The sequence below is a fragment of the Malania oleifera genome, chromosome 1 (assembly GCF_029873635.1).
Source record: "Malania oleifera isolate guangnan ecotype guangnan chromosome 1, ASM2987363v1, whole genome shotgun sequence".
In the NCBI taxonomy this organism is placed as follows: Eukaryota; Viridiplantae; Streptophyta; class Magnoliopsida; order Santalales; family Ximeniaceae; genus Malania; species Malania oleifera.
The window spans coordinates 16,184,913-16,252,308 of NC_080417.1; the positions used below are offsets into that span (position 1 = coordinate 16,184,913).

At 36.1% G+C, this 67,396-nt stretch overlaps 2 protein-coding genes across 9 annotated transcripts; one reads left to right on the forward strand and one right to left on the reverse strand.

Annotated features, from left to right (window-relative positions):
- Positions 1–4,651: 4,651 nt before the first annotated feature.
- Positions 4,652–55,062, reverse strand: LOC131166948 (OVARIAN TUMOR DOMAIN-containing deubiquitinating enzyme 7). Of its 8 annotated transcripts, none has more exons than XM_058125631.1 (12): positions 54,836–55,062; positions 52,538–52,644; positions 52,252–52,327; positions 46,577–46,726; positions 45,691–45,752; positions 42,835–42,919; positions 42,566–42,715; positions 42,291–42,411; positions 31,819–31,946; positions 31,612–31,709; positions 4,842–4,978; positions 4,652–4,684 (listed from the first exon to the last, which is right to left on the reverse strand). In XM_058125631.1, exons 1-11 carry the CDS (start codon positions 54,881–54,883, stop codon positions 4,855–4,857), a joined length of 1,149 nt encoding a protein of 382 aa, XP_057981614.1. In that variant the 5' UTR covers positions 54,884–55,062; the 3' UTR covers positions 4,652–4,684; positions 4,842–4,854. The 8 variants fall into 8 exon arrangements, 7 of the variants coding, with proteins under 7 accessions (XP_057981614.1, XP_057981625.1, XP_057981597.1 ...); XM_058125642.1 differs by having other exon boundaries at positions 31,621–31,709; positions 42,285–42,411; XM_058125614.1 differs by having other exon boundaries at positions 42,285–42,411.
- Positions 23,595–24,718, forward strand: LOC131166975 (uncharacterized). The gene is made up of 2 exons (XM_058125679.1): positions 23,595–23,924; positions 24,028–24,718. Exons 1-2 carry the CDS (start codon positions 23,817–23,819, stop codon positions 24,529–24,531), a joined length of 612 nt encoding a protein of 203 aa, XP_057981662.1. The 5' UTR covers positions 23,595–23,816; the 3' UTR covers positions 24,532–24,718.
- Positions 55,063–67,396: the final 12,334 nt, after the last annotated feature.

Sequence of the window (67,396 nt, forward strand, 5' to 3'; positions counted from 1 at the left end):
AGACGACCAACCCAATTGATGAGCTAAGGCTCATGAGACCATAACAAATGCCTAAAAGATGAGCACAACTCACTAGGCAAAGTTCTCTAAGAGAAGCTGCTCGGCATAATTCTCAAGATGAGCTGGTCGGAACAAAGTTCCCCAAGAGGAGCTGCTCGGAAAAATTCTCGAGAAGAGTTGGTTAGAACAAAAGTTCCCCAAGAAACTGCTCGGCAAAATTCTTGAGATGAGCTGGTCGGAATAAAGTTCCCTAAGAGGAGCTGCTCGGAAAAATTCTCGAGAAGACTTGGTCGAAACAAAAGTTCCCCAAGAAGCTGCTCGAAAAAATTCTCGAGAAGACTTGGTCGAAACAAAAGTTCCCCAAGAAGCTGCTCGAAAAAATTCTCGAGAAGAACTGGTCGAAACAAAGTTCCCCAAGAGAAGCTGCTCGGTAAAATTCTCGAGAAAAGCTAGTCGGAACAAGGTTCCCCAAGAGGAGCTGGTCGAAATAAAGTTCCCCAAGAGAAGCTGCTCGGCAAAATTCTTGAGAAGAGCTAGTAGGAACAAAATTCCCCAAGAGAAGCTGCTCGGCAAAATTCTTGAGAAGAGCTGGTCGGAACAAAGTACCCTAAGAGGAGCTACTCAGACAAATTCTCGAGATGAGCTGGTCGGAACAAAGTTCCCCAAGAAGAGCTGTTCGACAAAATTCTCAAGAAAAGCTAGTCGGAACAAACCAAGAAGCTGCTCAGCAAAGTTCTCGAGAAGAGCTGCTCGGCAAAGACGAACGCATCTCAACATCGGCTCGCATCGGCTGAATCTGGCTTGGTATCAGCTCTGCATCAGCTTAGATAAGCCATCTCCCCCCAATCCGGCTCAACGAAGCCAAATGCATCCTAATATCGGCTCGAATCAATCGTTTTCCCCTAATCTGATTCAGCATCGGCTCGGATCAGCCATTTTCCTCCAATCAGACCCAAATCAACCGTATTCCTCTAATCTAGCTTGTCAAAGCTGAATACGTCTTAACATCGACTCGGATCAACCGTCTCCCTCCACTCCGACTCAGTAACCCAAAAAAAAAAAAGGAAAGATAGGACAAGTCTTGAACTTTCAAAAACAAGTCCCGAAAATTTGAAACTAAGGGGGGACAACTAATATACCCTAAATATATATCGGGGTCAAAACAGTCTGTCTGCCATAAAGGAGCATTAAGGGGCGGCAGCAATCAAGGCCACTATCGCTCAAGGACAGCTGCTCTGAAAGGGCTAACCCCATGCAGGTCAGAGCAATCCACACTCGCGCCACCAACAGCTATTATTGGCTCCTTAAAAGCCAGAGCAATGAGCACCCCCACCATAACTCACCAATAAATGACCATACACCCTCGGGTCAACTTCGGCCACTATAAGTAGGGACTCGGGCAAGAGATCAAGGTAAGTCATTCTTAACCCACTTTACTATTACATTCAACTTCTTTGAAGCATTCCTTTACTTAGGCATCAAGATGATCCCCGAAGTACACCTCGGGTCTTCCAAGTCTACCTTGTTTTCATCCTTTTCAAGTTATTGGAGGTCGAAGAGCAACGTCGCGGGTCATCACCATTTTTATCCCGCAACAGAAATATATGTTTTCGATAGTTTCAATTTAGAGGTTGCATTTAAATATGTACGAATTTGAATAAAATACGATATAAAATTATATGAAATTTTATTCAAAACTACAAGAATTCATATCTAAGATCCAAATTCATGCTCTCAAAGACTACCTCATGAATTTTTTTCATATAAAATTATCAGTACGCCTACCAACATTATTGATTTTTATTTTCTTAATGATTCTGAAAAATTTATTAAGCATGAACTATACATTGAGGTAACACATCTCCCGCTTTAAATCGTTTTCATCTTTCTCAATGTTTATATCCAAGACTCTTAACAAAAATGTCCTAAACTCTAACCACTAGATGCCCTACTAATATATTAATCACCCGTTACTTTCTTTTTCCTTTTTGCCTTCTGTTTTTTTAAGGATATTAAAGCTAAAAAGGAACTTTTTCCGAATTCAAGTTTGGGGAAAATAGTTCAGTAATCACACCAAGGTTTTTCGAAGATAACATCTGTTATCGTTGACTTATCTTGTCATACCACAATTGTCAAACATAGCAATTAACATAGGATTGCATGCAAGATACTGAAAGTGACTTGAATCAACTCAAAAATTTGGAATTGCTTCATTGAATGTGAGGAAAGAGAAAATGCCAGACGGATAAGAAAAAGATGAACTAAAGAAATCAGAATAATTCGTCAAAAAACTCTAAGATGGTGTTTACTAATATACTAAATAGAAGTAGAATATAAATTTATAAAATAAAAAAAAAATTGAACAAAAGTTAATATAACTCAAATCTAAAATCCTGGCTCCAGGAACAGAAGACCACCTAGCGAAATTGATGTCTTAAATTTTAAATTATAAAAAAAATTTACTAAAATTTGCTCAAGCTGACGCCATTCCAAACCCCCGAAGCGTGAATTCCATAATCTAAAACACAAGTTAGGGAACACAAATTTAAATTGATGGGGCACTTCAACTACCCCCACACAAAACATGGCTTAATTTCAAAGCAAAAAAAATTAGGTCAGCCGAGTATCAGTACCACGCACATGACTACCAACCATCCAATTAATAGCCGCTACCTATAAGCTATTTTTTTATTAGGAAATCAAGAGAGAGTTTAGTAAAATTAATATAAAAGAAATGAAAGAAAATAAAACACATGCTGCTACTAGAGAAATTAAATAAATAAAAACATGGCAATGTTGTAAATTAGGCAGATATTCATATCAGAAAGATAAAACTAACACAAAACACATCAGAGGGGAGTTGGTTTTGTTCTGCTCCTGTAAAACTATTCTGGGGGAATCAAATGGGGCATAGAAGGATAAATGTAGGCTTTACCACCTTCGTGAAGTTTTAGACACGGCTAAGTGGCAGAAAGATGCCTCTTGTAGAATTTATGTGCTCCAGCACTGGAACTTCTCAAAAGACCAAAGTCCCTGAGGACTAAACCAAATCAAGATGCCCTAAGAAACAACATTCTAGGACACTATATAATCTTATCTGATAACGATGTGTTATCTTACAAAAATGTCATATGATTAGCTCTTGCAGGACTTGTTCAGATGCAAGCCTAGAGATTTCAACAAGACGCTCTATAACACTTTTATTACTCATAATAAAAGAAAGCTCTTCTCCTTCATCCTCTATGGAAAAACTTTCAGTAATTCACATTTTAAGCAATCTGGCTAAACATGTAGCCCTAAATATTTCACAGAACTTGAAAGCTCTAACTTCTATCCTTGTGCTTTTTCACTTGCAATTCCATTTTTGACAAGAAGAGACCTATATATAGAAGTTTGATCTGCTTTGCTCTATTCTAGAAAAAATTTGATCAAGGAGAAGGAAGCATGAATTAGCTTGGGACCAATGACTAAATGCTGCTTGAACAACACAAAGCCTCTTACTCCAGGGTGAACAGCACCAATCCTCCTTGCCCAACAATCATAAAATCACTGCAAGCACCGACCGGTGTAGGGGTAGTGCACAGGTGACCTGCAAAATGAAAGCAGATTCATTAGCTGCAGCTAGCCAACCAGCAGGGGCGTCTCATTTTTCATTTTTTGTTTTTTATTTTTTTTAAAGGGGAGAATGTAGGAGGAAGGAAGAACAGGAGTTCATCTCCACTGCAATTGGCACCCCTCCAAACTGCGGTAACAAAATGACTCACATCATCATGGAAAAACATTGGTGCAATATCATTAAAAAAGAATAGAAATGGAGTTGTGTAAATATCAAATTTTCGTAAAATAAAACCAGGCTCTCCATAATCGTATGTGACGCTGCAATTCAACAAACACGCTGAGGTCTAATATCACTGTTGATCAATTAGGAGGGAAAAAAATGTAAATGGCCAGAAAAACTATAGTCCATGAATCATTCAATTTGCATAATAAAGGACTCATTAAGATGTATCATCTTGAAGCAAGGCGTCATTAAGAAGATGTCCATCACTCATTTGCTCTCTTTTTAAAAAGAAAAAAATTTATTTTCACAAATGTTTTGATAGCTGTAAAACAGGGCCCTCCTTCCATGAAGTGTGACAAAACGTATAACTGGTACAAATCTTTCCATCTTCCAATTCATACCAATCCATTTGTTTGTAGAGTTATTTACTCGATTATAGACATTTCTGAAACACCTCTAACAAAGGGACAAATAGTCAATATTAAAGAACTTATTGTCGACCTCTTTCAGATATAAATCTATCTGATTCTTGCCCAGGGAAAAGCTGCATAGAGTATAAGACCAATGACTGGAGTGATACAGCCAGAGTTTTTTTTTTTTTAGTCACGCGTGGAAACCCCAGGGCTAGCACATATATAACTTGATTCTTTGCTCATAAGATCGGACAAACACAGATATTGAAATTGATACCTTCTATTACTAATTAATGCCTATCTACTCCTGGAATTCCATGCAACTTCAATACCCAAAGACTGTTGGGAGTAATTCATTACCCAGAATGAACAAACTCAACAATTTAACCTTCCAGCATGCATAAATATTTAAAAATTAGCAGAACGGAATGATGAACTCATTTTGGAGCTTGTTACAGACCTGAGACAACCCCAACTGCATATCTGTTTCCTGATACTGCATATCTGTTTCCTGATAACAGCAGAACAAATACCAACTGTCAAAAGAGAGAGAAGAAATATAATTATTAAATCCATATGCATCAATTTCACCACAGAATCATAAAGCACTCCAATATGTAGCAGTATAACTGTATAAAAAATAATACCTTCATAGCATCATCAAATACAAAGTGCACCCATGTCAGGTGGCCCTCCATCAGATCCATAGGAAGGTGCAACTTTAGCAGGTCCACCTTTCTTTCCTTGTTTTCTTTTCTTACCCTTAGCAGAGTCATTTGTATGTCTACAATACAGGAATAAGAACAGATTAGAAAATATATTCTCTCTATTTTTCAATATCCATTTTCTTCCCCCTTTTTTTCTCTGCTTTCTTTCTTTCTGTGAGAAACTTAGATCGCCCCTTCCCCCACCCAAAAAAGAAAGATCAGGCAGAAAAACACTTTCTAGGACTGCCACCTTCAAAGATGAAGATGTGATCTTCATCATTAATAATAAATTCACAACTTCCCTAACAATTAGGCTATAGTCCAAACCAAATTATTCTCCATAATTTTTATGTCAAGAAAATGGACCTCAAATTATCCCAACACTCTCCCTTCCAAGCAACTCTGTCTGACAATGGAAAGGTGAACAATTGACAGTTGACCTTTAATAAATTGATAAATACAAACAAAACAAGATCACTATAACCAACCTAATGAGGAGAGCACAGTAACAAACATAGATCATTAGGCTTGAACCAAGACTGCCCGACTCTGAGCTCTAATACCATATTAGCCCACCAATTTTTGTAACAGCTTCCACGTGTTTTTAATTGACCTTATTTCTGAGTTGACATGATTCCATGCCCTGTTTTTAAATTTTCACATATCCCTCTATTCCACCACAAAGGCTGGCCCCTCTTAGGCCCTGCTAAAAATCCTACCTTCCCCCTTACAGCCAGAGGAGAAATGCCAGTAGGATATTGGCAGCATGCTTTCATGGCTCAATTTGATTGATAAAAAGTTAGCGGGCAGCTCCAACCAAGATCTTGCACTAAAATACTTCTCGTTCTTGGCTCATCAATTAGTGAAAATCCCAAGTAACTTTATTACTATATTTTTTTATTTCCATACTCTTTTTCACGGTGATTTTTGGTCAATAGGCCTCATGTTGCTCCACAATATATTAACAAAGAGTAATGGCCTCTTTTTTTTTTTTTTAAGGGCTGTCATAGCTTTTCTTGATAAGAAGAAATGCTGTAGCAACTTTTAATTTGCTCGATCACACATGACCATCAAAAAATTATGAATTTTACTCAAAACATACATTGCAAAATCAGTTTAGCGTATCACTTGCTAATAATTATCATTCCAGGCTTCTTGCCTGCCTTTCCTATTGAAAATAAAGGTTTCTGATTTGCAATGTCAACCAAGCATCTCCTCACCAAGCAACCCTAACACCAGCTAGGCATTCAAATTTATCTTTGAAAACTAACATTAGACATTTCCTCTCCACCATCTATACTATTCTTGTTCCTCAAAACATTGTACAAATATGTAAACAACTAAGAGAAACTTACAAAAAAAACAAAATAGAATCATTGAGCATTTAATACTAATGCATACATTTAATTTAATTACCCAAAATAAAATAAATTTAACTATGACAAGTTATTTTAATTATTTGAAAATATTAAAAAATGCATAAATGTCTACAATTTAATTGGTCAAAATTAAATAAATTTATGGCTAATTATTTTAGGGTGCTCATCCAACTTTACGGCCTATAAATACTCTATGAAGACTCAGCGCAATTATTTGTACTATTTTGTACAAATTGTTGATTTTGCATTCTATAAAGAATGAATACAATCTCTTTGTACTTTTTACAAGGAAGAATTAAGAGTTCCTCTGATTCGATCTCCTCGAAAGTAGATTTGTCAGCTCGAAGGCTAACAGAGTGTGTTCTCAAACGAGACAGTGTGGATCTTCCAAGTAACGAATTTGAAGATTGATGGAAGTTGGATTTATGTCAATTTGAGGGCTCAAAGAGCGACTCTTGAATAAGGCCTCGTCAATCTACAAGATGAAATATTTAGCAATTTTCCGAAAGATGGACTCATATATGATCTTCATGGCGAAAACTTGATCACAAATGATGGATGTTCCAACAAAACATAGATTGCACATGTATATGATCTTCATGGCGATCCAAAATTTGTTGAAGTTTCTTGATTGTAAAAATTGTTGAGGAACGAAGGCTAGGTTGATGTATACATTCTCTCCAAGTTCTTATTTGTTCTTTTCTTTCAGCCCCCTTGAAAAAGGTCACACAATATTTAAAGTCGGAACTAAAGTTGGATGAACCCATTGAAAATAATTAGCCATAAATATATTTAATTTTGATCAACTAAATTAGTTGTAGAAATTTATGTATTTTTTAATATCTAAAAAAGATTAAAATAACTGGTCATAATTTATTTTATTTTATTTTGGCAAATTAAATTAAATATAGGCATTTATATTTACTTTCAATGCCTACGAATGCCCCCACTCCAAGACTAGGTTGTATACAAGCTTCCCATGAAATAAAATGGGTCTTGAAGTTTTTTTTTTCCTTAATGGGCTGAATATATTTTTCCATTGGAGGTCCATGTAAAGCTTACACTACAAATATAATAGTCAATCTTCCATTCTTTTAGTTTACAAGGAGTATAAATTATCACCCTGAGAGTTTTTAAAATTAAGAACCCTATTAATGTACCTTTTGGCCACCCCCCATCTTGCGCTTTGCAAATTAAAATAAAACCCTGGGCTGCTTTTGCTGAATAAGCTGCAATTGCTCCATCTAGTAAGTTTTCTTCTGTTGGCTGTCATGTCTCATTCAAGCATCACCATAATATTTGTTAGATTTTGGATGCCATGATACATGGATGCATCATTAAGCTATGATAATGACGATGCCATACATAGCTGCACACATATATCATGTTTCAATTCTTCCTTTCATCAAAGTTTTGCTTATTCCACAAATGCTAACACTTGCTTCTTCTTTTTTTAAGAATTTTGTGGAAGCACCTTGAAGAAATTTATCCAACCTATTTCAATTCTAGAAGCATTCTTTCTTTTTTCACGAGTTTGGAAATCTTGTGCAAGACATTCATGTGATTCTGCTGAGGCATAACTTTTTTGTGCACTTTCACTCTAGAGTGTTCAATCTTTTCAAGTATGTCTTTCACACAGTCTCGATATCTTGTACTAGTATACAAAAAAAAAAATTTTATAATCTCCAAAGGCAAATCACCGACAAATCTTCTTAGATTACTTCTTTGACTCTCTTTCTTGGTATGACGTCTTGGTAATACAATTTTATCCTCATCGAGATATTGTAGTTACCAATGACCAATCACAGACCGATGGTCGATGTCTTCCCGCTTGCTTCTTTTGACATGTCATCTTGGTAATACAATTTTACCCTCATCCAAAATTGTAGCTACCAATGATCAATCATTGATGTCTTCCCGACTCGCTTCTCTATGCAATATTATTTTACTCTCATCCAGATATTGTAGTTACCAATGACAGATCGCTAACAAATTGCTAATGTCTTCCTGGCTCAACTCTTAGACTAACTTTCTTGTAATGGCAAAATTTTTAAAAGGAAGATTTTTTTTCCCTTTTTTATATTTATTATTGTTTTGTTCTTTTTTACATATGGATGCGCAAATATCGCAACGAAAAATTGTCAAACATGGTCAAAGTGTGAGAGAAGCAATGTCACCATTCGAAGAATATCCTTTCTTTTCAAAATGCGCGTTTAAAGAAAAGTGTAATTTGCGTACCATGTTATTGATTCATGACAACGCCTATAAAAGTGAGGAGGCTATTATATGTCCTTATCACACCTTTGTGGTTGGAAGTTGTGCTAAGGATTGATCCCTTGTCATTTGAGTTGTTGGACGGTGAAAGAAGATACAATTGTCATTTCATCCAAAGCAAGACCAAACTCAAGAAGAACACCAAAGAATGTGTTGAAACTCTAAACTAGCCAGTAGCCACCATGTAAGGAAAACAAGAGCTCTTCCCTTGACCTTGGGACAACACATTTTTGAGTAGCAAACCTGTTAGGAAGGATTCCAATCTCAAGGTTATTTTATTCCACCTCCTAGATACTAGGAGTGGGCAGAACTTGTTCTTGGAAAAAAAAAAAATGTTTTGAAGGAAGCAAGTGTCTACTTTGCCATCATAGCATCTTTATTTGTATACGACCATTGTCCTCATTTGGTTCTTGCATTTTCTGAGGCTTAGTGACCCCACTACTCTCTCCAAACTACTCATTGTGAGCTCTCAATTTGTTTTGGAGATTTAAAGGGATTCAAACAAGGCTTCCCATCAATAGATTTTTTTATGACGAGGTAATTCCAAGTCTTGAATAGCTTACCAGTTTAAACAATTCCTAAAATCCTATTCTCCCTTTTAGTTGCAGGTTTCTTTTAAATACCTACGATATTGCACAACAAGAAGATAACGACCCCTTCCCTTCTACTACACATAGGGTAACTATCTCATCATGGATCAAGCTTTAGTTTCATGAGCATTGTTGTTACTAAAACCTTTTTGTCTTGCCTAAGACTCATGATGGCTCTCCATAGTTCACACATTGAGTTTTTTGTCCCATTTGGATGTCTCAGTCATCATAATCGTACTCCTAAGGAAGATTCTATTTTGGTTGCCCTAGGAGTTATTTCTAACGACAAAAAAGAAGAGTATCTTGCAGCATTTCTGTAAACTTGATTATGTATCTTTGCACTACCATGAAGCCAAAGTAGTTATAATCGACTGAAAACTTTTAAAGTTGCTAGTTGGATGGCTCGCGGCATATGCTTCAGTTTCACGATACCTATCTTGGCGAGCATTTACAATGGTCTCAATCAATTATCCACATATGAGGAGGGATCTAGAGAATGCCCAATTATACTTCCCTGGATTATGTTCTATGCTTGAATGAGCATTTATTTCAATATCTACACAGCTTCTAAATATGCTTCTGCAAAAACACCTATCTATGCTTATGGAGGTCATTTTCACCATATGAGTATGAATCCTATTTCCAGTTAAAAATAATCCAACACCTCAATTGTTTTTTGACAACCTACTAGACCAAAAGAAGTCAATGATGTTGAATTGGTAGACATAACAGACAAATCTCCAAGGAATGATGATTTTGAATATTTAGTGAACCTTCGCTTGTGTTACTTGACTCCACAAAGAAACAACTAGTGCTTGGTAAACAATATAGTTCTTATAGATTTTCCAAACATTTTTTGTATGGCAGTCAGAAAATGCCATAGCCCAAAACAGAATGCTCCAGCAAATTATGGATAACCAGAGAGAGTAAGCTAACAATGTTGAGAACAAGTTTGACATCACATCAATCCTCATCGACAAATGCCAAAACCATATCCAAAGATTGCACGAGGAGCTTATGCAAATGATCGAGCATATGTTAGCCTTATTGTCAGGACATCCTCGGGGTATTGATTCAAGACCTACAAACTACCACTCTCCATAACTTGTGCACTTTTGGTAGTGTAGCTTTTCCAAACTACATTCTTGTAAAGTGCAAGTGCTGCAAGGGAATTTAAAGGCAAGGAATATTGAACTTTATACTTCAAAGCAGTTCAATACTTGGTGGCGTAGAATTACTACCTATTATTTTCATGATAGCCCTAGCATTCTTAAGAAAATCATACATGCGAATTGTGTACGTGTTGATCCTATATAAGAAGTAAAAGGATAATTCCCTCTCTCCATTTGGAGAATTCTCAGAGCGAAAGGGTTGGTATTGATGATGACATCGTGGAAATGACCGAAAAAAGCTATCCAACACCAACTGTCGATCTTCCACTTGTAGCATCGCCTATAAGAGGGGAAAGGGCACAATCTGAAACACAAAACAATAACAAATAAGCCAAGAATAACTTACCTTCCAATTCCACGGGTAGTAACTATGATAGTGACCATTGCAGTCCATGAAGACAAAGAAAGGAATCATTATTTTATCCACAAAAGGAAAGGAGATTCTTTTGTTGGGTGATGTATCCACAAATGCAAGCCAGGTACTAGAGTTATTCATAAGTCATGTATTACTCGCCCTCGGTCCATTTGCCCATCGTTGAAGCAAAGTGTGACTTCTCATTATGTAAAAGATGCAGGACTTGATCGAGCAAAGTACAGAGGTCTCATATGCTTCATTTCTTCAAATGCAATAAGCTCTAATGATGACCATATCCCTTTTAGCAAAATAATTGCTGAAAAGAAAAATGCTAAAGGCAATGGTACCATAACCGCCATAAAACCTTTAACCAGTGAGAACATTGCCATCGATGTGGGCGAGGCCATTCATTTATCTGGTTCATGCTCATTTGGTGATATATTGACACACCCTATCACAAGTACCTTCTCAAATCTGTACCATTTAATACATAATAATTAAAATATGATTACTAATGTCATTTTTTTTTGTTCAAATGAGAATACCTCCAAAGGCCCTACTTTGAAGAAGGAAGCAATAGCTCAACGAGTCAAGCAAAATAAACTAGTTGAAGATCCAACTTCATCTTAGCATCCTGGCTAGTAAGCCTCCAAAATCTTTTCTAAAGTGATTCGAGACATGGGAGAGGGACTTAAGCCTGTTCAGAAAATATATAAGGGCAATGCACCTTTCGTATATCAAGTCACTAATCAACTCAAGGGTGACACCTCTTTTTTGAGGGCAACAATTAATGTTTCAATGGGCGTTGTAGAGGCTTTGCTTCATATGTAAGCTGAATTCAATGGTACATGCCACCAAAGGAATTAGAGCATAAGAAGGTTGAGGCAGCTAAAAAAAGTGGAAGCAGCCCAATCTGCACTAACTGTAGTGCAGCACCAGCATATTGATCGTGCCAAGCATTTGAGCAACATCTGCGGAGAATGATCATCTTTTGAGTGAAAATTAATTTCACAAGAGAAAGAGAAAGATTAAGCAAAGAAGGACATTGAATCATTAGCTTTTGCCAACAATCATGCTCGATGTGAATTGAAGTATGCATTGAAAGTTAGCAAGGACCTTCATTTAATTCCGTCCATCTCTAAAGAGGGATGTCAAGAGGATTCAAATGCTAAGGAAGGTTGTGGAGGACCATCGAAATTCAATAAACATTTCCAAATGGATGGATACAAATCTTTGATTTTATCATTATTTTTTTAGTGAGGACATTTTGTAGTTTTAGAATTTGGTACTAAACTTTTTTTATGTCATCGATGGTGTTGCAATTTATATACATGTAACATACCAGTGAATATACATGTATATGTTTGATTAGACGAGATTTAGGAAATATTTATGAGTTGTGTAAGTGCCTACAAAGGATAGTTATAACGTAGTTCAAAATTATTTTTATGGAGCCATTCACAATTTTAACTAATAAGGACCAGGAGCATCTACTTATTAACCACCTTAGATTTGATGGGTTGTTTTAGTAGTCTAACCACATACAACACTATTGGCGGATCAATTGTTTGCTACCTTAGATTTGGTAGAAGTGTTGTAGTAGTTTAGCCATATACAACACTACTGTTGGTGCTTTTTTTTTCTTTTTTTTGTTAGCTTAGATTTAGTAGTGTTCTAGTAGTTTAACCATGTGCAACATTATTAGTAGTGCTTTGCTTTTAAAAAAAAAATGTGTTTCAATTTTAGATCACTTAAATTTAAAGTGGAAGACATTAGGCATAACAACGTTTCAAGAACTTGCCATTGGTGGGGCCAATTCTTAGATCATCACTATCAATCATTTTGTATGCGTTGTTCGTGCAGACTTCTTGTATCACATATGGTCTATCTCACTTGGAAGTGAGTTTTTATCTCCAGAACGATGTCTTATATTGATGAGTCTATGCACAGCCAATACCATGTTGCATATTTGAAAGCATCATGGTCAAAATTTTCTATTGAAAGCTTTGGAGAGACGTGCCTAATAGCACTCCAAATGTTGTCAAGCCTGAAGCCTCCTTTCATCCAAGGCTTCTAATTTTTGTAATCACAATTGAGCATTATCTTAATCCTTCCAAGTTCCAAGACAAATGATCCTCAATGACGGAATTTATCACTCAAGTGGAAGCACTGCCTCAACTCCATAGACAAGTGCGAAAAGCGTGAACCGTGTAAGTGTGCAATGTGTTGTACAATACACCCATAAGACTTCTCTAATTCTTTCATGTCAATCTCTTTTTGCTTTTGACACAATTTTTCTTGAAAGATTACAGAGTGTGTTGTTGAATCCTTCTAGAAGCCTATTTGTTGTAGCATTGCACATCAAAGAGTTGTATTGTTTGAACTCAAACTTCTCGCGTAACTTATCCACTAAGCTATCGAAGATTGTATCAGTTATGATTAACCGAGCAACACCATACCGATTATATAAGTGCAAATGAATTCAACAAAATATAATAGCAGATATGCAAACGAGCCAGAGCAAGAACATCCTTATCCAATTCTCGCATATTAGTGTTTGACCGCATCAAATCTACTTCAGCAAAATCATCCATATTTGGAAGACTCGGCGTTACTCTTTAAAATAGAGAAGGCCCCTCTAAGGATCGCAAATCTGTCTTTAAATGCTTGGGAGTTAAAGAAAAATTCTTTTAAGACTTCTAAGAACAAGTTAAAGATAAGAGTATCAAAGACGGAGAAAAAGAATGATCAAGAGGCTTGCAGCCTTATTCAATCCCATATGAGACATTCTTCTTTGTTGGAAGTTAATACAAATGGGTCACTTAGAGCAGAGAAACACACCATTGTGCATACGGGACAACCTCAACAAAATCCAAAGAAGCAAAATGACGTAGAGAATGTTTTTCCAAGCCATCATGTTACGATAAAGGAAGAAGAGAACTCAAATACTTCTAATGAAGAAGTAAAGGATGCTCCTACAACATTAGATGATAGCAATCAATCCACATGAGCTGAAGCAAATCAACCTCAGTACACATAGGAACCCCAAGCAACATTTATCAACACGTCTCTCACTTTCGAAGAAAAGAAACAGCATCTCAAACTTCTGTCTGAATATGGAGATGTCTTTGTTTGGGCATACAAAGAAATGCCTGATTTTGATCCAAAAATTGTGGTACATCACTTAGCATTGAAACAAGGTGCTTGACCTGTTAAGCAAGCATAAAGAAGGTTTCATCCTGAGCTTATCCCTCATATATAAATTGAAGTCAACAAACTCATTGAAACAGGTTTTATTCGAGAGGTTAAATACCCATCATAGATTGCAAATATTGTCCCAATTATAAAACAAAATGGACATCTTCATGGTTGTGTTAACTTTCGTGATCTGAATAATGTCTGTCCAAAAGAAGACTTCCCATTACCAATCACTGAGATTATGGTAAATACAACAATAGGACATAAGGCACTATCATTTATGGATGATTCCTCTAGTTACAAATAAATAAGGATGTCACCAAAGGATGAAGACTTAACTGCCTTTCGAACCACAAAAGGAATTTATTACTGCAAAGTAATGTCTTTTGGTTTGAAGAACAATGGTGCTACTTATTAACGTGCAATGCAGAAAATTTTCAATGATATTTTGCATAAGAATGTCAAATGCTATGTTGATGACATGATAGTAAAGACCAAGTTCAAAAAAGATCATTTACAAGATTTGAGGGGCGATATTTCATCGTCTTAGAAAGTATCAGCTCAAGATAAACCCTCAAAAGTAAAGTGTGTTTTTTTGGCATCACATAAAGAAAGTTCTTGGGGTTAGTAGTTCATCATCAAGGTATTGAAGTAGATCAATCGAAGATTGATGCTATTCAAAATATCCCTCAACCAAAAAACCTACATGAGGAGATTACAGGGTTGTCTCACTAATATCCAATACTTTATTTCAAACCTAGCCAGTCAGTGTCAGCCCTTTAATTGCCTAATGAAGAAGGATATACCATTTGAATGGGCTGAGGTGTGTGACAATGCTTTTGAAGGAATAAAAAAAAAAATGTTTGCTTAATCCACCTATTTTAGGTGCTCCTATACTTGGGAAAACATTGCTGTTGTACATTGCTGCACAAGAAAAGTCCCTTGGGGTATTGCTTGCACAAGAAAATGAAAAGGAAAGAAGAAGCCTTATACCACTTAAACAAAACTTTTATAGGAACTAAGTTAAATTATTTGCCTATAGAAAAGATATGCTTAGCCTTCTTCTTCCCTATTAATAAATAGAATAATTACATGTAGGCACATACAGTTCCTCAGTTGCTAAAGCTGATCCTGTTAAATATGTCCTTTCAAGGCGGGTCTTGTCAAGGCATTTGGCAAAGTGGGGAGTCATCCTTCAATAGTATGACTTTGTGTACATCTCACAAAAAGCTATTAAAGGACAAGCATTGACAAAATTACTATCAGACCAACCAATTTCGTCAAATTGGGCGTTTTTAGATTCTCTATGGGGCATATTCTTTTGCACTTTGTTCAAAATAACATTGTTGAGTACCAAGCCTTGATTATTGGGTTATTGATGGCTACAGAAATGGGAATTTCACACTTAAAGGTCTATAGTGATTCGAAATAAATGATCAATCAGCTTCTATCACACTACAACATAAAGAAGGAAGATTTGATTCCCTATTGTAGATATGCTGAATAACTTCTGAAAATATTTGATCATATAACAATAGAACATATCCTAAGAAGGAAAACGGGCAGTTGGTGAATCTTGTCACTACTATTGCTATATTCAAAAAAGAAACTAATACCATAGATGAGTGTTGCCAATTATTGATGATCAACAGGAAGCATGGTTCAAAATAGCGGTCATGGGTAACATCGGGTAATGATCATTGCTGTCGTGGGACGTGGGAGATGCAGGTGTCATGTAACGGGAAGCGGGCATAACGGTCGTGAATTTGTTACACGCATGCACAACCACGCCAAAATTGAACAATAAGCATGAAATCCATCAATGCATGATTTTTTAATGAATTTTGACTGCTTTTATTCAACCTACAAATGTTTTTCAATAGGTATTATGATTTTTATATTAATTTTAGTGCGCTTTTTACAAAAAGAGTCATTTCTTTAATAGTTTGAACTACTTTAATGGGTAAAAAATGTAGAAATGTAATTAAAATGAAGAATCAATTCATTAGAAACATAAAATTACTAAAAATGAGTCAACACTCAATATACACATACACGAATTTGAAAAATGATTCGTATCAATAGTTCAATACATAAGTACAATATTACAATATAGCACATGTTACCACCAAAAAGAATGATGTCTCTAAAATATATTTAGAGTAAAGAATATCAGGAAATGAAAAATTATATATCTTCTTTTGCTAGCATTTTGAAGGAGAGAGGTGTCACCAATATGTATTTATGTGTGATGGTTAAGGCCCACAAGAAAAACACACAATAAACTTTTTAATTTATTCACTTATTGCAATAGAGGCACTATTTTCCACAAGTCAGTTGATGCCTCTGATGTCCCGAGTAGAATAGTTGAATATTATTTTACATAATTTCCAATTTTGATTGACTTGAGACACTTGATGACTTGTATATTTTTAATTAAGTAGTAGTAATTGTCAAATCTATAATTTCATTTCAGATTTATTGACGATGTGGTTGATGAAATTGGAGAGGAAAATGTTGTCCAAGTAGTAACTGATAATGAAGTTGGAATGAAGGCGGGAGAGAAATTATTAATGCAAAAAAGTCTCAATCTCTACTGGACAGCATGTGCAGCTCATTGCATAGGCCTTATTTTTGAAGATATTGGTAAGAAAAGCAATGTGAATAAGGTTTTAGAAAATGCAAAAAAAAGAGCCTCTTTTATTTACAACCACACGTGGACAGTGAATTTCATGAAAAAATTCACAAATAATAGGGAATTGCTTCATCCTGCCATCACTCGATTTGCCACCAACTTTATTGCCTTTGAGACCATTGTTGGCATAAACAAGCATTGAGGGAAATGTTCACGTCTGATGCTTGAAAAAAGTCAAGGTTTGGGATGAAAAAATCTGACCCAGCATATGATGCAAAGAAGATTATCTTAAGGAAAGAGTTTGAGCAAAAGGCCTCCAATATAATTAAAGTACAGGAACCCTTAGTGAAAGTTCTTAAATTAGTTGATGGTGACGAAAAACCAACCATGGGTTTCATATACGAGGCAATTGATAGGGCAAACTTGGCCATTCAAAAAGAGTGCCGATTCTACAAATATTATTGGAAAATTATTGATAATCAGTGGAGTTTTCAATTGCACCAAGACTTACACGTAATTGGTAAGTGTAAATAAAATACAAATTTCTTATTATTTCAACTTTTAAATCATGCGTAGTTGCATTAAAACATTATTCTTGATTAATATATTTGTAAATTAATTTAAGATATTTTTTGAACCCTCAATTTCTTTATGGTGCCCCACCCTCTTCTAAAGTTGCTAGAGAAGTTATGGATGGGGTTAAAAAAGTGATAACCAAGTCGGTACTTGATATAGACACTCAAATTCGGGCTATTAATCAAGTAAGTATTGGTTCTGTTGAATAATGAATTATTTTAGTCTTCTGTCATACTTTCTATAATATACATATAATTAATTAATTATACTTCACAATCCTCCTTTTTTAGTTGTTGCTATATCGAGATAGACAGGAAACATTTGGAACTCTATTGGCTCAAAGGGCAGTGAAACAAACAAATCCTGATAAATGTAGCTAAATAATGGATGAATGGACCTATTTAATCATTTTTATGTTCAAATTTGACTTTTCAAAAATACACTATATTGACATGTTTTTCTTCAATTATTTATGCAGCCGAATGGTGGATTCATTATGGCATGTGTGTTCATGAGTTACAAAAAATAGCACAATCAGAGTTCTTAGTCAGACCACATCAGCTTCGAATTGTGAACGTAATTGGAGCATCTTTAGCCTCATCCATACAAAAACAAAAAATAGACTAAAGTACATGAGACTACAAAAACTTGTTTTCCTACATTACAACATGAGGTTAAAGTTAAGACATACAATGAGAAGAAGCCAACGAGACATGGAAGATAGTTTTAACCCTATCAATTTGGACTATATTTTCGAAGAAGATGATCATTTGAGTCCATGGTTAGAGGAGAGAGAGGCACCATTACTCGACGATCAGGACAACTCAAATTGGTTAGATGAAGAGGTTGGTGGTTCTACAAAAAGAGGTGATCAACCACCAATAAATGTGCATGATTCAAGTTCAAGTCTTGAACATACACAAAGTGATGATGACGATGGTGGTAGTGGACCTAGTGGTGCTAGGACTGGGGCTGGGGGTGATGGTGGTAGTAGTGGCAGTGCAGAACATGATTATGGGTATGACACAGGGGCATCATTTGTAGGGGATACATATCCTCCTAGTCATTAAGGACTACATGATATACCCGAAAATTATGACTTGGGTATTCCTCCTAAGTACCAAACTTCACAACCCAAGAAGAGTGCTACTAGTGATGACCCTAGTGGGAGTCATGGTGCACAAAGTTAAAGAAGTTGCCGACACCAAGAGCGTGATTCTGCTGAAGATTCAGATGGTGTGGTCCATAGTTTTGGAGACATTGGTTTAGATGATTCATCATCACAATCATATGGATCTCATCAAGCATATCCACCACCTCAGCACTATGATCTATATAATGTGTCTCATCCATATCCTCCTAGTGGGTCAGGATCAAGTGAGTCTTCTTCTACACACTACCTAGAGTCAGCCCTAGCCCTAGCCCTAGCCCTAGCCCTAGCCCCAACTTAAGGATATTATTCAAAAAATGGTCAAGGAGGAGACTATGCACCTCCTATATCAGTTAGATTTTCACCACTAGTAGATTTTTAGGAGCAACTACGAAATAAATGTGAACATGGGTTTATTCAGCTATGTATTTCCACAAGGGTAGGGAGATAATTCTCAATTCCAATCTCAAGATAGAGATGCAGATTATGAAGACCCTCCACGTCATTTTTTTTGGTAGTGACATGCGCTATATTGTAATATTGTACTTATGTATTGGACTATTGATACGAATTATTTTTCAAATTCATGTATGTGTATATTGAGTGTTGACTCATTTTTAGTAATTTTACGTCTCTAATTAATTGATTCTTCGTTTTAATTACATTTCTACATTTGTTTACCCATTAAAGTAGTGCAAACTATTAAAAAAATGACTTTTTTTGTAAATAGCACACTAAAATTAATATAAAAATCATAACACCTATTAAAAATCATTTGTAGGCTGAATAAAAGCAGTCAAAATTCATTAAAATCATGTATTAATGAATTTCATGCTTATTGCTCAATTTTGGCATGGTTGTGCATGCGTGAAACAAATTCACAACCGTTACACCCACAACCCATTGCATAACACACGTGCATCCCGCGTCCCGCGACCGTTACGCGACGTTACCGGCGGCCGCTATTTCAAACCATGATAAAATGACATCCTCTGTCCTTGGTGGTGAAATCCCATATTCAGTTATCTTCCTTAAGGCTCCTTTGTTCTCCCTTCCTCCTCGTATATTTGGTTGTCTTTTGTCAATCTAACTCCAAGAATAGGTAAGTTGGATCCATGTGCTATCAAATTTAGTTTTCTATGTTATTCCTACCTCAAAAGGGATATCGATGTTACAGTCCCAATTTACATCGATTGTTTGTCTCCTCTGATGTCACCTTTTCTGAGCCTACATCATACTACTCTAATTCCTTGAGTTCTATTGACCTTGATGAGTCCTTTCCTCTACCTTCTAGATCTCGACTGATTATTTGTGCCCAATCCTCCTACCTCTTCATCTAGTTTGAGTCCTTATCACTTGAATCATCCCAATTTACAGGTATACACACGACGACTCAAGGAAGGAGAGTCTCCTCCAGCTTCTACTACTAAGCTTCTAGTTCCTTTGTCAGATGATCTTATTTCCCATTATATTGATCCTCCTACAGCTATTCAAAAAGGTAAATGCAATTGTACCCAACATTCAATCTCTGTCTTATGTTGCTCTTCCAAAATCTATTTCTGAAGCCCTATCCCATTCTGGGTGAACTGCAATGGTTGAAAAGATGTGTGCGTTATATGATAATGATACTTGGGATTTGGTACCTCTTCCTCCTAAAAAGTATGTGGTTGGTTGTGGTTCAGTGTACAATGTGAAAGTCAATCTTGATGGTGTTGTGGCTCGTTTGAAGGTCTGCCTTGTTGCTAAGGGATATACTCAAATATACAGTTTGGATTATTCAAACACATTCTCTCCAATCACTAAACTTGCCTCAATATGTTTGCTCATCTCTTTAGCCACTACTTGTCATTGGCCTCTACATCAGTTATGTATGAAGAATGTTCCTACATGGTGATCTTCATGAGGACATCTATCTAGACCAACCACCTAGGTTTGTTGCTTGAAGGGAGTTAGGCACAATGTATTGGCTTAAGAAATCATTACATGGATTAAAACAATCTCCGAGAGCATGGTTTGGCCAATTTAGTGTTGAAGTACTTGAATTTGGCCTCTGGTGGTGTGCAGTAGATCACTCTGTATTTTATTGTCATACTCCATTTGGTAATATTTTTCCTATTGTGTATATAATGACATTGTGATCACCAGTGAAGATGATCAAGGCATCCAGGACCTAAAGTTTTTCCTACAGAGTAAGTTTCAAACCAAGGACTTCTCACATAGAGATCTCACACGAAAACTGTCTTCTCACATAGGAAGTATGTTCTCGATCTTTTAGATAAGACTAGGATATTGGGATCCAAACCTATTGATGCACACATGGATCCCAATAGTAAGTTAGTGTCAAATATACGTGATTTGTTGTCTAACCCAGGACACTACCGAAGACTTGTTGGAATGTTGAATTATCTCACAGCATAGTAGTTAAAAGCGCACCTGAGGCGCGCCTAGGCGCAAGGCGCAGTGAGGCGATGAGTCCGCCGCCTCATAACAGGTGGGGCGAGGCGACCTGCAAGAGGCGACCCCAGGCGAGACGAGGCGCAGTGAAGCGCGAGGCGCAGTGAGGCGTGCCTTGTGTATTTTTAAGCCATTTAAAGGAGAAAAATAGCCCAAGCCAGACTCGTATCCCTTATTCGACTCAAACGAACAGAGCCCTAGCCCCTTTCGACCCTTCGAAGCCCTTCGTGAGTTCGTTTGCAAGCCTTCGAACCAGCCGGAAGCCTTCGCGACTTCGTCTTCGAGCTTCGACCAGGATCGTGAGTTCATCTTCGACATTTTGAAGAAGCACGACCTGCGCAACTTCGTTTCGAACCAGCCGGAGCCCTCGCGAGTTCGTCTGCCTGCCTTCGAAGCAGTCGTGAGTTCGTCTGACTGCCTTCGAGCACGACGTGAGTTCGTCACGACGCCTTCAACACTTCGAACCTATGTAAGTCTTCTTCTTCTTCTTCTTCTTCTGCTGCTGCTGCTGCTTGCGTCCCGCTGCCTGCTGCTTCTCTTCTCTTCTTCTTCTTCTTCTTCTTCTGCTACTGCTTCTCTTCTTCTTCTTCTTCTTCTTCTTCTTCTTCCTGCTGCGTGCTGCTGACTGCTGCCTGCTTTTTTTCTTCTTCTTCTTCTTCTTTATATGTAAGCTTACTGTTTTTTAATTTATAATATTTAGTTTAATTAATGTAAGCTTATAAATTATAACTAATAACATAATATTTATTTTTTTCACAGAAATTTAGCTACTGTTTTTTAATTTATAATATTAAGTTCAATTAATGTAAGCTTACAATTTATAACTAATACATAATATGTATATTTTTTACAGAAATTTAGCTACTGTTTTTTAATTTATAATATTAAGTTTAATTAATGTAAGCTTACAAATTATAACTAATACATAATATTTATTTTTTTTACAGAAATTTAGCTACTGTTTTTTAATTTATAATATTTAGTTTAATTAATGTAAGTTTATAAATTATAACTAATACATAATATTTATTCTTTTTATTGAAATTTAGGTACTGTTTTTTAATTTGTTTGGAAATGCATTATGTAAGTCTTAAATTATAAATATATGATGCATTGTTTTTTCAGTTAGGATACGGGATACCAAGTCTAAAATCTTAAATGGATTCTAGTTCTGGATGTGAGGCCTCGTCAAAGAAAGATCCCGCATGGAAGTATGCACATTTGGAGGATCAAAAAAATAGAAATAATTTGACCTGCAATTTTTGTGCTAAAGTCACAAGGGGAGGAATATTTCGAGCAAAACAACACATTGTCGGAGGATTTCGAAATGTGAAAGAATGCTCTAAGTGCCCTACTCATGTACGTGAGGAGATTAAAGAGTATATGTTGAAGAAAGATATGGAAAAGGAGGAAAATGAGTTATTGCCCGACTTTGATGATATAGATCATTACGGTGAAGATGAAGAAGATGAAGTTCAAGAAATTGACATTCGTGGCAAGAGAGTGTTTACTAGTGATGGAAGTAAAAGATCATACCAATCCAACTTGAAGAAACCAAAACAGAAGGGGCCTATAGACTTGTTTTTTACTCCCGATCCAAAGAAAGCGATTCAAGCTAGGAAAGAAGGGAAGATGAAGCAAACATCAATAAATGAAGCGTGCAAAAAAGAACTTAGAAAAAAGGCAATGGGAGATTTTGCTAGGTGGATGTATGATGCTGGGATACCATTTAATGTTGTACGTTTGAGCAGCTTTGCAGTGGCACTTGAATCGATTGGACAATATGGTCCTGGAATAAAGCCACTTAGCTATCATGAAGTGAGAGTTCCTTACCTAAAGGAGGAAGTCAGTCGAATGAAAGAGTTGTTGAAGGTCCATAAGGAGGAATGGACAAAATATGGCTGCTCAATTATGTCTGATGGTTGGAGAGATTCAGTTGCTAATAAGGACATAATCAACTTTTTAGTGAACTCTCCAAGGGGATCAGTATTCATCAAGTCTATTGATGCTTCTAATATTGTCAAGAATGCAGATAGAACGTATAGATTACTTGATGAGATGGTCGAAGAAATTGGAGAATCAAATGTGATTCAAGTGGTAACTGACAATGCGTCAAACTATGTTGCAGCAGGTAAGAACTTATTTTTAGAACTACTTTCTATAGTGTATATATTGTTTATTTTAATATTTTAATGGCTTCATTCCTTGATTTTTCAACAGGGAGATTGTTGGAAGCAAAGAGGCCACATTTATATTGGACACCGTGTGCTGCTCATTGCATTGATTTAATTTTGGAGGATATTGGGAAGATGCCTTCAATTCATGCAACTTTGAAAAGGGCAATTTTTTTGAAAGGCTATATCTATAATCGTGTTGGCGTTGTCAACTTGATGAGACAATTCACTGGAGGAAAGGAGTTGCTAAGACCTGCAGTTACAAGATTTGCAACTGCCTTCATCACTCTTCGTTCAATCCATCTTCAAAAGAATAACTTGAGGAAGATGTTTACTTCTGAAGATTGGAATACTACTAAATGGGCAAAGGAGGCGGCTGGCAAAAGAGCAGCTACTATTGTTTTGATGCCTACTTTTTGGAGTACCATCGTCTATGCTCTTAAGTTAACAGGTCCACTTGTTCATGTACTCCGTTTGGTTGATGGGGAAAAGAAGCCTGCAATGGGATATATTTATGAAGCAATGGATAGGGCTAAGGAAGCCATAGCTAAGGCTTTTGGTGAGAGAGAGGATAAATTCAAGGAGGCATTTGAAATTATTGATACGAGGTGGGGATGCCAACTCCATCAACCGTTGCATGCAGCTGCACACTACTTGAATCCAGAATTTTTTTATTCAAACCCCAACATTTTGCAAGATGAAGAAATTATGACGGGTTTGTACAAATGTGTTGGAAGGTTACTGCCAACTATTGAAATGCAAGATAAAGTTTCAAATGAGTTGGAAAAATACAATGCCGCTAGTGGCGTCTTTGGAATTAGTTTGGTAGTGAGACAAAGGAAGACAAAAGCACCAGGTAAAGTGGCATTTGTACTACCTCTTCATTTTTGAAAATTATTTTTGCTATTTACCTAGTAGGTATTCATTTAAAATTTATTTTATAACAGCGCAATGGTGGATGGCATATGGATCAACAACTCCAAACTTGCAAAAGTTTGCTGTGAAAATTCTTAGCCTCACGTGTAGTGCTACCGGCTGCGAAAGAAATTGGAGCATATTCCAACATGTAAGTCATTAGTATATCATGGATTAATTATTAAAGAACAAGAACTACCAATCTACTGCTTTTTAGAATCATTATTAACCATATTACTTTAAACTTTTTGCAGCTTCATAGCAAAAGGAGAAATAGGCTATCCCAGCAACGCTTGAATGATTTGGTATTTGTGAAATATAATCGAACTCTGAGGCGTCGATACGACAAACGTGACACCATTGATCCCATCCTCCTGAAGGACATTGATGATAGTAATGAGTGGTTGATTGGTAGGATGGATGGTGATTCTGATGAGGATGATGAACTTGTGTTTGAAGATGATAATTTGACTTGGGATTCTGTTGCTAGAGCCGCTGGACTAAATAACCCCCCGCATCACACTAGATCAAGAATAAGTACAAATATGCCATCATCGTCTAAAGGAAGAGGAAGGGCTTCATCTAGTAGTGCAACCACTGCTAGGGGTCGGACCACAATGTTGGAACTTGTAGATGAGGATGAAATCCAAGTGGATAGTGCAGAGGAGACGGAAGAGGAAAAAGATGTTGGAGAAAACAGTTCTAATGATGAAGAGGAAGATGATGATATCTTCACCGACCTAGTTGATGATGAGTGATGAGTGATGATTGAGGAGGATTTTTAGATTTTATATTTTGAAATCTTTTATTGTACTCTTTTCTTTTGATGTTGAACTATGTTGAATTGTTGAGGCTTTTGGGCTTTGTCTTGGCAATTTTATTAAATTTCCAATTTTTTTATTGAATGTTTTGACATTTTAAATTCTAATATGACTAGATATTCATATGTTCATATATAAATTACCCCAAATAGATATTTTACACCATTTTAATAATTGTGCGCCTCACCTTCGTGAGGCGCGCGCCTTCGCCTCGCGCCTCGCGCCTCGGCTTCAAAGACCCTTTGCGCCTCGGCTCGCCTCGCGCCTCTGACTACTATGTCTCACAGCCACTCGACCAAATATATCCTTCGCAACAAGTGTTGTAAGATTCTCAATTCCCCGAGAACAAGTCACTAGGATGCAAAAACTTGCCCTTTGAGATATCTCAAAGATGCACCAGTGAGAGGTCTCTTATATCAGGATCGAGGTCACGTGTATATCCAAGGATATACAGATGCAAATTGGGTCCGATTGCCTTCCGACCGAAGATCCACAACCAAGTACTATATTTTTTTTTTTTTATGGTAATTTGATGTCTTGAAAAAGTAAGAAACAAACTATGGTGGCCAAGTCAAATGTTGAATCAGAGTATAAGGCTACAATACACACTACATGTGAACGTGTTTGGTTGAAGAACAATGTTGAAAGAACTAGGTTTTCCACATTCTTAGCCTATGTAGTTGAGTTGTGATAATTGAGCTGCTATTCATATTGCCTCCAACCCCATCTTCCATGGGCAAACAAAGCTAATTGAAACTGATTGCCACTTTGTTTGGGAGAAACTTATACAAAAGCTCATTACAACCACTCAAATGAAGTTTGAGTTTAAGCTAGCTGATTTATTCACTAAAGCAAGGTAGGAGCATATAATATATATGCTCCAGCTTGAGGGGGAGTGTTAATGGTTTAGACATTTCGCATTATTATTATGCATTAGAGTTATGTTAGTAAGTGTGAGTGAGTAAGTGTATTATGAGTATTATGGTCATTGGTATTATACTTGACATATGTTATAAATAGAAGGTGAGACCTATCATTAAGGTTAAGTCTTCCATTTTACCCCAATTATTCAACACATATGTCTAGAATCAATACACTGGGCATGCCCTAACAATATCCAAATTGCCTACCAAATCTGTGAGGACTATATGATTCTACCAAGTACCAGTTGTTCCTTCACAATGTCAAGTAGCACAAACAAAGGTTCACTAAATAATCAAAACCATCATTCCTTAGGGGTTTGTTTGCTATGCCTACCAATTCAACATCATTGACTTCTTTTGATCTAGTTAATTGCCAAAAAACAATTGTGAGATGTTGGATTACTTTCCAATTGGAAATAGGACCTATGCTTATATAGTGAAAATGACCTCCATAAGCAAATATAGGTGGTCTTGCAGAAACACATTTCGAAGTTGTATGGACATTGAAATAAGCATCCATCCAAGCATACACTTAATGCCTAGGAAGTATAATTGGGCATTCTCCGAATCCCTCCTCATATGTAGATATTTGATTAAAACTATTGTAAATGCTCGCCATGATAGGTATCGCTAAACTAAAGCATATGTCGCGAGCCATCAAACTAACAACTTTAAAAGTTTTTGGTTGAATAAAACTACTATTGATACATAACCAAGTTGATAGAAATGTTGCAAGATACACTTCATCTTCATTATCAAAATCAACACCTAGGCCGACAGAAACAAAATCTACCTCAGGAGTATGATTACGAGGCTAAGACATCCAAACAAGATACAAAACTCAAGGTGTACACTAAAGAGTCATCACAAGTCCCAGGCAAGACAAAAAGGTTTTGGTGACAATAGTGCCCATGAAACCAAAACTTGATCCTTGATTGAGATAGTTACCCTATGTTTGGTAGAAAGGAAGGGGTCGTCATCTTCTTGTCGGGCACAAAGGTAGCCATATAAAAGAAACCTATAGCTAAAAGGAAGAACATGATTGCTGGAATCATCAAACTGTCAATCTCTTCAAGACTTGGAGTTACCTTGTCATAAAGAAATCCAGTGATGGGAAGTCCCGCTAAATTTCTTAAAATCCCACAAATAAATTGAGAGCTCACCATCAATGATTTAGAGAGAGTTAGTAGTGGACCACCAAGCCTTACAAAAAGTGCAAGCCACATAAGGACAGTGGTAATACACAAATATAAATGCTATGATGGCAAAGTAACACCAACTTCCTCCAAAACATTCTCGTTCTGCCCAAGAACAAGTTCTACCCACTCCCAGTATCCAACAAAAGAAATAAAATAAACTTGCAATTGGATTCCTTCCCAATGGATTTGCTGCTCGAAATGGCATTGTCCTAGGGTCAAGGGAAGATCTCTTGTTTCCACACATCATGGTGGCTAGTCTGGAGTTTCAACACATTCTTTGGCGTTTTTCTTGAGTTTTGTCTTGCTATTAATGAAACAACAACTGCATCTACTTTTTCATCCAACAACTCAAATGATAAAGGTTGAAAAATTGTCATTCGACCATCCTTGAACAACTTCCAATCACAGAGGTGTGATAAGGACATATAATAGCATCTTCCTCCCTTTTATGAGTGTTACCACAAATCAACATGATGATACACAAATTACACTTTTCTTAAAATGTGCGTTTTGAGAAAAAGGATATTCTTCGGATGGTAACATTGCTGCTCTCGCACCTTGGTCATGTTTGACAATTTTCCACTGCAATATCTACGCATCCATACATAAAGAAAACAACACAATAATAAATATATAAAAAAGGATGAAAATAAGTCTAAGAGTTGAGCTGGGAAAACATTGGCAATTGGTCGGCAATAGGTCATTGGTAACCATAATATTCAAGTGCGGGTAAAATTGTATTATTAAGATGATGTGCCAGGACAAGCAAGTTAAGAAGACATCAATTATCAGTCGGCAAGCAGTCATTGGTAATTACAATATCTAGGTGAGGATAAAATTGTATTACCAAGACAACATGCCAAAAGAAGCAAGCCGGAAAGACATCGGTGATTGGTCAATGATCAATCATTGGTAACTACAATATCTGAATAAGGATAAAATTATATTATCAGGACAATGTGTGCCAAGAGAAGCAAGTCAAAAAGACATCAGTGATTAGTCGGCAAACGGTCATTGGTAACTACAATATCCAGATGAGGGTAAAATATATTACTACAATGATGTCTTAAGAAAAGTAAGTCGTGAAGATATTGGCGATCAATCGGTGATAGTCATTGGTAACTACAATATTTCGATGAGTAAAACTGTATTACCAAGATGACATGACAAAAAAAGCAAGTCAAGAAGACATTGGCAATCAATTAGCAATCGGTCATTAATAACCACAAATCCAAGTGAGGGTAAAATTATATAAACAAGACAACATGCCAAAAGAAGCAATTCGGGAAGACATTGGAAGTCAGACAGTGATTGGTCAATGGTAATTACAATATTCAAGTGAGGGTAAAATTGTATTACCAAGGCAACGTGCCAAGAAATAGAATCGAAAAAGTAATCCGGGAAGATTTGTTAGCGATGCATCTTTGGAGACTTAACAAAAAAAAATTATATTATAAGTATAAGATACCGAAAAACTGTGAAAAAACATACCTAAAAAGATCTAACACTCTAGAATGGAAAAGTGCACAAGAAAGTTACGCCCCAAAAGAATCATGCGAATGTCTTACACAAGATTGTCAAACTCGTGAAGAAAGAAAAATTACTTCTATAATTGAAACAACATAGATAAATTTCTTCAAGGTGCTTCCTTAAAATTCTTAAAAAAATTAAGTGTTACATGTATATATATATATATATATTAGTTAATGGGAGGTAGAATATTGGTGTGCATTTGTGGAATAAGCAAAACTTTAACCGAAGGAAGAATTGAAAGATGGTATATATGCAATCATGTGATGCCATGTTTGGCATCGTCATCACTCATCATCATTGCTTAATGATGCATACATGTATCATGACATTCAAAGGTCAAGCAAATATTATGATAATGCTTGAACGAGACATGGCAAGTATACATAGGGAAGCTTTACCAAATGGAGCAACTGCGGCTTATTCAACGAAAAGTAGACTAGGGTTTTATTTAATGTGCAAAGTGCAAAATGTGGGGTGGCCGAAAGGTACACTAAAGGGCTTTGTAATATTAAAAACCATTAGGGTGGCAATTTAGACTCCTTGTAAGTTAAAGGAATAGAACATGGGCTATTATATATGTAGTGTAAGCTTTATATAAACCTCCAATGAATAAATATATTCAGCCCACTAAAAAAAAAAAAAACTCTTAGACCCATTTTTACTACATGGCAAACCTGTGCACAATCTAGTCTTGTAGTGGGGGCATTTGCAGGCATTGAAAAAAATATAAATGTCTATACTTAATTTAATTAGCCAAAATAAAATAAATTTAACTATGATCAGTTACTTTAAATCATTTTCAGACATTAAAAAATACATAAATATCTACAATTAATTTAATTGATCAAAATTAGTAAATTTATGGCTAATTATTTTAGTAGGCTCATCCAACTTTAATTCTAATCCATAAATACTCTATGACCTTTCTCAAGTGGGGTCGAAAGAAAAGAACAAACAAGAAGAACTTGGAGAGAAGGCATACATTAACCTAGTTTTTGCTCCTCAGCAATTTCTGCAATCAATAAAATTCAAAAAAATTTAGATCATACCTCTACAATCCATTTTCTGCTTGAATATCCATCATCTGTGATCAAGCTTGCCCCCACAAAGATCGAATATAAGTCCATCTTCTGATAAATTGCTAAATTTTTCATCCAGTAGATCGCGGCCACCTAATTCAAGAATACACTAAGATCCCTTGAATCTATATATATCCAACTTCTATCAATCTTCAAATTTGTAATTCGAAAGATCCACACCGTCTTGTTCAAAAACCCACTCCCTTGGCCTTCGAACTGGTAGATCCACTTGAGATCAAATTAGAGGAACTCTTAATTCTTCAATGTAAAGAATAAAGAGAGAATGTACATTCTTTATATAATACAAAATTAAATATTTGTACAAAACTTTATTGTCATAATTTCAAGGCACAAATTTTGTTGCTACAACTGGTCTTCAACTAAAATAGGTGGATATGTTACGGGAACCATTTATGCTATACATGCAACCCCTAGAAATCCATTTCTCAAGTTTCCATTTATTTTATACACATATTGTTTTAAAATTGGAGATAGGACCTCTAGAGTTTTGGAGAAGATGATTGGAAAAGAACTACCCCCTTGCTTGTTTCTTTAGTTCCTCATTTTGGGTTTGAGGTCATGATTTGGAGCAACGAAAATTTAATATTTCTCGGCAGTTAGCACATTCTTTGATAGATTTCCCCCTCCATTTTCTTTGGACAAGATCCAAAACAAAGTCTCCTCAAAAGAAAAGGCTTTCACTTGGACTCTAATTCTTAACATAATTAACATCAAGGATGTGAGCAGAATGTATAGGCCGCTCAGTCCAAAGATTTGTTGTGGGTTAAGGCTTTGAAGGAATGAATAATCACTTTTCAAAATGCAAGGTTGTTACAGACCTAACTATTTGATGTGTTTGGGGAGTCATTGGTTTCTCGAGCTAAAGAGGGAGAATATTTATAAAAAAAATACAAATAAAAATAAAATTTACTAGAATTACAAGGATTCAAGGCAATCAGACTTCCTAAAAAAGTAGAAGAAAATAAAGAAATAAATAAATACAATAAAAATGAAGTCCTTCAATCTGACTACACATCAACCAGCTACAGCCTGGAAAAGAAATCAAAATCTTAGAGAGAGAGAGAGAAACCCTAGGAGGCAACACATTTCCCTAAAAGATTATAGAATACTTTCCAGCCAAATACACCAAATAACAGCATAAACAGCAACTTCCAAAGAATTTTCCCTTCTTTTTGATATCCAAGGCCCTTGAATATCTAAAGAAAAAAACTCTCCAAAGAAGAAGGCACCCCAATTCTACCAAAAAGCACCAAAAAGCCTGCTCCAAATGCCCCACAGAAAAGGCAATGAAAAAATTAATGCTCATTCATTTCACTGCTTGAAACAATGAATGCAAATATATTCAGACAGCTTTAGAAGGTCTGTAACCAAAAGAAACATTAGTATTAATCACATTAAGAACAGCAGAACAAATAAGTTTTAAGGGGTTTGGTGACAATGTGCTTGTTTTACTGTTTTTTGGATGCTGTGGGTAGCAAGGAACAATAGGGATCTTTCTGCATCAGTTTATTCCACCGCCTCTATTTCGGGATAAAGTTGTTTTTACAGCTTCTGTTTAGGCTTTCTCTTCATGTGTTCCTGGGAGTACTTTCAAATTATTTGGAATAGGATTGGAGGGAATTCTTCTGTAATATTTTTTATTTGTTTTAGGAGGATACCTTCTCCTCCCTTTGTAATTTTTCTCCCATTAAATCATGTTTTACATCTAAAGAACTCTTTATTTCTCAAAAGGCTCAAACAATTCTCCCAGACACCTCCCTCCCTAAAAAGGCCTACATTCCTCTCCCTCTCCTAAAAAACTATTCACTCTCTCACCTCCCTCTCCCCACCCCCGCCAAAAAAAAAACCAAAACCATCTCTTCAACTCCCCTATGCTTCCCTCCCAGCCACTTCCCCCTCCTCATCTCTCCTGATCATCCCACAAAATTCATCAATTAACATCTCAAATTCATCTTTTGAAATTTCAAAATTGAAACAAAGTATAAGAAGAAGAACAAGAAAAAGGAAAATTTTCCTTGTCTCTTGTTCTCTAAATGATATATTTATACTTTGAATTATTGTTGCTTAAAGTGAACAATTTTTTTCCTGCACAGGCACAGTCTGCAGAGGTGTGGTCCATTGCCAATTATTAAGTATTCCCCCGCAAGCAACCCAACAGCTGAGCCTAAAGCGATATGAGAACTACATCAAGTATACTTAAGTGACAAAAAATGAAAAACAAATCATAAGAAAAACATTTAAAAAACAAATAGAAAGGCATACACAATAAACTTTGTAGAGGATTCCCCTGCAGCCGATCCACAACAAGCCTGGTATTTCTTTTTTGACCCACATGGGCAGATCTTATTTCTTGGGATTTTCTGCAGCAACCAAAATGAAAATTAAAACGTTGAAGAGCAAAGCACAAGGAGAAACCAACTCAAACTGGGGAAGCAAAAAGGATTTCTCAGTTTCGTTCAAAAAGAAAACCTTGTTATCTTGTCCGGAACTGCAATCATCAGAATTTTGTATAGTACTGTTACTAGGACAATCCTGCTTGTACTTATCATTTTCAACTTCCTCTTTTTGTTGCTTACAATTTCCACTTTCGCTGTCAACTGGATAATTTTAGAAATTAAAAAAAAAAATAAGAGATTGCTAAGTAAAAAAAAAAATGCATGAAAGAGAAGCACTAAAGAATGTCCACCATGAAGTTTATACATAAATGTAGCCTATTTATCTTCCTTCTTTACAAATTATAAGTATAAATTTGAGAACAGAAAAACATTGGAAGTGTTCTTGTTCAAAAGGAAAACAGGTTTCTAAGATCAAATCAGCCTCATCCAAATTCGTATGGGTTAGGACTAGACAAGTTTGAGAAATCAGATAAATATTGGAAAATTTATGGGCTTGTTTAGTTGTCAAAAACATTTTCTGTTTTCCATAGTTAGTTTTCCAAGGGATTATAAAAATTTTAGCTTATATTTTAGTTTTTCAAGATTTGTCCTTAAAATGTAGAAAATAAAGAGTTTGTTCAATTGTGTAAAAAAGTTTTTTTATCTTATTTATTTATAGATTTTAAAATAATTGCAAAAAAGACAACTTTTTTTTCAATTTTCTGAAAATTATACAAGGTAATATTTGGAATTATATATTTTGGGGCTTGGATTTATGTGCATTTAGAAGAAACTCAGTACATAATCCAAACAAATCAGAGTCCAAGATTCAAATCTCATGCTACCAAATACAAAGTAAGAAGTCATAAATCTAGAAAACAATTTAAAAAAAATGTTTTCCAACTTCTCTATATAAATTTAGAAAATTGGAAAATAAGGTGCCATTTTTGTAATAGTTGGAGAATTAGACATGGAAAAATAAAAATATTTTCACAAACCTGTATTATTGTTCATTTATTTTATTACAAATGTTATCTAATTTTTTGTAATTCTTTGGAAAGTTAAAATGGAAAATGAAAATTATTTTCTATGACTAAACGTGCCCTAATTGATTATCCCTGTTTGTTTTCCCTTATGAATATGGAAGTGATTTAATGCCTTGCCCAATTGACATGCCCAGAAACTTAAAGATGTTCATTCAATTGGCAATTGGCATACTACTTCAAAAAGTTGTAATCCATGAGACATGCAGTTCAACCCAATCACCTTTGAATAGAAAAATCTCATTAATCACAAATGCCAAGCCAATAACCAGTCCAATGATCTAAACATTCAGCAAGAGGGTTACAAGCATGGTTCAAGGGGAATAGCCACTAAAAAATATCTAACTACCTCACAACCAGCTGGAGATGCAAAACACACTATTATATACTTCATTTAATTGGGCTATACTTCATACTTATGAGTAACAAAACAAACTATTTTTGTGGGCACAGAAATAATCATTCAAAAATAAAGTACAAAAATTAAAAAAATAAAGTAATTCCTATTACTAGTTAGAGTATGATAAGACCAAAGGGTGTTATTGTAGAGAAATTAGGGAAATTGAAAGGATGAAAAATAGAATGAGAAAATAAGGTTGATCACTTCGAGGGGATCTACCTCCAAACTAGCCTAAGTCTATTGATTTATGTTATTGCTTGAATGAAAAAGCCTTGTAGGGTTACATTTATATAAGGTAGGGAACCCTACTCCTCTTAGGAATGTAAAATATCCCAATCCAAGTCCTTAACGGACTCAATCCTAACTGATTTGGAAATCATAACATTAAATTAGAAATCCCAATCCTAACATTCCTCCTGCCTCCTTCAAATCTGCTTTGTCCTCAAGGCTAAGCAGCAATAAACTTTGGGAACCTCTCTTCCAAGGATTGATAAGTTTCCCAAGTTGCATCTTCGACTGGTAAATGAGACCAATGAACAAAAACTTCCATGATGTCTCGACTCCTACACTTGACCACTCGGCGATCTAGAATTGCTTGTGGTTGCACAGTTGCACTTGACCCTCACCAGTAGGTGCAATATCAGGCAAGCGGCACTACACAATAACTTGCTCCCCTAACTTATTTTTGAAACAAGACATGAAAAACTGAATATACCTTAGAACCTATTAGTAAGTCGCCTCAAGGCAACAAGCAACATGGCCTATACGTTTCAAAATCTTATAAGACCCATTGAACTGAGGAGACAACTTCATTGAAGAATAAATAGTCACAAATATCTGTATATAGGGTTGTAGCCTAAGAAGTACCCAATCTGCCACTAAGAATTCCCTTTCACTGTGGTACTTATCAACTTCTTGTTTCATACGAGCTTGAGCCACAAGAAGATTTTCCTAAAGGAGCTAAAGCACTTCATCATGAACATGTAAGACCTTGTCAACTTGATCAATTCTAGATTATCTAGTTGAATATCTAGCAAGAATAGGCAGAGCTCGACCATAAATAGTCCAAAATAGACTCAACTTGATGGAGGAATGATAACTACTATAGTACAACCATTTGACCCATGGAAGCCATCGCGCCCAATCCTTCAGTTTGTTGCTAGCAAAGCAACGAAGATAAAGTCTCCAAGCACTTGTTAACAACTTAGGTTTGCCCACCTAATTGTGGATGATATGCAGTGCTCATATTCAATTGTGAAGCTCCTTCCAAAAGTTGCTGGCAAAGACTTAGTTACGATCACTGAAAATAGACCGAGGAATTCCATGCAACTTGACAATGTTCTCAACAAAGTATGAGCAACATATGTAGTAAAATAAGGGTGAGTTATAGCACAAAAGTAAGCATATTTTGCGAAACGATCCACAACAACAAAGATAGTAGATTTACCATGAGAAGATGGTAGTCCCTCAATGAAATCCATGGAGATATCAATCCAAGCTTCTTTTGGAACAAGAAGCGGCTATAGAAGGCCTAGACTTGCCACTGTTTCCCCTTTCTGTCATTGACAAACATCACATTCTACCACAAACTTTTTTATTTCACCCTTCATTCCCTGACAATAAAATTCCTAAGAAATGCGCTTGTAGGTTCTAAGAAATCCAAAGTAACCTATAGCCGGTGATGCGTGTAATTCTTGCAATATGGTTTGCAATGTGGGTTGAATCACGCACTAGTAAAACCCTCCCCATATACAATAAGTTTAAAGAGTCCCAAAACAGTTTCAACTTGTTCAATGAGTCGAGAAAGTGCATCTACCACCACATTCTTGGCCTCTTGCTTGTAAATAATCTCATAGCCATAGTCCAATAACTTAGTGACCCATTTCTGTTATTCCATGAAGAGATTTGTTGCTCCAAAAAATACTTCAAGCTCTTGTGAATAGTTCGGACTTTGGATTTTGAAATGCAAGCCAATTAAATACGGTCTCCACTTTGTAGTTGCATGCACAATGGCTAGCATCTCTTTATCATAAATAGACATTCTAATGTGGGATGGAGAAAGAGCCATACTGGTAAAAGCAATGGGGCGTCCATCTTGCATTAAAACTGCACCAAAGCCAACTCCCGGTTCATCAAAATCAATGATGAACACCTTGTTGAAATCTAGCAAGGCAAGAACTCATGTGTTGGCATTGTGCTTAAGCTTGAAAAAGGCTTGTTCAGCTTCCTCACTCCATTTGAATGCACCTTTTCTAGTAGAACAATCAGTGGAGCACTAATATATCCATAATCCTTAACAAACTTGCAGTAGTAACTAGTCAACACCAAAAATCCTTGCAGCATTTTGATTGTTTGTGGAATAGGCTAGTCTATCATCGCTTGTATTTTAGAAGGATCAACTAAAACACCTTCTTGGGAAACAATATGCCCAAGGTATTCCATAAGTGATCAAGCAAAGCTGCATTTAGATTTCTTGACAACAATCTGATGCTCACAAGTCACAAAGAGTGGTGAGTACAATTTGCAAACAACATAAATGATCTTCAAGAGATGTGATATACATCAAGATATCATCAAAAAATACGAAAACAAACTAACGTAAGGTCAGAAAATGTCATTCATGAGACTTCAAAAGGTGCAAGGCGCATTGGCCCAAAGCCAAAAGGCATAACCAAGAACTTGTAATGGCCATCACAAGTTCTAAACGCAATCTTCTAAATGTCATCCTCATGTACCTGAATCTAGTGACAGCCTGATCCCAAGTCAAGTTTAGTGGACTGCTAGGCACTTCTCAACTCATCTAACAACTTATTCACAACATAAATAAAATATTTATCCTTCACAGTGTTCTTGTTCAGTGCTCGAGAATCAGCACACATCCGCCAAGAACCATCCTTCTTCTTCGTTAATAAGACGGGAGAAGAATATAGTTGACACTTGGTTGAATTATGCCAGCCCATAATTCTGCATAGTAAGTTTAACCTTCATATACTTGCTCTAACATGTCAAGGTCCTTCCATTTGCAACCTTCACATCAAACTTTTCACATTTCCCCATAGGATAGGCTAGCCATTTAGCAATTTTAGCGTCCATGAAATTACTAGTGCTACCTGTTTCAGTTAAGAGAGTAACAGGTTGGCGTTTTAGGAAGCCATTAATTTTCATGTTTTGAGGATTAGCATACCCAGCTAAAGCATAAACTCAAGAAGTGATAGATTCATCATTATCATCAGATTCGGTACCTTCATGATCTGAATGAGCGCAATCATCCTCAACCTTTTTTGGCTCCTCCACTAGTTCAATCATCAAGAGTTGTCCCTTTTTGCAACATTGTCCCCTATGTCACTTCTTATCACAATGCCAGCACAAACCCTTCGTTGCTTGCTCTTTAAGTTCCTCGTAAGTCAAATGTTTGGCAGGAGGATTGCGAGGAGCAGGTGGTGTGTTATTATGGTCTATGAACACTGTCACTGCTCCAGGAGACTCACCAATGGCTTTCAATAACACCAACAACAACTATGGGTTACCACGAGTGCATGGTCGAAAAAATTGGATCTTTGGGCAAAACACATGCCCAACAGCTTGATATTATGGTCATTGGAAGGAATTAGAACATTGAATCAAAATCACAGAAAATACCACTGTTTCAGAACCAATAAGCTCAATAACCATTGACAAACAGCTTTGGGAAGCATCATACAACCATTCCTCAATGCCGCACATGAGCAATTAAAAAAGGTGAGATCTTTGGACAAAAAACATCATGAAAACACTTCACTAATATGTTTATAGAGGGATTCAAGCACTGCTGGATGAATTCAGGCCAATAACATGCCTAAAATTGGCTTCATGTGCAGGCATGTGGGGTCGGGCCTGGCAGCCTTCGACCGGTGCGTAAGGGCATGTGGGGCACTATCTAGAGATGGAAATTCAGTGGGGGGCAGATCGGCAATGTCTGTGGATGACTATGGTGTTATTTTTGCAAAATCTATGGTAGATTTTGTGTTCCCAAAATGGCAGTGTTGCCCAGGAAATTTCTAGAGATTGGTCTGACTTCTGTCAGCTTCTGGCTGTTTTCCAGGGCTATAGTTTTGCTAGAAATTATTCTATGATGGTAGACATGCAGCGGAAGGGTTTTAGGCTTTGGTTTTGATGGTGATTGTAACAATTAGGGTTAGGTCTTAGAATCATGCTCCATGTTGAATAATTGGGTAAAATGGAATGTCTAACCACAATGATAGGTCTCTCCCTCTATTTATAATATATGTTAAGTACAATATCAATGACCATAATAACCTTTCTAAGTCACTAACATAACTCTAACACAAACTAATAATTCTAAGTGACCAAATAACCATTAACAATTCATAGGTATGAAATCACACCAAATATTATAAAAATAAGCACTCATTTGGAAGGGGAGCATATGTTTCATAAACATGTACAGTAGGGTTGTCAATCCAAGATATCTCATAAGGCTCTAGGTGAGGTTTCAGATGAAGTTGCATATGAGTGACTCCATTCATAAAAACCATATTCATAAGGCATCATCCATCAATGATGATTTTGCAAACATTTCCTCCACACTTGCGAAAGGTGTACAAAAACTTGATATTGTGTCCAAGCAACTATATATCACCAAAAGTCCTCAAAGTAATTTGGCCGCAATTCTCAATCTATCATGTAAAACCACAAGTTTGGCTCTCAACTTTCAAGAACTATCTTCAAGTCACCTTTAATCTTGAGGATCACGTAGAAATGAAACAAATTCACTTCAGAAAACTCTCAAATTGCAGCAACCAAACCTGATTTTTAGTGCTGGTGTGACAATTTCTAGCCTTTCATATGAAATTATCACGCTTTCTTGCAATATATCATGTCCGCAATCAAAATATCATGCAGAAAATCAAAATCTCATCAGAAAACACTAAATTATCATGGCCGGAACCAATTTCTCACGGTTCTGGAAGGAGGAGAGTCTCGCAGACTCTCACTCGAAGTCGCTGATGCATGCAGTGCACGCGTCACCGGCAGGGCTTCTTCGGCTATGAAATTTCAGGAGAGGGTAGATCAAGTGGTGGGGATTGCAATGGTGGTGGCAGGTTGAAGACAAAAACACAAGAAACTACGGTTTCCAAAAGGCCAACAGTTGGTGATGTTTGGCCAGTGTGTGGGGCTCCTCCTGTGGCGTACGATGAAGAAATTTTAGAGGCTAGGATCTCAGGGGGTTCTGTTTTTGATAATGTGTGTGGTGTTGTAAAATCTTGGCTGGAAACTAGAGTGTAGAAAAATGAGCTCACAACTGGAATTTTTGCAATTGTTCATAACTGATTATCTTTTTTTCTAACTGAAATTTCAAGGCAAAGAAGAATCAGAGAGGGACAATGAAGGGAAACAGAGAGAGAAGAAATCAAGAAGAAGAAAGAATTAAGGGAGAAGAAGAAGAAGAAGAAGAAGAAGAAGAAGAAAAGAAGCAGCAGCAGCAGAGAGGGAGAGAGAAGTTACAGAACAGTAGGAAAAGGAAGAAGAGAAGAAGAGGGGGGAGAAGAAGAGTGAAAAGAGAAGATCGGGGAACTAAAATGGAGGAACGAGATCGTCGTTGGGCTATGATTCCAAAAGTTGTCGGGGCAGCATCAAGGATCTGCAGCCATGAGAGAGGTTAGAAGAAATTGAAAGGAGGGAGGAAGGAGAAGACAGGAGAGAGGAGAGACAAGGGGGAAAACTCGTGTTCAGTTCCAATTCAAATTCATCAACTGCCCACAACATGGCTTTCATATTCTATGTATAAGAAGGCCTCTGCCCTGGATTAAACACAAACCCCTAAATCTAATTACATTACAAATACCCCTAGAATACACAAATATTACAAACATGCCCTCAAATACACATAATTCTAAACAAAAAAGACAATCTGCTACTAACTAAACCCAGTAATCCCGTAACCCAATTCTTCTAAATTATTCTCCAACATCAATCTTCCCGATCTTGCTTCATGTCCTACATCATGTTGGATCTTGATGGGGAAGGGGCACTCCATCTTTGTTACTTGGGGGTTTGAAGGGCTTTAAGTGGAAAGGTTTTGCTGAAGCATTACATTCAATTTCCTGGGAAATCATGGATTTCTAGGCAGCAGGATAGAAGTTTGTCTAATTTGAAAAAGGAAATTTGTAGGAATGATGTCGTGGGTCCATTGAACATCACTCTCGAAAAAAGTGGTAGATGCTTTGATTGTGATGCCTTGATGTAAGGATGAGTGCGAGGAGCAAGTGGCTTAACGGGCAAGGAAAGTTTAAAAGCCCAGGTCCAAAATCAGGGCATTAAGGCAAATCATGAAAATACTTCCATTTTTTTGTAAACAGATCTTTAATACAGTTGGGACAGGCAAAAGGTTGTGTTTTGGGGTCATCCTCAACCAAAGCAAAGATACCCTCTCTGGTGAAGGGTAAACTCGCCAATGACAAGGATTCCAACCCCAATATTTATTAGGGGAGTCAAACTCAAGGGTATCAGCAGAAGGAATCCAATGTCTGCTTTCTAGGAAACAGAGTGTTAAGTGAATTAAGGTAGCAACAACTGGTTACACTCTTTAACAGCAAAAAGGCGTCAAGGGTACCTATAATGAAAGATATTAATGAAAGCAAGCCTCAGAGTGCAGCAGAGCAAGCATCTCTGGCTACAACTAGTAAGGTTCATAGTCATCATACAGGCACTGCAGGAATGTTTTGAGACGTGCAAAGTTTTAGAGGAAAAGCAACTTAATTGGGAGCTTCATGCTAACAAAAACTTTAAATGAGCAACAATGATGGTAGTTTTTCTCTTGCAGATCACCCAAACAATATGAGGGGTGGATTAGGGGAGAAGGTTAGTAAGAACAGTCTATCTGCAGCAAATAAGAAATGGGTGATGAGTCCAATGAAGAGAGTGATTTTGACAGCTTGCTTGTGATGGTCGTTATTATTGGATGAATTTGTCAGCAGCATGGTTAAGATTCAAATTCCTCGAATTTCGTGGGTGATGTTTCCCACATGTTAATGTAGGGGCAAGGAGCTGCCAAGGACCCAAACCTGAAATTGAAAGTGCACCAAGAGCTTAACAATAAAACAAAGAAACGTTAACACCAATAACAATATTAAGACTGTCTCACACAATATGCTCTTAACATCGAAGCAAGTGGAGAAAGAAAAAAAGTAATAATCAAGAAACAAGAGATCTTAAAGGGCATATTTAGTGGTGAAAATGTTTTCCACTTCCTATTTTTCTGTGTTTTTAAAGAACTATAAAAATTTTAGCTTATTTTTAATTTTTTGAAGATTTATATTTTTAAAAAGTAGAAAATAAAAATATTTTTTTCTTTTTTATTTCTAGATTTTAAAATAGTTACAAAAAAGACAATTTATTTTTCAATTTTCCAAAAATTATATACAGTAGTATTTGTGATGACTTTGGGGCTTGAATTCAGAGTTACATGGGTTCGGAAGAAAACTCAATACATAATCCACACATATCAAAGTCCAAGATCTTAATTCCATGCTCCCACATGCAAAGTAAGAGTTCGAAAATGCAGAAAATAATAAAATGATGTTTTCTAACTTTTTTATATAAATTTGGAAAATTGGAAAACAAGTTGGCATTTTTGTATCTATTTAAAAAATTAAAAACAAAAAAAAATAGAACTATTTTCACGAGAAAATGCTAACTTTATTCACAATAAAATGCTAAATTTCACAATAAAACTATATTCATTGTTGTTCATTTATTTCATACAAATGCTGCAAAAATGAGAAGTTAGCTAACTTTTTTGTAATTTTTTGAAAAACTGAAATGAAAAATGAAAATTGTTTTCCACAACTAAGTGGGCCCTTAATTGTCTCTAACCTCAAACAATGAAAACTATTCCCAGCAAAAAATGAAGTAGAAGGAGGCTAAAAAAACTCAAAGTAAAGAGAAAAAAAAAATCAAAAATCACCAATGAAACACTGCTTTCATGGTCATCTAGCAACTTTGTGCTCATCTGACACCATGATGCGTTAAGCTTTGATTGATGAACATGATGAAATACCAGTCAGTAAAATGAACAGCTATATGAAAATAAACAAACAGATCAATAAAAGAAAAGGGGAAATTTCTTCCAAATCCTTGGCAACAATCCAAACCTAACACGATTAATTTGTCCAGAGTAGCATTGTTTTTTCCATTGTAACAAATGTACCAGGACATATCACTCTGATTTTTATTTTTTGGGTTTGTGCAACATCTAGTCAAGCTTAAGCTCAACCGAGCTTTAGATTTCAAGCATCGAATGATTCAAAATTATGAATCATTTCTCTCTTGAATCTTAAGCTCAAGTCAACTAGCGATCGAGACCCTCAGCTTTAACCCTTTCAACAAGTCATATCCACAAATGTTATTTGCCTAATACACCAAGAGTAGGAGAACAACCCCCCCCCCCCCCCAAAAAATAAAAAATAAAAAAAATGGAGTCTCAAATGTGCTCAGAGAATCTGTACCCAAAAACAAAAAAAAGAACAAAGTGTACTGTCACTGAATCAAAGAATTCAACTGGAATTTCCAAAATCACACAAAATGGGATGAAATAAAACACTAGTATAAGGGCCATTTTTTTCTTTCTTCAATGAAACAGCCCAATCAAAATGCAATTAACAGATTTTTCTTTAAACCCTTCAATGATTATCAACCCAGCGATAAGGTTGTCGCCGTGTGACCTGAAGGTCATGGGTTCGAGGCGTGGAAACAGCCTCTTGCAAAAATGCAAGGTAAGACTGCGTGCTATAGACCCCTTGTGGTCCGCCCCTCCCCCGGACCTGCATACGCAGGAGCTTTGTGCACCAAAGTGCCCTTTTTACACAAAAATAATCTACGACCTTTTTTTTTCCATAAAGTTCTCCAGTTAAGGAAAGGCAATCAATGCCAATACCATTTTTAAATTGCAGGTGTTATATGTCCCCAATCTACAAGAGACACAAGCTATAACAGGAGACCTAAGATGAACATCCTCCATTCACATGTTAGGGAAAAAACAAATCCAGGATGAGAAGTGTAGTTAAAGAACTAAGATAAACATCCGCCATAAAATATTAGGAAAAATATCCACCCTACCATTACCATAAGCTGTATCTGTTTGACAAGGAAGTTCAGGTTTGTCAACTAAATAATCTTCGGTTGCTTGTGCAGCTATTAAAAACTCTATCGCAGCATCAACATCTCCATCTAGTTGCAGCAAAACCTGGGACAAAATATTTTCAAAAGATCCATGCATGCAAATATCCTAAAAAAACCAGCAAGAAAATCAACAGAAGAAAATCTACAAATTAAATAGGAGATGGAAAAAAAAAAACACACACACACACACACAAAAGTTTTAGTTGCAGACTTATCACCTCTTCAGCTTTCTCAGCACTTTCACATGCACTTCCCGCCATGACCAATTTGATGGATCCTGCAGGGATGATGTTTCTACCAGCTCCCTCTTCAGACTTTCTGGCTGTAACTTTTGATTGATGAGATGCTGCCGAAATATCAGCATCAGCCTTTCACAAACTAGAAATGATCAGGCTTTTACTACCAACTAAATATTCAAATTTACATGTAGGAAAATATTCTTGTATTAAGAGAACATAAATAAACTCAAAAAATATCAAACAGAAACCTTGATTATGATTGGCCTAGCTGTTCCATTGCAAGGATCTTCCTTTAAACGCACACTATTGTAATGCTCCTCATCATGATAAGATCTGCAACACATTAAAGTATCATAGTGCATAACAAAAAACAATAAGCGCATGTATAAACTATATAGAACATGACAACAAAATGGCTACTAAAAATCCAAGCACACACATAAAGAATACTGCATATCCTTTTCTGCTTTTAAGTAGTCATATTGATGTTGTCATGTTCTTTATAAAGAACATGACAACAAAATGGCTACTAAAAATCCAAGCACATGCATAAAGAACATAACAACATCAACATGACTACTTAAAAGCAGAAAAGGATACGCAGTATTATTTCTTAACTAAAAGGCTTGAAGCTCTAAAGGCCCATTACAAACCGATTTTAAGTCTGACTTAGAAACATAATGAAGCACATTTATTGAATAGGTAAGCTTGAGTGGATAGATGTTTGTTTTGGCTAGTGAAAAGGCCTTTTAGCTCAAATGAAGAACCCATGTCTGAAATACAATCCTGAAAAGACTAAGAAAAAGTAGCAATAAGCTTAAGTTGCTTAACTATGCCTCTGACTACCCCATAATATTCCATTTTTATAATCAACAGAGTAATCAACAAAATTGCCACACAGCACACCAAGTTATCAACAAATAAACTGTTAGACTAGCAGGAAGAGCATGGAAGCTAAAAATGGGAATGGGAATGGAACGAAAAACTAAGGAATGGAACCACTTTCATTTCCTCATTTGATTGTGCTCTAAAAATAAGCTGTTTCATTTTAGTCGTGATAGTTTGGTAGAGGCAGGAGGTGGCAATGATGATTGCAGTGATGATAGCAATGGTTTGAAGTTGTGAGAACCAAATGGCAGTAGGGTGGCACTGTTGGTGGTCATGATGGCGGCAGCAGTGGTGGTGTTGGAGGTCTGGTGTTTGCAGGAGATAGGGCAATAGTAGTGGAGTAGCACGGCAGTGACAGTGCAGCATTGGCAATGGATTTGGATAGTGCCATGCAGATGGTCATGGCCACAATGAGTGGTGGTGGTGGAGATGGAATGACAGGAGCGCAGCAACAGGGGGATTGGGTGGTAGTGATAGCAGTAGCCAGTAGGTAGCAGTGGTGATAGTAGCAGCAAGAGTTTGATTTTAAAACAAAAAAGACAAAATTGCAAATTCCCACTGATGGGAGAATGACCCATTCCCAGATGACCATTCCCATGTATGAGAAAATAGCCATTATATTTTTTTGATACCAAAAGAAATTCATAAGATAGAATAAGAATATACAATCAGGAGAAGAGACATCTCCTTAACAAAGTCTGGGAAACCCCAGGGAAAACAAAAGAAAAAAGCCAAAAGGTGTAAACAGCCCGAGGAAATAGCACGGCCTAAGATGTCAACAGATAATGCAAATCCCTCTGAACATCTGAGAAGCATATCCCCTTGAAATTACCATTGCCCACACACTACAGAGAAGCCAGAAAACGAATCTTCTCCCACACCAACAAAATGCTAATTTCTTCCCTGAAAATGCACGCGAGTTTCGTTCCCCCTACAAACCCCAAAATACTGCAAATAAACCATTAATCCGTAGTGCTATTCCTCTCTTCTTCCTACCAAAACCAACAATGGAATGCAATGTTCCATTATGTGCCTAAACTAAACAATGGAATGAAATCACCATTCCCATTCCTGCAAACCAAATGAGACAAATGATTACTTCATTCATTACGTCTTTAGTCACATATTAGTTGTTAACATATAAACTTCATAAGAAATTAAGAGCAATTTAGCTGCGATCACATGAGAACTCTAAAATTACATGTCCTTCAGACCTAACTATCACAATAATCTAATGAATGTACTGCATATCACATACGAATGAAACATGATGATTTTAAAAAAATACTTTCCTCATCAATTGTCAGTTACTTCAAGTTTATACTCTCTGATTCCAAGGCTTGCTGTATAATTTCATAAAGAAACAAAAAAAGTGTGTGAACCTCGGGAAATCCAGTTTTCAAACTAGCCTTCAGGAATGAATTAACCTTAATAGTAGGTTGTAACCATCAAGAAAGCAGGAACAGCAGATAAATACATGCACTTTCTGAGCACAGGATTCAGAGTTTTTTGAAAGAAGGTCCCTTCCCTCAAACTCATATTGGGTCATGAGTGAATAGAAAATCAAAAATGCCCTAAATGTTTGAAAAATCAAGTCAACCCTGCAAGCCTCATTCTAAATAGGGTGTCAATCGAACCGGATCACAAGCTCGACTTGCTCCATAGCTTCACTCTGTTCAAGTTCAAGTCAAGTTTGAGTTCCTTGAGTAGCTTAGCAAGTAGAGTTCAAGTTTTGAAATTGTACTCGCAACTTTAATCGAGCTTCTTTTATTTTCTATTTTTATATTTTATTGTTTTTAAAGTGATTTATTATGTATTTTTATACATGTCTAATATTACATATTTTATAATGATGACAAATGTTATTTTATAAAGAAATTGAGCTTAATTAAATAGAACTCAAATTTAGCTACCCAAAATCAATGTTCATCTGAACTGAGAAAAGGCATTCAAATAATTATCATTATAAAGAAGGAAAATAAAAAAATAAAAAACAGCACAATGAATGAGGGTCCCACCAAAGTGGATTCTGGTGCGATTTGGCTCAAAGCTTTGCAATACAATTTTTCTTTCAACTAAGAATAGAAGATGAACAAAAAGAAAAAATTATATAATTCATCCATCCTTCATAATCAACACATGAAATACTAAATCTAGCGTTATGACATTCAAAGCAGAAAAATAACACCATCATGATAAGGTGTCTAGGCACTCACAAATGGACCATCCGAGTTGCACGATCACTGAAATTCCGAATGTACCAACGAGGTGACATGTTCTGTACCAAATGATGCACCAAGACAGTTTCTTAAAGTAGGTTAACAAACCACACAGTGCATATATTTCATCATGTATTCTTGTGCAAGTACAAATATGCATAAAGATAGAATTTCACCTGAACGCCATTAAATAGAGAAGGTTACAGCAAAATCAACAGCATTTGACAGAGCATTTTCACAATTTTAGACTATAAACATTTTCATTTGTTACTAGATGATTACACATGGAGTCGTGCTTTTGCAGGGTTGCAAATTTTATCAGGAAAATTTTGCAGAAATAAAAATCTTGCAATTGGCATTTGACAGACATTGTCATTTAGTCTGAAAATGGGATTTCCAAATATGAGAAACAACATAGGCTTGCATTGAATCAAGCAGGAAATTGTGTCAACTGTAATTTATGGAACAGTCCAAGGTGCAAAATATTGTGCCAAAATAACTTCATCTCGTTGAGTAGCACTACATAATCAACGGGCACAACTGAAAGTCTCCAAGCCTTAACTACTGTGTGATTCAGGAATATCTGCGATTGCAGGATCAATATGGTAAATGGAATTGATAAGGATAATAGTTAACTTGAGATTGCACAGGACAACAGACTAACAACAGTGGTACCTTGATGGCTTGATGCAGGATTAATTAATATTGTACAACCAACAGAGATTTCATGAGGGAAAAGGACAATTACATCATATGAAGGATCTTTTAGAGGTTCTATAAATGCAAAAAGCCATAGGAAAAAAGAAACAGAAAGTACAAATATTATGACAAGCGCATATACAGGAGCTGTAAAAACACATAATAAAGGATAGAAACCTCTTACTCGGTGAACACATATATTACTATGCGTAACAAGAGAAGCCGCTTGCAATTCCATGTGCCCAGCCCATGTGCCATCCTTTTCCATGGACTGGCAGTATTCATCAAATGGGACATCATCCTCAATAAATGGCTCAAACATTTCACGATTCTTCTGTTAAATATAGCTCCAATATAAAGGTTATCTATTAGTAGATTATTTAACTAAGAGAGGGAGAGGGGGGAAGAAAGTATGTAGTTAACCATCAAACCAAAAAGTAACTATGTTGGATCACTAATTATCCAGAAAGCTTAAGCTGCTAGGAATTTGGCCCAACAATGTATATCAAGCTTTAAAACTACCCTTACATGTGATGCAACCACATCCCAAGGAAACAAGCAAACAAATTGAACTTGAATGGGTGCAAAAATACAAACAAAACAAATGCACCATGACAAATATAAACAGAGTTAACAAGACTTGAACCCACATCGCCTGAACTAGATCTAATACCACCAATTGTGTGTGTTCTTGTGTGCGCAAGATTCAACAAACAAAGCTGCAATGATCATATATGATAATACACATCAAGTATTCATGTGCACCGATGCTCAAAGATGTTATTCTAAAATTCCAACTCTTCTGGAGCTCTAGAAATTTCTGGAAGATCTCATCCTGGTTTGATTTTTGATATGTGATTCATTTTGTATATCCTTTTGAGTTTCAATATATTAATTTGGCACCCCAGGATGCCCTTTCTTAATGACACTAAATTCCTTGCAAAAAAATTATTAGATATTGTAAATCATGAAGAAAATAAATCCAAATGATCAGACAAGTAACAATGACAAGCAACAAATTTAGTAAAACCAAAATGAAAGCAATCTACTAGCAGTTCCAAAAATGAACCAAATCATAAACAACTCACTGATTTAAATTTTTGAATAAGTAGTTTTGTCAGGCAAAATAATAAGCCCCATTTATCCACCCATAAGGTCAGATGTAATTATCAATAGGTAGAAAGCAATAAGTTAAGCAGGGGCGGCATCAAGGTTCTGCAGCCATGGAGAAATTAGAAGAGGGAGGAAGGGGAAAGAAGGAGAGAGGAGATACCAAGGGGGGGAACTCATGTTCAATTCAAATCAAATCCATCAACTGCTACAACATGACTTTCACACACTATTTATATGAAAGCCTCTTCGTATGAAAATCACACATAAACCCCTAAAACTAAATTATATTACAAACATACCCCTAAATACTACAAACAAGTCCCCAAATACACATAATACTCCACAAATTAAACTAAGCATATAATAATAAACTACTAACTTAACCCAACAATTCCTTACCTCCCTCTTCTTAATTATTCTCCGACAAGGATCTTCCCAAGGTCTTGTTTCTTGTCCTACATCAACTTAGGAAAAATTTGGCCTCAAATTTTGAAATGTTGAAGGATCAAAAGGGAGAAGCAAACTTGGACTCTTTGAAAGCTAGTGCTTAAATGAGACAAGAAACCACATTTCATTGGCAGCACCATAGACTTGACTTGAGAATTAGCATCAATGAACTCATCGGAGATGACAATAGGAATGTTTGAAGGACTATGGATGTCTTCAAACACATTCATTACCTTCCAAGTGATGTCTTCAAGTTGAGTAACTTTGACATGATCAATAATATCAGATTCTTTGCCATGGTTGGTTGGTAAAGCAGGCTTCAAAATGATTTTCTTCTATTATAGTGGAAGACTTATGTGTTATCATGTCCTTAAGTCACACCCAAATCATCCAACCAAGCAGAACCAAGGAGTACACGGCCAATCTTCATACGTATGATATCATACCAAACATTATCAAAATAGTCAACCATTTGCATAGGAACCAAACATCTTTCATTAACATGCAACTATGTAAGGTAGTGTTATCAATCGAAGACATCGTATAAGGCTCTGGGTGAGGTTCTGGATGAAGTTGCATGCGAGTGACCCCATTTATGGAAACCACATTCATTAGGCATCTTCCATCAATGATGATTTTGCAAACCTTTTCTCCACATTCGAGAAAGGTGTTGAAAAGCTTGAAATTGTGCCCAAAGTTTGGCAAATGGCATTCTTTTTTCCTATAATTTGTCACCATGTTGCTGAATTTGTGTGTATATATGCAGCAGTTAAATATCACCAAAAGCCCTTTAACACAATTTCCCACAAGTCTTACTCCCAATTTCTCAAAAACTATCTTCAATTCACCTTAATATTGATTGTCCTGCTGAAATGAAACAAATTTACATGAAAAATCACAAATTACAATAACAAAACCTTCTTTTTAATGCTGGAGTGACAATTTCTAGGGTTTTGCGCCAAAAATTATCACGCTTGCTTGCAATATATTATGTCCACAATCAAAATATCTTCGTTCAGGTCAAAATATCGTGGAGAAATCCCAAAATCTCAAAGCTGAAGCAATTTCTTGCAAAACTGGAAGCAAGAGAAGACTCGGGCAGAGTACCACTCACAGGTTGCCAGTGCGTGGAGTGCATGGGGCGTGAGTTGCCGACGGCAAGACTCCAGCAGTGAAACTTCAGTAGAGTGTAGATCTGATTATGGGGATTACAGCCGTTGTGGCAGTGTGATGAAAAAAGTATAGGAGGTTGGGACTTTCGAAGGCCGCCAACTAGATAAGTTTGGCCAGCACATGGGGGCCACAAGACTGGTCAGATGGTGATGCAATTTTGAGGGGAAGGTTTTTGGAGGTTTCAGTTTTCAATCGAATGGCCGGTGTTGCAGGATGGTGGGTGGATAATGGTGTTCAAACTAATGGGAACATGGCTGGGATTTCTGAAAAAGTTCAGAAACTGAAGAATTTCTTTTTGTTTTTTTAAAAAAAAAAAACTCAAATTTCAGAACAGAGAAGAATCAGAGAGAGAATGATAGAAGGGAAACAGAAAGAGAAGAAAACACAAAGAAAGAATGAAGAAGAAGAAAAGAAGAAGATGGAAGATTAGAGAATTGCTGGACAGAAATCAGAGGATTGAGAGAATTATGGGAGAGAAGAAGAAGATGAGGGCAGAATGCTGCTGGGCAGCAGGGGATTATGGGCAGAGCAGGAGATCAGAACAGAAAAAAGAAAGAAGGAGAAGAGAAGGACAGAACAGAGAAGAAGGGAGGATTAATACATAACAGAGAGTGAGAGAACAGAACAGGGGCAGAACAGAAAACTAGAGAAGAAAGAAGAAGAAGCAGCAGAAATGGAGCGAGAATTTACAGAACAGAGGAGAGAAGGAAAGAAGAAAAGAAGATGAAAAGAGTGAGGTAGAATGGATGGACTGGAAAGAAGAAGAGAAGATGAGATCGTGCTTGGGCTCTGATACCAAATGATGAAGGGGCAGCCTGCATCAAGGTTCTGCAGCCATGGAGAAATTAGAAGAGAAGGAGGAAGGGGAAGGGAGGAGAGAGGAGATACCAGAGGGAAAACTCACATTCAATTCAATTCAAATTCATCAACTGCCTACAACATGGCTTTCACACACTATTTATAAGAAAGCCTCTTTACATGAAATTACACATAAACACCTAAAACTACATTACATTACAAATATACCCCTACTTTACACAAATATTACTAACAAGCCCCAAAAATACACATAATACTCTACTAATTAAACTAAACACATAATAAACTATTAACTTAACCCAAAAATTCCTTAACCCTACTCTTCTTAATTATCCTCCAATAACCATCTTGCCAAGGTCTTACTTCTAGTCCAGCATCAATAAGTTTCTTAAACAAGTATTTTTAATGGCAGTGCACCAGTGAAGGGTAGTGAGCTAGTTATTGTTAATGGCAGTAGAAGGGGTAGGGATAGACCTACAACAACTTGAAATAAGATAGTGAATAAGGATTCAGAGGAAACTGCCCATGATCGTGTAAATTGGCAAAGAATTCATGTAGCTAACGCCACCTAGTGTGGCTTGGCTTGGTTCCTTGTTTTTGTTGTTGTTGTAGCTGTAAAAGTTTTAATCACATCTTGAGGTTGCTCCTAACGTTGTCACTTGAAGTCCTCTTCCTCATGTGCCTCTCAGCGAGTCCAAAGGCAAAATCTTCAACTGCCTTTCAAAGCCATGACATGGATTAAAGAGAAAATCTTAGCCCCCAAGTTCATTCTTACAACTAGCAAGCAATATTGATGCACCATGTGCGGGGTAAAACCGTAGGATATGTCAAATTAGGAATAATTACAAAAAACCTAAGAGGATATTTAGTGCCAAATTAAGATCCTCTTGCGCGGAAACACAGTGGTGGAGGCTATGAAAGGTGCCATTGGGTGAATCCTCAATCTATTTTTCCAAGTTCTCAAGAAAATTCTAAACATATTGATGCAGGACAAGAATATAGACTATGGGTAAACCCTTGTTGGAGACTAACTCAAAAGAATTGGATCAAGGGATTGTTGGGTTTAGTTAATAGTTTATTGTGTGTTTAGTTTAGTTAGTATAGGATTATGTGTATTTTTGGGGGGGCTTGTTCGTAATATTTGCATATTTTTTTAGGGGTGTGTTTGTAATTTCTTGTATCTTTAAGGATATATGTGTTATCTCCTGGGTTGTAGGCTTTCTTATAAATAATGTGTGCAAGCCATGTAGGAGGTAGTTATTGATGAATTTGAATTGATGTGAACTGTGTTCTTCCCCCCAAGCGTATCATCGTCTTCCTTCTTCTTCTTCCCCTTCCTTTCTCTCCTCAATTTCTTTTAATCTCTCCCTTGGATGCAGAACAGGAAGCAGATCCTTGATGCTGTTCTGCATCACATCTCAGAATTGATAATCAAAATGGAAAGGGAAAATTTTGTACTCCCTCCTCATTATCTGAGCTAAGATAAATATAAATACATAACAGACTTGAACATTAACTGTGCCTAGGGAAATGATTATTCTTGAATACAGCTGTTTCTAACTTCTCTACACTCTAAAAACCTTATTAATGAACTCTGAAAAAAGGAAGGAAAGAAAGAAAGAAAAGCTGGACTGAGGAAATGACACACCTTGGCTAGACCCAAAAAACGATACGTAGTTATCAAGAAGTCAACAACTAATAAATATTATAGCAACCAGCAAAATTAACTATGCTTTATTGGGGCAGCAGCACTGCATCTATCTACTAAACAATATCTTATACTTTAGCTTTTCAGCACCATGGACCCAGTTGTAATTTCCAATCAAAACCATTCTCTTCAGCCAGTATCTCACCAAAACTATTAGACCAACAAATTATAGGATAAAAGCGGCACACATATATTTTGGTCATTTTCTATTCCATGCTAAGTAGTCTCCGTATTTGTGCATAATTGCAGAGGCACACATATATGCCAATTAAACCAGTAGTTTCTGTATTTCTCTTAAAATTTCCAATAAATTAGACAGATCACATCACAATCAACCAATAAAGGCCCAATCTCAGGCCAATTAAGATTCCAAGGTTATTATTCTTTGACTCAACAAGTGCAATAATATTCATCCAGCAGGCCCATGTTCATAAATACTAGGTGCATGGGTGCCAACAGACAATTTGAAGTCGATGACCATTCTATTTCTAGTGTCACAATATGTTCATACAGAACAAGTTTCATAAATAAAAACAAACGGCATTTAACTGTGCAAAATTTATTAAAAAAAAAAAAATTGATATTCTGAGTCTATATACCAAAATATATTGGACCACCATACTTCGAAACTTTTCATGTTCCTCCTCATTGCCTTCCAACTGATCTGCTAGGGCCCTGCAAACTAACAATAATTATCAACTTATGATAAGCACAGCTTTCCAGCACATATCCTATACAAGATTCTGTAAAGAACCTGCTTTGTGTGTGAATGGGTGCATATGCACAATATAACAACAGATCGAAGCTCACATCAAAAGTACACGATATTATATAATAAGTACTTTGAGTAAACAATGAAAACTTAGATTATCCACTAAAACTGACCTGAAGAAACAATTACCATCCGCAGTCACTTGAATAATTTGTAGGCCCAATGCATCAAGCTGCTCACGGAAGCCAGAAATGTCAGCCTGCTTTCCACGCTTTTTAATCTGTCCCCATTACGAAGCATCCATACAGGCAAGCATAAATTGGAACTCCATACAGAAATATGCCATATAGATGTATGTTTAAGAACAGCAAAACAAAACCAACTCAAATGAAATCAATCAATAATCACCACAAAAACTGCTTTAGCAGTTGTTTGCTTTCCATGTTTTTTTTTGAAAATCAATCGTGCATGTGGCATAGCAGAGCAGCAAATTAGCATTTTTTATAGAGAAAGAAATGTACTAAGATGGAAGATGAAGGAATTACAAAAAGAGGACAAGATGTGATAAAAATATTAAAAATTTTATTAAAACAAACAAACAAACAAAAAACAAAGGCAAAAACTTGACAAATAGATAAATGAGGAAAGCGTTTTTTAAACCCATGTTCGGAGATGGTAAGATAATACTTTGTCATGCAGTCGAAGATCCAATTGACTCCAAGGTTATTTCAATGCTTAGAATCAATTTGAAATGAATTAGTGGCCCTGGGGAGGGTGGATAATATGGAACTCTTGGCTCATCATTATGTGTTGCGAAACAAATTCTCTTCCAATAAATATCTGGGGCTTCCTTCAGGGATTAATCATAAATCTGAAGCTATTTGGGATGGCATAATTGAAATTTTAATAATAATAAAAATAAAGAATAAATTGGATCATTGAAACCACAATAAAGTTATACAAGGAGGCCTGCTCACGTTGGATAAGAGCACTTAAGCCAGTTTTTCTACTCATTTCCTTTCTTTGTTTCCTATTTGTTTGATCATTCCAAAAATATTCAGCACAAATTCTAGCAGGATGGATTGGATAGTTTGAATGAATTCCATTATATTGATTGGTATTTGATGCATGGAGTCCTAGGAAGGTTATATATTTTAACGAGGCTAAATTGTGGAAATGGCAATGAAGGTTTTCCCATGAAAAGAGTATGTTGAGGCATGGAATTATAGTGAAAAACAATGGAGAAAGGCATGGAGAGTCGGAGACTGGTCCTCTCTACTTTGCCGCAGATCTTTTGTGGCTGGTCTTTGGAAACCTTTTTGGAAGGAATGGAACAGATTATCTGGCTGCATATGGTTTAAGTGGGAAGAAGTAAGAGTGTGAGATTTGGGAAAGACTTTTGGCCTGCATATGGTTATCATGTGGAGTGCTTGGGAAAGAAAAGAATCAATAATTTTTTTGGAATGTCCATGACAAGGCCGAAAGCTAAGACAAAATTCAAATTACATCAAATCATGGGAGAAGCTCATTGTTCTTCGCTCCTTTATTTTGTTTACTATATCTCTGCCTCATAGGGATTCCCTTCCTCCTTCCTTCTGTTGTTCGGTTTTACTGTTAGTGCTTATTCTACTCCTTTTAAGTCAAATAAAATCTTTTTTATCCAAAAAAACAAAAAAAAAAAAAAAAGGGTGGCCGTTCATTATTTTTCAGGGTCAAATGCATAGCTGATGCATATGCCATGATTTTCTTTCTCACTTGCTAGACCAACATCCATTCAAACTTCCGATCCAAAATTCCAACCTGAACCAATACGCTTCTCATTTGTGCCACGAATCAACTTTGTCCTAGACAAACCAGAACATCTCAAATGTGACACTCAAATGCCAAACATGTCTTACTATAGGTCTAAAAGCATCAAAAGTAACGGAGCTTTGATGCCTTGCCTCAATTCTTAGCATGACCAAACTAGAGTCATTTACATATTCCAGCTAATCTCAAATTACATGAAACGCTTTTGTTCCTTGATAACTTCTTTCAAATTCGTGCCACATCAACTTCAAATAGTTCATCATCTATAATATAAATACTTATAGAGTTGAGCTAATTAGTCATTCTCTTCAAACGGCGAAAATTGTCACTTCAGTCTTTCACCCATGGATTCGAGCTCTCATAGCTTTTTTTCTCCTACTCTCCAACAAATGTCGCCTACGCATACAACAAGCATATGAGTGACATTGAATAGCTAACTCCCCCTCTCAAGTAAACACAAATCGATTAGTTTTAACCCAGTAGGTTTGCCTATAATTCTAATATGACAATAGCCAATAGGTTAGTGAAAATTAGGGCAAACTCAAAACGAAGTGCCAAGACGAGAGGATCAAAACCAAAGATGATAAAAAAGTAGAGACAAATATCAGCCAAAGCCTCCAAATTCAAACAACAGAGAAAGAACGAACAGCGGAGAGACTTACGGGGGGCTGTTTCTTTGGTCTGGACTTTTGGTGCTTCGCTTGCACCATTTCCTCCAAGATCCTTACAATGGCTTCGCCGGCAAAGCGAAGAAGGCCTCAGCACTCCGCAGTTGTGCTCACTGCTCGAACCAGCGAACGCGGCAGCACGGACCGGCAACCCCGGATTTGCGGCTTTGATGTCGACGCAGGGAAGTAAGCCTGCCTCCGGTTAGGCTCAGCCTCCCAATTCCCAAGGCCCATGAATCGTGTAAGCACACGTGGCCATAGGCCCACCTATTAACCCTTATTTGGAATTCGATCCCATACTAAACATAAGTGATGATAGTTCAAGTACACTTAAAAAATGAAAAATTTATATGAAGTATGTAGAAATGTAAACATCAATTTTATTTTATTTTATTTTATTTTATTTTTATATATCAAGCAAATTATAAAGATTTAAAGCAATATTGTATGAATATTTTATTTTATTTTTATACATCAAACAAATTATAAAGGTTTAGAGCAATATTGTATGAATAATTTTCCGTATCAAAAGATATTAAGGTAATTGACTTTATTATAAATATGATCATGGCTTTGGATATGAATCATAAAAGTGAAATATCTAACTTTTTAGATCATTGAATGCTTCAACTAATGCTTGATGATGCTTTCACCTTTTGGGTTTGTTATCTGTGGCTCTCATACTTCTGTTTTGATAAACAATGAAGGAAGAAAGAAAAATATGACGAGAGTAGCACAGCAGGTCTCGTCGATGAAGGTCCCATGTTCGTCGACGAGGGGGACAGTAAAGGTTCATCGACGAAGGCTCTGAAGTTCGTCGACAAATAATTACCGAGAGCAAAAAATTTCAAACTCCTAACATCGTCGACAAAAGCCTTGTATTCGTCAACGAAGGCTCTCTTGGTCTCGTCGACGAAGCCTTGTGTTCGTCGACAAGAGGCACCTAGAATGCAGCAGTTTCTTCAAAAATTTGAATTTTTAAACGTTGGGTGGTTGGGCAAACAGGAGGGAACCTCCGAGGAACCCCTATATATGTCATCTAGACATATTTTGAGATAGTGAGTGATCATTTAAGAAGTGTATTGTATACATTTTGATTTCCATAGTGAAATTAGTGTGTCATTACTTCCGTGGATGTAGGTTTTACAAAACCACCTAAATCTTCGTGTTGATCTTGTTCTGGTTGTATATTATTTACATTTACTTGTTATTTATTCCGCTGTGCATCTTCATTATTCGATTTGTATTACTACAAATTGGTATCAGAGCGATTGTTGTTATAGCATCAAGATCATCTTCTGCAAGATTTGACGTAGTCAAATCTGATGGAACCGGAAACTTCGGTTTATGGCAGAGAAGAGTGAAGGACATTCTTGTCCAACAAGGAATGGCTAAGGCTTTACTTGATACTCAACCAAAAAGAATGGATGAGACAACATAGGTAGATTTGAAACCAAAGGCAGCGTCTACAATACGCTTGTATTTGGTCGACGATGTTCTCCATCGGGCGATGGAGGAAGATTCTCCAGCGACTATCTGACAAAAGTTAGAAAGTCGGTACATGTCTAAATCCCTCAATAACAAACTTTTTCTTAAGTAATGTTTATATTGGCTTAAGATGGTTGAAGGATCAAGTATGGATCAACACATTAATGCCTTTATCAAATTACAAGTGATTTGATGAGAGTTGATGTGAAGTTTGAGGAGGATGATAAGGCTTTGATGCTATTAAATTCTTTGCCCTCGACTCATACCTATGAAAATCTTGTGACCACTCTTACGTGGGGAAAAGAAACTTTTGATCTGGAAGAGGTAACAAGTGTCTTATTAATTTTTCATCAAAGGTTAAAGATATGTGATGAAGGAGAAGGACTCGTGGTAAAGGGTAGCAATGAGCGAGGCAAAGGAAAGTTTAAGAATGGGTCTAATCAGAAATCCTGAAATAAATCTAAGAAGAAGGAGGAAATCCGGTGTTATAAATGCGGTAAAAAGGGGCATGTGAAACCGGAGTGGCATGTGAAACCGGAGTGTCCGGATTGGAAGAAGGAAAATGCTGAAAAGCATGAGGGGATTTCAAAATTCGTGAATATTGTTCAATAAGAAGATTCAACAAATGGTGATGTTCTATCAGTTTCAACGGAGTCGGATAATCTAATGAACTCTTAGATACTTGACTCAGCATGCTCTCATCACATGACTCCGAACAAGGAGTGGTTCAGCACTTACAGGTTAGTGAATTCTGGATCAGTTCTTATGGGTAATGATTTTTCGTGCACGATCGTTGGCATAGGAAATGTAAAGATAAAATGTTTGATGGTATTGTAAGAACATTGTGTAATGTAAGACATATACCTGAGTTGAGAAATAGTTTGATATCTCTTGGTACTTTGGATTGTAATGACTTCAATTGCAAGTCCAAAGGTGGGGTCTTGACCGTATGAAAAGGTAATTTGGCTGTAATGAAAGGGCAGAAACTGGATGAGAATATTTACACGTTGCAGGGAACTACCATTGTAGGTAAAGTTGCAACTGTGAATGCTGAATCAGATGAAACCATCTTGTGGCATATGTGCCTTGGGCATATAGGGGAACATGACATGAAAGAATTACACAAGAGGAAACTCTTAAAGGGCTTGAAATCATGTCAACTGAAATTTTGCAAGATATATGTTATTGGAAAACAGAACAGGGCAAAGTTCATATTAGTTACTCACAAGACGAAAGGAATTCTTAACTATGTGCATTCAGATGTTTGGAGCCCAGTAAGAGTTGCATCAAAGGGTGGACATGGGTATTATGTGAGTTTCATTTATGATTACTCACGGAAGGTCTGGGTTTACTTCATGGTTACAAATAAAGTACGTTTTTCAAGTTTAAGATTTGGAAGGCTGAAATGGAGAACCAGACGGTGAGGAGAATCAAATGTTTAAGGTAGGATAATGGGACCGAGTACGCTGATTCTCGTTTTATGGAGTTTTGTGCGTAGCAGGGCATTAAGAGACATTTAACAGTTTGCCAGACACCTCAACAAAATGGTGTGGCAAAACGAATGAATCGAACTCTTGCTGATAGGACTCGATGTCTCGGATTGAATACAAGGCTACTGAAGAACTTCTAGGCTGAGGCAGTTAGTATGGCTTGTTTTATGGTAAATCGATCACCAAGGGCATCATTAGCGGGTAAAGTGGCGGAAAAGGTTTGGACGGGAAATGCAATAGACTATTCTGAATTGAAAGTATTCGGGTGTCCAGCCTATGTCCACATGTCTAGTGAGGAGAGGTTTAAGCTTGACTCAAAGTCTCGATGATGCATTTTTTTGGGGTATCCAATAGGTGTAAAGGAGTACAAGTTATGGGACCAAGTGGCAAATAAGGTGGTAATTAGTAGGGATGTAGTTTTTGATGAGAAGGCTATGGTGAAGCGTACTCAAGGATGAGATGAACAAAAACAGAAGCTAGAAAGCTGGGGCAGTGATGAACATATCACGCAAGTAAAGTTGGAAGCTCAAGGCAACGGAAATGATCATGGTCTAGTGGTTGCAAGGAGCTTTAGCTTGGAAAGTCGGCAAGTTGACAATATTCCGTTAAGAAGATCCAGACGCACTATTCGGCCTCTACCAAGGTATGGGCTTGAAGAGTTAGTGTCTTATACTTTTCTTACTAGTTGTAGTGATCCAACTACATTTCAAGAGGCAGTGCATGGCCAGGAGAAAGATAGATATATGGGGGCAATGATTGACGAAATGAAGTCACTACGTAAAAATCAAACTTGGGAGTTGGTGGATCTTCCAAAATGGGAAGAGACCGATTGGGTGCAAATGGATGTACAGGAAGAAGGAGGCAATATCAGAAAAGGAAGGTGAGAAGTTCAAGGCATGGTTGGTGGTAAAAGGATACTCACGGAATAAGGGGATAAATTATGATGAGATCTTTTCTCTAGTGGTCCGACATACTTCTATCAGAGTTGTGTTAGGGTTAGTAGCTCATTATGATCTTCATTTGGAACAAATAGATGTGAAGACGGCGTTTTTTCACGATGACTTGGAAGAACAAATCTATATGGTTTAGCCCGAGAGATTCATTGAACAGGGAAAAGAAAATTTTATTTGCAGGTTGAAGAAATATCTTTATAGGCTGAAACAGTCTCCAAGGCAATGGTATAAACAGTTTGATTCCTATATGATAAAAATTGGCTACAAATGATGTGAGTATGATTGCTACGTATATGTGAATAAGCTTGATGATGACTTACTTATTTTCTTATTATTGTATGTCGATGATATGTTGATAGTTGCAAGAGATTTAACTGAGTTGAATAAGTTAAAGGACCTATTGTATAAGGAGTTTGACATGAAGGATATTGGTTCAGCCAAGAAAATACTTGGGATGGAGATTCGCCGAGACATGATAGTAGGGAGATTATGGCTATCTCAGGGCGGTTATGTGTAGAAGGTGTTAGAGACGTTTAGCATGGCTGATGCAAGACCCGTGTGTATACCTCTAACGAGTCATTTCAAGTTGTCTACTGCAGATTGCCCAAGTTTGGATGAGGAAATCCGGGACATGTCAAAGGTCCTCTATGCTAGTGCTATGAGGAGTTTAATGTATGTCATGGTATGTATGAGACCAGATTTAGCTTATGCAGTGAGCGTGGGGAGCAAGTTCCTCTCTAATCCAAGAAGGCAACATTAGGAAGTTGTAAAATGGATACTCAGATACTTGCGGGGTACATCGAGATATGGTATAATGTTTGGCAAGGAATAGGATTGTCCTTCAGTTATGAGGTTTGTTGATGCAGATTATGTTGGAGATATGGATGACAGATGGTCTACAATGAGACATGTGTTTACTCTTGTAGGAAGACCAATATGTTGGAGACCCATGGTACAGTCTCTGGTAGCATTGTCCACGACTGAGGCAAATATATGGTAGTTGTCGAAAATACAAAAGAGGCCTTATGGCTTACTGGTTTAGTCAGAGAGCTGGGATTATAGCAAGATGGTGTGGTGCTGCATTGTGATAGTCAGAGTGTCATTTACTTGGCGACGAATTAGATATACCATGCCAGGACCAAGCACATTGATGTGAGGTTCCACAGGGTTCGGGAATTGATAGCTTCGGGTGAACTCATGTTGGAGAAAGTTTACACGTCTAAAAATGCAGGGGATATTCTGATGAAATCAGTTATTTCTGAAAAGTTCAAACATTGCTTGGACTTACTCCATGTCTCCGAGTGATAAAAGAGAGACAAGCTCAAACCTAGCGTTTTCAAGTCAAGTTGGAGCAGATCATGTTTTTCGGGACTCTTCTAAGGGGCGTGTAATCGTCAAGGTGGAGATGGTTATTTGTAACTCTTATACTTTTGTTTTGATAAGGAAAGAAGGAAGAAGGAAAAACATGAAGGGGGCAGCACAACAGGCCTCGTTGATGAAGGCCATGTGTTCGTCGACGAAGGGACAGCAAAGGTTCGTCGACGAAGGCTCTGAAGTTCGTCGATGAATAATTACCGAGAGCAAGAAATTTCAGACTTCTGACATCGTCGACGAAAGTCTTGTATTCGTCGACGAAGGTTCTCTTGGTCTTATTGACGAAGCCTTGTGTTAGTCGACGAGAGGCATCTGGACTGCAATAGTTTCTTCAAAAATTTGAATTTTTAAATGTTAGGTGGTTGGGCAAACAGGGGGAAACCTCTGAGAAACCTCTATATATGTCATCTGGACATATTTTGAGATAGTGAGTGATCATTTGAGAAGTGTATTGTGTACATTTTGATTTTTATAGTGAAATCAGTGTGTCATTACTTTCGTGGATATAAGTTTTGCCGAACCACGTAAATTTTCGTGTTGATTTTGTTCTGGTTGTGTGTTATTTACTTGTTGTTTATTCCGCTGTGCATCTTCATTATTCGATCTGTATTACAACAGGGTTAGAAGAGTTCAAATTATACATTTAGGTTGTATTTAGGAAGATAAATTTAGGTCTCAAATTTAGATTTATAGTAACTTATAAAATAATTTTATATTGCATCAAATCCATATAAATTCAAATCGAAGGTGTAAATTCCAGGTTCTCAAACATGAAATTAACTTCTTTAAATTTTTAAATGAATTAAACTTTAGTGAGATAAGTTAAGGGAATTATGAAGTTAGAGAAGTAAAAATGGTCAATTATTTCGCTGATAAGAACTTGCACTCAAAGTTCATGAAACTTTGAATATTTAAGATCAACAAAACAAGCAACCAAAAAACTTGATATCATTTATAGACTTTCTCTTGCTCTGCCAAACTTATAATAATGCACCAAGTTGCTCATGAGTCACATGGTGTTTAGCTCCATAATTGTTTAGTTGAACTCATTTATCAAGTTAAAACAAGTTGAACTTGAGCTTACATTTGAAACTTGTCAATTAAATGAGTCGAGTTTAAGGCGCATCATTATATTCTTAGCTCACAAGGTTTGCATGCTAGCTCAGTTTACCTTTTTGCATGCAAGACAACTCATCAAGAGACCGATAGTATGCTCGTGAGCTAACAAATAAGCTTATATTAAACTTGCCAGTATATTTAATTTTTAAATTTTAAATATGTTTTTCGTCAAACTATCATTATCATGTTTTTACAACTATATGGATTCTATTTTCAAGATGCAATATTTACTTTTATAAGTACAAATTTTGATAAAAACGATGTTATAGGAAGATTATCTAGTCATGCTTGGACTTATAAACAAGCTCAACTAATTTTATTTATGTGAAACAAACTTCAATCGAGTTAAGAACAAGTTGCACACACGATGACACGTGTCACAATGTCTTAGAGAGTCGACCCCGCACGATGTGCGGGATTGAAAATCTAAAATGCTTTGACCGAATGGCGAATTTGATACTATGTGATATGAAACCTGGTGTAATATAATGACTAAGAAATGGGTGAAGATGGCTGACCATGGGGAAGCCACCTGGAAAATGGTTGCATGGGAAAGAGAGAAGGCAGAGCATGCTTTGTCTGATTGAGAAACAATCGTGTGAGGCTGCTAGGTTAGGTTGAGTTTCAATGCTATCCTTGACCCTTCCAATTGTCCAAAATTAAGCCCAAAGATTGCCTTTTCAAAAACAACCCCAAAATGGGCCTATGCTGAATTTTAGTTACAAAATTAGCCCAAAATGGACCCACTCCGCCTTAATTGTGAACTAACATTGAAAATCCTTCTTGTATGTACAGGTGATGAAGAAAGCCTAACAGAACAACTCAAGTTCTAAAGACTCACTTTCAATTTCTATTTCATTTTTTTTAATGATATATTTGTACTATTCATGAATAAATGTAAAAAAAATGTATAAAACACCCAATTAATGAAAACTAAATTCCGCTCAATGAGATCAAAGAATCAAAATGAGAGACCTGCTCTTAAGTGAAAACCTTAGATGACAGTAAAAAAAAAAAAAAAGGCTAAATTAAATAACAAAAACTTCCTAAGTTTGGCTATATAATGGTCAAACAAAATAGGGTGTTTACAATACGCGCACACACACACATGTTAAAAGAGTTGAGCTTGAACAATAAAATTTAAGGTCGATTTTGCTCAAGGATTCAGCTCCCTTTAAAACATTCAAACTAAGTTGGAGTTAGTCAAAACTCACTAATTTGTAGCCCTAAGAACAATGTACTTGGACAAGCTAGTTCAATCACAATATGAGTTACTAGATAAAGTGAAATAAATCACACAAATCATGAAAACTATTAAATGAAATACAACATCTATGACTTTCTCAAATATGGAATACTAGCCGAAGATCCCTTAAAAACATTAAAAATGAGAAAAACATCTAGATATGCCATCATCAATGAGTGTATATTAGAAGTCCTACATACACTTTCTTACCTTACTACTTGTACCCATAAAGCCTTGACTACATAGAAATAACGATAATCATTTGCAAGGTAGGTCTCTTCATCCATTTTGGGTAATGTCGATTGTCATTTTTTACTAAAATAATCACATAACTTATCTGAGTATATAAAAAAGCTAAGTTAAAAATAAAGATTGAAGAGATGATGCACAAAGCGATTGAACTACCCTTTTTCTCTTGTGCATCCGTGAAGGAATTTGGCACCATGTGGTAGTTATTTGTTGACAGTCTTTAGTTTGAATTTCAATTTTTAAATTCAAAATTAAAATATTGTTTCCCTTCAGTTTTGAATGATCTATAAATAGACCAAGCGGGGGGACATTTCTTGACATGCTCAAGTGGGGATAAGGAAAAGAATTACGGCGAAAGTTTGAATATCCTTGGGGTTTGAGAGAGAAATTGCATTTTGGAGTTTGTAAAGAGAACTGCATCTTTTTCTCTTCGTAATTTAGGATTTTTTGGGGTTTGTGCATTATAGAGTGTGTCTCCACTTAATATATTTTTATGGCATTAATAATTGTCAATTATATCACTCGACCCTCATTATTTTCAAGTTTCATTTTAATTTTTACATAATGTCATGTGTTGTCATATAGTATGTTTATAATTGTTTTTTTTTTTGTGTGTGTATAAAATCATGTGTTTTATAGTGAATTTGTCAACTAGGATGTGTTTGGAGTGAAGTGGTGGTCTAATTTTATGAATAGAATATCATAAACTTGCATTTGTCAAAAAAAAAAAAAATGCAAATGGTCAATCATCTTGCAAGGAAGATCGATCACGCCTACCTGCATTCAAAAAATATAGTTGTTAGCTTCAATCAATGGTTGGTCGATCGCTACAGGTGATTGATTGGCTTCCGCAAACGGTCTACCACTTAGTCCAGGGGCCATATTTTTGTCATTTTTTTTTAACATTTTCTGATTTTTCGTGATGTCAATGAATAAAAACACTCACTAGAATATATGGTTGAATTTGTTTGCTAAAATTATAATGTGATTTCATGGTTTTTTCATATAAAAAAAATCAAAATTTCACTTTTTTATGTTCTCTTTCAATCGATTTGTGTTTTTAAGTTGTCAAAACCAAATTCTAAAATGAATGTCTATGCTGCGGCTTTTGGACATTTTTAGAAATTTCAAAATTCTTAACACGAGTTTTTAAGGTGGGTGGGTTTGTAGTTTTCTAATAAAAAAGCTAAACTTTTTCAAAGTTTAAGAAAGAAAATTATATTTTTCAAAGTTATCACATATGAAGTATCTTGACGGTGGAAAAATGTTTTATTTTCAACCTAAATTTTGTTTCAAAGTTTTGCTTTTGTAGAGAGTTAATTGAAAATCAAAGTTTTTAAGTAAATGAAAATTTTTCAAAAAAAGAATTCAAATGCTTTCAAGGATTTCAAAATTATCAAAATATTTTTCAAATCTTAATTTGAAAATATTTAATAAACTATAGATGACTTAATTCTTCTTTAAAAGACATATAGGCTATATAGGATGGTAGACTCAAGCATATCACCCAAAAAAACACCAAAAACCTTTATTTTTTTTATTTTTTTATTTTTAGTGATGTATGAATGTATGTTCATTTTTTTTTGAATATCTCCTGGTATCCACAACCGTCAACGCACGTCCGTTTTACGGTCCGCACGCATCGGTCGTGACTAATCCCACACCCTGTAGCAGTGCCCCACCCACCACAGAGAGGTTAATTTAGGAGTCTGCCGCAGGAATCGAACCCGGGGGGGGGGAGAAATCCCTGACCTCGTGAAAGGCACCCACCGAAATTCGCCCTGCCAACTGAGCTACGCCCTGGGGGCCTAATGTATGTTCATTTTGGAGAGACATAAAGTAGTAGAATTTTCATGAGATTAAGTTATGTGTATGTACTTTATAGAAGTCTTTTCAAAGTGGAGCTTTTGTTATAGAGATTAAAAAAAAAAAAACCAAAAAAGGAAAGAAGGTTACTACAAGCGACCGATTGGTCTTTACACATGGTCGACCAACCACTGCTACAACCTATTCTTCATTATTTTTTCTTAAATTTTTTCACAAAAAAATATTTTTCTTAAGGGAGTCTCACAAAAACACAATGTAAGTATGCGAACCATTCATGAAATGGGTGCTATAGAATGTTAGTCCTTCAAATTTCATCAAAAAGGAATTAAATGGACTACCTTCCCTATTTATAATTATACTTTTAAATCTATTTTTTTTAAAAGATTTTTCTTTATCTTACATTTTCAAAACTAAAATAGAGTGACGATTCTATTTTCTAAAATAAAATGGTTGAGTTAGATAGTCAATACTGTAATTATCTATATTTAGGTTTTTTCCAACTGGTCATTGAACTTATCGACAACTGGGCAAGACACCCGATCCTACTATCACAAGTAAAAATTTTATCAAGCCCAACAAGCATCACAAAGCTAACAAGTAGGGTTAGGTGTGGTTCGATTAACTAAACATTTTCTCCTGAACCATTAGTTAAATTGAAATTTTGATTCTTTGAAAAATGTGAACTAAAGTTGAGCTATTTAAAATGATTAATTAAAATTCAATTAACCATTTTTAAATCAACATCTAACGATTAATTCAATCGAATTATTGAATTTAATTTAAGCACTTTTTTAAAAAACTTGAAAGTGAGAGGAACGGTGACAAGTAAAATAAAAAAATAAATAAAGGGGGGGGGGGGGGGGGTTTGGTTGGTAACAAGCAAGTGAATAAAGACAGCAATGGAGAAGTTGGGTTGAATCTAGAGTGCCAACCTATAATGGAGGTTGTCTTAGCTCATCAATGTCCAATCATAAATGTGCCTACTAGCATTTTCTTTTTCTTAATCCTGCAGTTTAGCATTCTTAATCAAGTCTAATCAACAAATTAATCATTTTCCTAAACTAAACCCGGTTGAAATATACCTAACTATTAACATCCCCTCAACATTAATCACCTGTCAATCGTGTTTGGGTTGCAACATCTAAGATGTTATCTTATGTGATTTATAAGAATCTTGATACTCTTAAATTGCATTTGGAAGCATAACCTTCAAATTATGAATTTGTATAAAATTTAATATAATTTTGTATTATATATATTTTTAAATCCTCATAAATCCATATCTAAGATTTCCCCTGAATATATCCTTACGCTATATTTGGGATCATAGATTGTTGGCCTTAAATTTGGATTTTGGTTGATTTAAACAAAAATTAATACGATTTAACAAAAATCAATACAATTTTGTATTAAATTTTATTCAAATACACATAGATTCAAACATAAGGTTTCTCCTAATTTTTCAAACGCTATTTTTGGGAGCATAGATTTTAAACCGTAGATTGAATTTTGATGGAATTGAATAAAATTCAATACAATTTTATATACTTCTTATCCAAATTTAGTACAAATTCAAATATAAATCTTCTTCGAACATAAACCATTAGGTTAAAGCACAACATTTTCATATTTGACTTGAAAGCATATTATTAATGGGTTTTTGAGCTTTTGAGCATTTGATACTTTCATATTTGGTTCATTTTAATTATGAGGAATAATGATGAATAACTTCCGAAAAATAGAACTAAAATGACATGTTTTCGGGAGAAAGGTTCCCCCCCCCCCCCCTTCTTGAAGTTTAAACATATTCTGAGATGTGACTCATTTTTTCATTTCGCATCTCTTTTCACTCCTCAAAATTTATATTTGAAACCTTAGAAAAGAGTCTTAATTACATTCTAACACATTCACAAGATGTCTACGCACAAAATCTATGTCTTTTAAAACACGAAATAAAATATACAAACCAGCCTATTATTTTTATAATTTTATCGAGTGCTTAAAAAATCTCAAACATGGAATACCATCATATATATATATATATACATAAAAAAGAGAAAGAAAAAGAGAAAGAAAACACTCCTTGGGTTTGCTTAGTGGTAAGATGAGGGTCTTGTCTGTGATCAAACTCAAGATTTACCGGAATGTTAGTGGTGGAGGTTTCTAAATATTCTCGGGTTTGGTGGCACACCATGATGTCTAGTGAGGCGTGACGGCGGCAAGGTTTCTGGGTTATCAAAAAAAGAAAAAAAAGTGAAGAAATAAAAATAAGAATAGATTGAAAAACTTTGGGGGGAGGGGGCATGATGGGCACAGCACACCAAACTGTGCAGTGTTTGGTGCACAGTTTGGTGGGTGGACAGTAAATGAGGGAGATTGTACACTTTTTATATTGTCTCCAATGCACTGATGCCTTGGTGGTCCCATGTGAACTGTCATGTCCCTGGCTTGTTCTAAAAATTAGACTGCACCAAGTGTTTGGTTGGGGTAGGGGCTGGGGGTTACTTTTTGCTTCTGATTTTTGAGGTATTTTTTTCTTCTAAAAGATGTGAAATAATAAAAGTAATGATGATAAAAACACATATTAGGTTAAAAATAGCTCATAAATAGTTATAATCCATACACAAATATTTGATTTGTTTTAAAAAATAATATACATAATTAACTAATTTAAATAAAACAATACTTTAAAAATTAATTAAGTTGTAACAACATATAAGAATGAAATTATAAAAATTAATTAATTTTACAGTTTAATTAAATACATTTTACGCACAATCAAATTTTTTGCCAGTAATGACTAATTAAT

What these genes read in the sequence shown, in the direction of transcription:
- LOC131166975 (XM_058125679.1), top strand. Translation starts at nt 23,817, where the DNA reads ATGGCATATGGATCAACAACTCCAAACTTGCAAAAGTTTGCTGTGAAA. An exon ending in ATTGGAGCATATTCCAACAT is followed by an intron (nt 23,925 to 24,027) that starts GTAAGTCATTAG and finishes AACTTTTTGCAG; the next exon opens with CTTCATAGCAAAAGGAGAAA.
- LOC131166948 (XM_058125614.1), bottom strand. Translation starts at nt 54,883, where the DNA reads ATGGTGCAAGCGAAGCACCAAAAGTCCAGACCAAAGAAACAGCCCCCC. An exon ending in TGGTGGTCCAATATATTTTG is followed by an intron (nt 46,727 to 52,251) that starts GTATATAGACTC and finishes TATATTTAACAG; the next exon opens with AAGAATCGTGAAATGTTTGA. An exon ending in GTTCCGGACAAGATAACAAG is followed by an intron (nt 31,710 to 31,818) that starts GTTTTCTTTTTG and finishes TGGTTGCTGCAG; the next exon opens with AAAATCCCAAGAAATAAGAT.